We start from the raw sequence: 72,089 nt of genomic DNA on the forward strand, positions 1-72,089 counted from the left end.
GTCACCCCCGTGCATTATCCCACGCCAGACATAACCCGTACACCCATCCACCCCCATACTCCCCCCTCACCCGCCACCTCTGTCCTCCAACCGCACGATGAGTGAAACGTGCAGCTAACAATGCACCCTCTGTGTTCCCGCAGGATAAATTGGCCCACAGCACGACGGGGGAGGGCCTAGACAGGCTGTGGAGCACTGGACATCAGAGTCCTCACCCCCTATAAGGAAGGACCCTGGAGGTCGTGGGGGTGGCCGAGGGCAGATCGGTCACCGACATAGAATTTGGCGTACGTTGCAGAGGTGAATATTCACCGGCCCCCACCCAGATGGCCTGATGACACATGAGCTGTTAATGCCATGCAGAATGTCCCACCCCTCCCATTGACCACATGTCCATTGTCCCACAGGATCTCCATCCAACGGTGCCGGCCCATCCTGGGGAGACCCCCCCACCCCGCTGCGTCCTATGAGAACACCTCGGTGCAGAACTCCAAGGAGACCATCGTATTCGTGGCACAGCTGTCATCCTCACCCACCACCAGCGCAGAGACACACACCTCGGTGAGCGACAGTAGTGGTCAGGCTTCTGGGGTGCATTCTGGCGAGCACCACACAGTTGCTGATGCTCATCAGGCGGAGGCAGGACACCCAGGCGAGACAGCAGTCTGCTGGATCCCAGGAGCCAGCTGGATCCCAGTCAGATGCTCACCTCTGGACCAGGTTTACCTGGAGCTGATGGAGTCGATAGGGTGCAGCCGTGATATTCAGAGTGGGATGTCAGCACGAGCCCAGAAGGTCCATGGCCGATTGGAGGAGTCCCAGAGGCTATGAGCGTGGCACCGAGGCCAACACTGCTAGGGTGGTGACCGCAGTGGAGAGCCTGGTGCACAATGTCAGCAGCATGAGTGAAGGTGTCGGGGCGTGGCTCAATCAGTGACGGCCATGGATGAGTGCCTCGACAGCATGTCCCAGTCGCTGGAGGATGTGTCCCAGCCCCAGGTAGACCATGGTGAGGCACCGCAGAGCATACCCCAGTCTCAGGTGGGCATTGCCGAGGCATCCCAGCGCATGTTGAGATCGCTGGGGGTGATGTCCAACTGGCAGCTGGGCATTACCGGTTCAGAACATTTCCCTGTCACTGAGGAGTATTGCTGAGGGCACCGACAGCATGCTGCAGATATTGCGAAAACGCCAGAGCTGGCAGAGTCAGATGACCGAGGGACAGCTAGCGCTCAATCTAGCTGCCCCTCTGTCCCGAGGTGACCCCCATGGCCCTATTGGCACTGACCGGGAGGACAACCCAGAGCCACCCTAAGGAGTGGAAATGGCGGCCACCAGCTCACCCGAGTTGCATCCCCTGACAACGGTGTGTCTCGGAATCGGCAGCCAGAAGAGGGTGGCACAGCGGGGCATTTGCTGCCGGCAAGTGGGCTGGGGCTCACCAGCCCAAGAGCCCCCAAAGGATGCCCGCCAGGGGATTCGAAGGCCACGGGATGCAGTAGGCATCAGGCCGGCTCCACCTCTGGTGTGCATCGTCGGGACACACCTGGACACAGCGGTAGTGCACAAAAGGCTAAGCAGGTCATGGATCACTGAGAGGCCATTGGGGCGGAAGGGGTAAGGAGGGGAGGATGCAGGGCACACCACATGCTGGTGCTGGGTATGACCGAGGATTCAGAAGCCAGGCAGGAGTCAGACTACGGCATAGTTTGAAGATCACCAGCACTCAGCAGATTATCATCACTCCCCTGCCTTCGACAGTGATCCGCTGACAGTGCTGACACAGTCCCTGTGGAGTGATGTTACACAGGCCCTGGGAGGGTGGAACAGGGCGGTGCGTTGCGGGGCGGGGGGGGGGGGGGGGGGGTGGGGGCGGTTAAGGGGCGGGGGAAGGGCGAGGTGGGGAAGGAGAGGGGGTGGGAGAGGGGAGAACAGGGGGGAGATGTGCGGTGACGTATATGACCACGTCCAATGTGAAGCGGGCGAGGATGAGGGGGCTCCCTGGCCCTCCAGGCTTGTCGGAGACTTGCCAGCGCCACCAGTCCTCCATCCTCCGGCTGGTCCTTCCCGGCCTCGGCCTCCAGCCCCTCCTGGCTCGGCACCTCCTCGTCCTCCTCCTCCTCCTCAGGGATGACCACATATTCCTCCCCATCCATCTCCAGCACATCACCCTGTTGCTGTGCTAGGTTGTAGAGGACACAGTAGACCATCATAAAATGGGCAACACTCTGGGAGATGTACTGCAGCGCACCATCAGAGTGGTTGAGGCATCGGAACTGCATTTTGAGGAGTCTGATGCACGACTCCATGACAGCCTGGGTGGCTGCATGGATCTCGTTGTATCGGGTCTCCGCATCGGTCACCGCCCTCCGTACTGGCGTCATTAGCCAGGCCCTCGGCCTCAGGACCCCTTATCCCCAAGAGCCAACTGGCCATCCTGGGGTGGTGCTCGAAGAGGCCCGGGATGCCCGACTGCTGCAGGACGTAGCTGTCGTGCATACTCCCTGGAATGTGTGCACACACGTGCATGATCATCAGGTGGTGGTCGCACACGAGCATGATGTTCAGGGAGTGCAACCCCTTCCTGTTGATATAGGGCACTCCCTGATGCCCCGGTGTGGACAAGGTGACAAGCATGCCATCTATTACCCCTTGGACCTGTGGCTTTCTGGTGATGGCGGAGAATCCTGCTGCCCGGGCATCTTGGTGGGCCTGGTTCATGTCAAGATTTATATAGTTCGCTGCTCGGGCAAACAGGACATCCGTGACCTTATGGATGCACTTGTGGGCTGTAGCTTACACCGTTCCCTTGTTCAGACGGAGCCTCCTGCGGCAAACGCTGTCCATCATCTGATCAAAAGATCAGTGACACCTGTACACATTGGCCCGGCCTTCCCTTCTGGGTCCCTCCTTGGCCTGATGGGCGGCCGGGTCCTCAGGGTGTGGGGCGGAGCCCTGCACATGAGCCATTTCTGTTATGCTGCTGCCACTGCCCGCTCCAGCGTCTGGTCTGCCAACAGCACCACGAGGGTAGCTTCCGCAGGGTTCAAGATATCATCCATACCGTGTAATACTTGTAAGGAATTGGAGAGGGTGTGAGACTGTCAACCAGCAATGTCCTCCACCCCGCGACACTCCATCCCACCTATTGCTCCCCACCCCCCACATCCCCTGCCATCCAATACACCCTGCCCACGCAGCCCAGCCGCAGTGGGGGCTGCTGCTCAGCATACTTCACACCATGTACTCCAGACACCCACATGTAATATTATTTGGACCTGGTGCTGGTTCGCCCCCTTGGTACACACACCCTGCTTGCAGAGATGCCCCCGGTACTGGGGTCCAGCCCCTGGGTGTTTGGACATTGGCTGCTCTGCCGTGGTGTTGCTTCCTGCAGTGCCCAGGCACAGTGTCCAGTCAACACAGTCTGATTGGGATGCTCGGCAATAACTCCCATATGCTACATGGCACACCTACCCACGGGAATCCACTTGGGAGCTGTGAAGTGCTCAGTTAACTGCAATTGCCAATTCCCTATTAGCAATAGTCTTCAGCTGCACGTCTAGAGGCATCCGGGTATTATGGGATTTTTGGTGGAACAGACAAACAGGGGCTGGGGTTGCCCCCTTAACAGGTACACATGATCCAGGGAGTGACATGGCATATCCACGAGTGCTGAGACACCCTCCCCCCTTCTACCAACCCAGGATCAAAACCCCCCTGCACCCGATAGCGGCCCACATTGACCTCGACCAAGGATGTCCCCTCGGGGGGTGGGTGGGGGGGGGGGGGGGGGGGGTGTTTGCGGGAGCGTTCAGTACCTGGGAACAAAAATTACTACTCATCGCCTCAGATCCATTCCACCAGCTTCATGTTTTTAAAAAGGTGTTCTAACCGCCCATGTGACCACTTCTGAGGAGGTAGTTAAATCACAGGAGGCCGTTAGATAGGGGGTGGCTCCTGCGAATTGTATGGAGTTTGGCCTTAAGTGGTGATTATTGGTTTCTCACCACGCTACAGCGGGATCCTGATTTCGGCCACAGAAGTGGGCCGGTTACTTTGCAAACCATCTCAATTTTGGCCTCTCCCACGATCTAATGGTCTTATCATGCTCTCGCTCAAGCACAACGCAGCCATTAAATCATGCCCTAAGTATGGATCTCAACCAAGAAGTTGACGGGAAACACAATGGCAAACCCGTCCAAAGAAAGTCTTTGGTTGAATCACGTCCTATACCTTTTGGGATGTGAAAGGCTAACATAGTTATTTTGGTGACATTAATCAAAGAAATTTAGAATAACTGACTGAACTTATCACACCAAATATAGATGTTCATTATACCCAACAATTTGATATCAGCAGAGTGGGTGAATATTGTGTTCATTCTGCCAATTTTTTTGAATGTCCCACAGACTTTGTCTATTTTTCTGATGCATTCCTAAATAATTGTTTTGTGAAAACGATGACTATGGATATTAAAGTATACTGCCTTCATGTATGCTGCACAGATTTATTTTCACGTTTGGCAGAAGCTCTGCTATTTGACACCCTTTTAGATTTGTATATTAAAATGAATTAATAAAAATGAAATACCTTAATGAATTCAATCTGCTTCTCTGAATTTTGAAGCCATGGCAAATTCTTTAACAGTTCTTCTGCAGTTGGAGGTTGTATAGAAGGGGGGAATTTCAGAAGTCGCTTCATCTTTACTTCAATCATCTATTTTCCCAAAATAGCAGGGAATAAAAATGTTGTCAAAAATGGCACCTATAACCTATATACATCTATTGCTTTTCATCCTCTATCAAAATATTACCGTAAAATTTAATGCCGTTCTTCTATGGTAGCTGGTCATTTGTTAAGTCAAACTAGGATCAAAGTCAAACTTGTGATGGTCAATGGAGAAGGAATTGTATTGATGTGTAAATTACTGATTACTTGCATCAGTAATGAGCTAGTCTGCAGTAACTGATATTTTGCATAAAACTTAAAATTAATTGGCATGACACTAAGGTTACAGCTTACAATTATACACTATCTGACATTCAATATAACATCCAAAAAATATTCAAGGGGAGTGGTCGATAGCAAACCCCGCAAAACCCCAAGTACTGGAGAAAATTTTAAAACTTTTGGATACTTCTGAAGATGGGGAAGATAAAATAGCCAAGTGTGAAGGAGGAAACTTTGGAGTACAGAGCTGAACAAAGTAGATGAAGATTGGTATCACTGATACCAGAGACAGAGTGGTTGATGAACATGATGAGCACTGACATCTTCTTTAATTCATACTGGTGTTTACAAATAGCTAAGTTTCAAATGCAAGCTGATCCATCTTCGATAAATTTAAAATGGAAGCCAAGACTTACAGAAAGATAAATGTCTATTGCTCAGGTATCAACTGAATATGGTACTTTGATGATTGGTATGAAAGATGTTGGCAAAGATATAGGTACTTTATATGAGGCTTCAGTGATTGGTAATTACCTGCTGGATGTGGAAAGCACATGAGCAATTGTCAATACATAGTGGTTTACTATTGCACAGGAAAGACACAATTCTGAAACCATTACCTTCTTGTTTACGAGAATGTGTGTCTGCTAAACACATCATCTTCAAAGAGACTATTTCAAAGGAAAAGATCCTCTCAGTGTCTTCAGATGTTATTTAATGTTTCTGCTTGTCCAGTACAAGTCATGGGAAAGGGTCATTCATTCACCTGTTGTCTCCCTGCATTTACTTTTCTAAAACTAGCCCCTTTATTCAATAGTAGAATTATGGTGCTGGTTTAGCACAGTGGGTAGCTGGCTTGTAATGCAGAACAATGCCTGCAGCACAGGTTCAATTCCCATACCGGCCTCCCCGAACAGGCGCTGGAATGTGGCGACTAGTGCTTTTCACAGTAACTTCATTTAACCTACTTGTGACAATAAGTTCCACCTCCAATAAAACTGGACATGGCCAGGTTTCCGCTTCAGATTATTTGAATTTTAACCTCTGACCTTCCCACAACCCACCTGTTAATTTTTAGCCTACGGTCTCATTCTTGTAGTCTGAGTCTCCTGAACCCAAAATAACCAGGCCCTGCTTTCAAAATGCCTTTCTGTTCTCTTAGCATCTTGTTGGAAAGGAGGAGTAAGGAATTTAAAAAATAAATCTCACAGATCTACCGTTGGGTGATACTGCATTTCTAAAATTTTGATGAGAAGACAAAATAAGTATGAAAAAAGTTTTGAAACAGAATCTAGTTTACAAAGATTGATTATGCCCAATTATAGTATTTATTTTTTGATGTATTATATCTATAAGAAAATAAATCTGTTTAAGCATTTAAGAAAAAGTGGAGGGAGGGGCAATGAGCCCCCCAACTAGGCTGATCACCTAGAATGTTCGAGGGTTAAATGGGCCGGTCAAAAGGGTACGTGTGTTCGCGCATCTTAGGGGATTAAAGGTGGACGTGGTGATGTTGCAGGAGATGCACCTGAAAGTAACGGACCAGGTTAGACTGAGGAAAGGCTGGGTCAGCCAGGTGTTTCATTCGCGACTAGATTCAAGGACTAGAGGGGTTACAATCCTGATCAATAATGGGCGGTGTTTGAGGCGGGTAGAATAGTCTCGGACGTGGGAAGTCGGTACATTATGGTCAGTGGGAAACTGGGGGGGGTGCAGGTGATGTTAGTGAATGTATATGTGCCAAATTAGGATGATGAGGAGTTTATAAAGAGGATACTGGGGAAAATACCAGACCTGGACTCGCACAGGTTGATCATGGGAGGGGACTTCAATACAGTTATGGACCCTGGCTTGGACCGGTCAAGCTCGAAAACGGGCAGGGTGCCAGCAATGGCAAAGGAACTAAGAGGGTTCATGGAGCTGATGGACGGCTGAGTTCATGGAGTTGATGGGGGGGGTGGATCCATGGAGGTTTGGGCAGCCGAGGGCGAAAGATTCCTCCTTCTACTCACACATGCATAATGTGTACTCCCAGATTGATTTCTTTATTTTGAGCAGGGTCTTTCTGGCTGGCGTAGCGGACATGGGGTATTCGGCGATCACAATCTCAGACCATGTAAAGACAGTAATCAGCGCCCGCACTGGAGGTTAGCTGTGGGACTTTTGGCGGACGAAGGGTTGTGCGAGCAGCTGAGGAAATGCATTCACAACTACATGAAGGTCAATGACACGGGGGAAACTTCGGCAGTGGTGGTTTGGGAAGCACTGAAGGCGGTGGTAAGGGGGGAGCTGATCTCGATCCGGGCTCACAGGGAGAAGGTTGACAGGGCAGAGATGGACAGACTGGTAAAGAAGGAGGTATGCGGAGACCCCAGAGGCAGGGCTCCTGAGGGAACGGCGGAGACTGCAGGCGGAGTTTAGCTTGCTGACCACAGGGAAGGCAGTGGAGCAGCTGAGAATGGCGAGGGGAGCGATTTATGAACATGGGGAGAAGGCCAGCAGAATGCTTGCACAGCAGCTTAGGAAGAGGGAGGCAGCTGGAGATAGGGAAAGTAAAGGACAGTGAGGGGAACCTGGTTGGTGATTCGGTAGGGGTGAATAAGGCATTTAGAGGTTCTTACAGCAGGTTGGAACCCCCTGTGGTGCCGGAGGGGTTGAGGCGCTTCTTGGAGGGGCTGAATTTCCCAACGGTGGACGGAGAGCGGGTAGAAGGGCTGGGGGCCCCAATTGGGCTGGAAGAGATAGTGGAGGGCTTGAAGGCCATGCAGGCGGGTAAGGCCCCGGGTCCGGACGGGTACCCAGTGGAATTCTATAAAAAGTTCTCGGTGATACTCGGCCAGTGTTGTTGAGGATGTTCGATGAGGCAAGGGAAAGAGGGGTGCTGCCCCCGACGATGTCGCAGGCAATGATTTCATTGATTCTTAAGCGGACAAGAACCTGGAGCTGTGTGGGTCCTACAGGCCGATCTCCCTGCTGAATGTGGATGCCAAGTTGCTGGCCAAAATCTTGTCCTCCAGGATTGAGGACTGTGTTCCGGACGTTATTGGGGAGGACCAGACGGGGTTTGTTCAGGGTAGGCAGTTGGTGGCAAATGTAAGAAGGCTGTTAAATGTGATCATGATGCCCCCGGAAGGTAGGGAGGTTGAGGTAGTGATTGCAATGGATGCAGAAAAGGCTTTCGATCGGGTAGAATGGGACTATCTGTGGGAGGTACTGGGACAGTTCGGATTTGGACGGGGCTTTATTGACTGGGTCAGGTTACTGTATCAGGCTCCGGTGGCAAGTGTGCGGACAAACAGGACAACTTCGGACTACTTTAGACGGCACCAGGGGACGAGACAAGGATGCCCCCTCTCCCCACTGTTGTTTGCGCTGGCTATAGAGCCGTTGGCAATCGCTCTGAGAGCTTCAAGGGACTTGAGGGGACAGGTCCGGGGAGGTGCGTGGAGCACAGGGTTTCGCTCTATGTGGATGATCTGCTTCTGTACGTTTCGGACCCAGTAGAGGGGATGGAGGAAATCATGAAGATTTTAGGAGAATTCGGCCGGTTTTCAGGGTATAAGCTAAACATGGATAAGAGTGAGATGTTTGTGGTTCAGGCGAGGGGGCAGGAGGGGTGACTGGGGGAGCTGCCGTTTAGGTCAGAAGGGGGTAGTTTTAGGTACCTTAGCATCCAAGTGGCACGGGAATGGGACCGGCTGCATAAATTGGATCTGGCCCGGCTAGTGGACCAAATGAAGGACAATTTCCGGAGATGGGACACGCTCCCGTTGTCGGTGGCCGGGAGGGTACAAAGGGTGAAAATGACGGTCCTCCCGAGGTTCCTATTTGTATTTCAATGTCACCCCCTTTTTATTCCGTGGTCCTTTTTTAAGCTAGTCAACAGGGTGATCACGGGCTTCATATGGGCGGGCAAGACCCCGCGGGTAAGGAAGGTAATGCTCGAGCGGAGCAGGGGAGAGGGCGGGCTGGCGCTGCCAAATTTTAGCAATTATTATTGGGCGGCTCACATAGCCATGATCAGGAAGTGGGTGGTGGGCGAGGGGTCGGCGTGGGTGCGTATGGAGGCAGCTTCTTGCAAGGGCACGTCTGGGGGGCGTTGGTAACTGCGCCTCTGCAGCTCCCGCCAGCGCGGTACTCCACCAGCCCCGTGGTGGTGGCGGCCCTGAGAGTTTGGGGCCTGTGGAGACAGCATGTGGGAGCAGTGGGAGCGCCAATCTAGGCCCCAATTTGTGATAACCACCGGTTTGCACCGGGGTGTATGGATGGGGGGTTCAGTGTATGGCGGAGAACGGGGATTGAGAGGATGGGGGGATGTGTTCATAGAGGGAGCTTTCCGAGTATGAGGGCGCTGGAGGAAAAGTTTGGACTGGCGAGTGGAAACAAATTCAGATACTTGCAGGTGCGGGACTTCCTTCGTAAACAGGTGGCAACCTTCCCGCTCCTACCGCTGAGGGGGATTCAGGACAGGGTAATTTCCAGAGGGTGGGTAGGGGAGGGGAGCATCTCGGACATCTATAAGTAGCTTATGGGGTCGGAGGAGACGTAGACCGAGGAGCTGAAGCATAAGTGGGAGCAGGAGCTGGGAGGTGAGATCGAGGATGGTCTATGGGCAGACACATTGAGTAGAGTCAACGCGCCTGCAACATGTGCCAGGCTCAGCCTGATACAATTTAAGGTTGTGCACCGGGCTCACATGACAGTGGCCCGGATGAGCAGATTCTTTGGGGTGGAGGAGAGGTGCACAAAATGCGCGGGAGGACCAGCGAACCATGTCCATATGTTTTGGACATTAGCAAAGCTTCGGGGATATTGGCAGGGGTTTGCGGACTTCATGTCCAAGGTTTTAAAAACAAGGGTGGCGCTGGGTCCAGAGGTGGCGATTTGCGGGGTGGATTTTCCGAAAGATCCGGGAATCCAGGAGGAGAAAGAGGCAGATGTTCTGGCCTTTGCTTCCCTGGTAGCCCGGAGACGGATACTATTGGCATGGAGGGACCCAAAGCCCCCGAAGTCGGAGACCTGGCTACCGGACATGGCTAGCTTTCTCTGTATGGAGAAAATTAAGTTTGCCTTGAGAGGTTCACTGTTAGGGTTCTCCCGGAGGTGGCAACTGTTCGTGGACTTCCTTGCGGAAATTAATCGTCAGCAGACGGGGTGGGGGGGGGGGGGGGGGTGGTGGGAGTAGGTTAGGTTAGTAAGGAGGTAATAAGGGTTGGACCTGTCTGAACGGTAAACGGTTTTTGCACTAAGTTTATGGTTTCATGTATCTTGTTTATTTTGTTGTTGTTCTATACCAAAAATACCTCAATAAAATGTTTATTAAAAAAAAAGAATTTAAGAAAAAGTGGGTGTCAGAAGGGTTTTCAAATGTAACATTTGTGGAGGCCCCTTTAAAATGTTAACAAATTTTAAAAGACAACTGCAGTTATCCAAATAGTGTCACCCCAATATCTTCCAGTGGGTTCGATAGATAGAGCAATAAATCATCCACATACAGTGAGACCCTATGCTCCAACCCACCCTGCACTATCCCTTGCCAATCCCTTGACTCTCTAAGCACCATTGCCAATGGCTTTATAGCCAAGGCAAAAAGCAGCGGGAAGAGTGGGCATCCCTGCCTCGTCCCACGATGCAGCATAAAATACCCCAAACTCATCCGATTCGTCTGCACACTCGTTGCCGGCTCCCGGTACAACAACCGGACCCAATCCACAAACCCCTGCCTGAACCCAAACTGCCCCAGCACCTCCCACAAGACATCTCATTCCACTCGGTCAAAGGCTTTCTCCACATCCATAGCGACCGCTACCTCCACATTTCATCCCTCCGGGGGCACCATTATAACTTTTAACAAATGCCTAATATTGGTCGACAGGTGCCTCCCCTTTACAAACCCCGTCTGGTCTTCTCCTATCACCCCCAGCACACAGTCCTCAATCCGCAAAGCCAAGATCTTAGCCAGCAACTTGGCATCCACATTCAGCAATGAAATTGGCCGGTAACAACCGCACTGCTCCGGGTCCTTATCCTTCTTTAAAATTAAGGAAATTGAGGCCTGCAACAACATGGGGGGGAGCTCCTCCTTCTCCTTTGCCTCATTAAATGCCCTCAGGTCCCCAAGAACATTTTACAAAATTCCACCAGGAAGCTATCCGGGCCCAAGGCCTTCCCCACCTGCATCACCCCCATACACTCCATTACCTCCACTAATCTAATGGGTGCTCCTAGCCTCTCCACCAGATCCTCCTCCACCTTGGGGAACTCATCTAAAAAACGCCTTATTCCCTCCACCCCGGCCAGGGGTTCCGAATCATATATCCTCTTATAAAAGTCCTCAAATATCCCATTGACCCCCACCGGGTCTAAGACCATATTACCCCTTCTATCCTTCACCTTTCCAATATCCCTCGTTGCCTTTTGTAGAAGTCAACTATTTCCTAACACACCTAATAGGTAAAAGATAGCTATTTAGGATAAATATTAAGCCCCAGTTTTACCCATTTTAAATTAAGGATTTCAACACTCTCATAACCTCAGGTCATCTCAAAACATGCAGCTTACAAAACAGCATAACATAGCATAATTCACTTTACTACACAAAAGAACCTGATGCATGCAAAGGCAGTAGAGATTAAAACAAACCCTTTAACTGACCTAATGAATACATTTTTCAAGACAGTGTCCAAGGACAGGGCAGGATCTATAGCAACAGCATGGCATGACAAAGTAACATGAAGGTTCTATTGTTATAACAGCTAAGTCAGCAAAAGACCAAGTCAAACTGGCCTTGATAACAGCACAATATTGCATTCTTTAACAAACACAAGTATGCAGATACAAAACAATTAGAACTAATGTTGCATATTCAAGATGGACGGCTTGCCGTCAAATCAGATGTGTTTGAGTCTAACTCAAACCAATTAGGATTATATTAGGGTGTAATTAGGTGGCCAAAGACAGATATGAAACAGTATAGCTGGAAAGTTTCGTTCGGCCATTTTTAGCTGGAGCTGGGCTGGATCATTAGCTGGATTTCTTTCTCTCTCTCTTTTTCATGAATCATCTATACTTTGATCTGAACTATTCACGTCTCCCTGTATTCATATTTCATTTTCAGACTTTGACTTTTAAAGTTATTGCGAGCTGTTTGTCTAAGCAAGAAGATCATTTCTGTGATTCTTTGAAAGCTTCAAATTGTCTACGAATTGCCTTTTAAATGACTTTCAAATTATAATCAATAGAAGACAAATAAAGCAATTCCTATTTACACCTGAGAAGTTTTAACTTAAATTTCTACTGAGTAATCGCAAAGTGCTGCTGAAACCGAATGGTAGATCTATCACCTCCTGCTTCCTCAATTGGTGTACCAACGTCCTACTCGCTTTTCCCCCATATTCATAGACTGCCCCTCCTGGTCTTCCTCAGCTGCTCTACTGCCTTACTCCGGGATATCAGTCCAAACTCCATTTGGAGTTTCTGCCGCCCTTTCAACAGCCCAGCCTCCAGGTCCTCAGAATACCTCCTATCAACCTGCAGGATCTTTTCCACCAACTTTGCCATCTCAGCCCGCTCTGTCTTGTCCCAATGCGCACGTATTGATATAAACTCCCCCCTGACCACTGCTTTCAGCTCCTCTCATAGTGTGGCGGCCGAGACCTCCCCCATGTCATTTACCTCCACATACCCCTGAATAGTAGCCCTCACCCACTCTCAGACCTCATCTGCTAATAATCCCACATCTAACCTCCACTGCGGGCACTGCAACCCCCCCCCCCGATCCACCTGCAAATCCACCCAATGTGGCGCGTGATCCAAGATGACAATCGCCGAGCACTCCAAGCCGATCACCCCTACCAACAAAGTCCTATCCATCACAAAATAGTCCGGGAGTACACCCTATGTACATGGGAGAAGAACAAAAATTCCTTCGCCCTACCAAACCTCCATGGGTCCACTCCTCCCATGCGCTCCATAAACCCCTTCAATTCCCTCGCCACCGTCGATACCTTCCCCGGCCTCAGACTCGATCCAATTTCGGCTCAATAACCGTATTAAAATTCATTATCAGCCGGTGCAAGTCCAGGTCCGGGATCTTCCCCAGCACCCACCTCATGAATTCTACATTGTCCCAATTTGGGGCATAAGCATTCACCAGGACCACCAACATCCCCTCCAATTTCCCACTCACCGTTACAAAGCTTCTCCCTGAGTCTACTATTATATTCCCCACCGCAAAAGCTACCCGCTTATTTAATGAGAAAGCTACCTCGCATGTCTTCATATCTAATCCTGAGTGGTAGACCTGACCTACCCACCCTTTCCTTAGCCTGGTCTGCTCCCCGGTCTTCAGGTGTGTTTCCTGCAAGAATGCCACATCTGCCTTTAAGCTCCTCAAATGCACGAACACACGGGACCTCTTGACCGGCCCATTCAGTCCTCTCATATGCCATGTGATCAGCCTGATCGGGGGACTGCCCCCTCCCCCGACCAACCATAGCTCCACTTGGACCAGCCCCCGGCATGCTTCAGACAACCCTCCAGGCCCACCCTCGGATGTCCACTGTCATCAACCTCCCTCCTATCATGCTTCAACAGCCCCATCCCTGTCAGCAGTCCCCCCCAAACAAAACAACATCCAACCCCCACTAACACACTAATCACCTGTTCACCCCCCACTTCGCTCCCGTGAACTAGCCCACCCAGCTAGCCTGGCAGCCCTTGCCCATGGCGCCTAACATCCTACCCCCCCTTCCCCCCGATTCCTCCAATCCCTGCTCACATGGTACAAACAACTATAAGAAGAAGAAAGAAAGAGAAAAAGGAGAATAACAGACGGAGGAAAACAAAAGGGTGCACTCACCCAGCATGATCCTCTAGCATCTCATCAAATAACCCTGAGTGAAGAAAAAAGGGTTCTCCTCCGACCTCACAGGAAAACACCAACAATAGCAGCAAAAAAAAATAAAACCCCAAACTCCCCATCAAGGGGTGCAGAGAGAACCAACATCCCCAAACTCCTCCTTCAAAGTTCAATGTTCTCCTTCTCTTGCCAGTCCATTGTCTCTAACAAACTCCATCGCCTCCTCTAGTGTACCAAAGTAATACTCGCGACCATTGTGGGTCACCCAGAGGCAGCCCAGGTAGAACATCCCGAACTTCACCCCTTCTTAAAGAAGGTAGACTTTACTCGCTCTCCTCTTGGCCAGTTCCGCCCAGGTCCTGATATATCTGGAGCTCGTTACCTTCCCAGGTACATCTCCTCATCTGCCTGACCCACCTCAAGATCCTTTCCTTATCAAGGAATCGGTGTAACCTCACCACCATTGTCCTCGGCGGCTTGTTCGCCTGCATCTTCCCCATCAGCTCCCTATGCGCCTGATCCACCTGCAGGGGCCGGCCGAAAGCCCCCTCCCCCAGCAGCTTCTCCAGTATTTTGGCTACATAAGACCCAATGCCCCCTGGCAACTCCACAATCCTTAAATTCTGTCTCCGGGAGCCAAATTCTCCACTTTCTCTTTTAGTTGCTTCTGGGTATCCCTCAACAACCAACGGAGTAAACTGTTCCTCATGCTGCCCCACCATCACCTCCACCTTCTGGATCACCTGACTTTAGGTCTCCAACCTCAGCTCCACACGATCGATTCCCGCTTTCAGTGAGTCTACCTTCTTCACCAAGTCCTCCAGAGCTTCTGTTCTCTACTGGATGAATGTCTCATCTAAAAAGTCCACCACTACTCCGTCGACCATTGACATGGTAGGGCCAACCCCTTGCTCTCCGCCATCTTTCCCTGTGTCGCAGGAAAAGTTTCTTGCTCTAACAGCTCCTTTCTTCTAAAACCACTTCTGGTCAACAAATCTATTCACCGGTGGAGTATAGTCTTCCTCCACCACTCCTGCACCTTTTTCCGCCCGTTAATTGGGGAAAAGTACCAACAAAACTGCCTCGAGCAGGAGCTGCCAAATGTGCGACCATTGACACCATGGCCGCCACCAGAAGTCGAGTGATGCCTTATCTAACGGCCTCCCGTGATCTAACCGCCCCCCAGCAAGTGGTCACAAGGCCGCTGATTAGTACACCTTTTTAAAAATGTGAAGCTGGCGGAAGGATTATTGTGGGGATCCGAGGAGGTTTGTAGCCATCTCCACTCCCGGCACTGCTGCTGGCCCGGTACTCAGAGGGGGAGCCCCCAAGAGGGCCTATCCCAGTCGAGCCGGGTTGGGGGGGGGGGGGGGTGTTGGGGAGGTGCCCGCCCATGGCCTGGGGTTTGGGGGGGTCTCAGCACCTGCGGGCTTGCCTTGCCACCCCTTAGATCATGTGTTCCCATTCCGCGGGCAACCTCAGCCCTGCCTGTCTGCCCCACGGACCACCCATAACTTCCACTGACCATGAAGGCCTCTGGCTATGCAGCTGAAGTCTATTGCTAATTGGGTATTAGTAATCACAGTTAAGTGAGCCTTTCACAGCTCCCAAGTCGTTTCCTTGGTAGGCGCACAATATTGCATGTGCAAGCTATTGCCTTGCATCCCAATCAGGCCGTGATGCAGAGACATTGTCTGAACATTGTGGGAGGCAACAGCACGGGCGCAGCAGCCAAAATCCGAACACCCAGGGGCCAGAACCCAGCACCAGGGACATTCCGGCAACCATGGGGTGGGTGTGTGCACCGGGGAGGGGACCAGCGCCAGGTCCTGGTAACGTTAAGTGCGGGTGTTTGGGGTGCAGGGTGTGGGGCCCAATGAGCAGGGGACCCCGCTGTCCGGGCTGCGTGGGCAGGGCATTCAAATGACATGGGGTGGGAGGGGGGGTGGGGGCAATGGCGAATGCAGGGACCCGTGATGGAAAACACCACTGGTTGTCAGTTTCACACCCTCTCCAATTCCTGACAGATATAACACGGAATAGATGATGTCTTGAACCCCGCGGAAGCTGCCCTAGTGATGCTACTGGCAGGTTCAGCGGCCAGACGCCGGAAAAGGCAGCAGCAGCAGTGCGTCAGAGGCTCAAGGATGCAGCCCATGTGCAGGACCCTGCCCTACACCCTGAGGACCGGCCGCCCATCAGGCCAGGGAGGGACCCAGAGTGGGTCCGAACATATGACAGACAGCCGCAGGAAGTACCATCTGAACAAGGGGATGGTGCGGCACCTGTGCCATGTTCTTGCTGACTTGGCACCATGTGGAGGAAGGGGAATGCCCAATCCCTGTGGCCGTCTAGGTCACTGCAGCTCTGATCTTCTATGTCTCAGGGTTATTCCAGGGTTCAAGCTGGGACTTGTGTGGCATCTCACAAGCTATAGCCCGAGCAGTGAACTATATAAACTTTGAATTGGATTAGGCCCAACAAGGTGCCAGGCAGCAGGATTCTCCTCCATCACGGGGATGCCCCAGGGCAAGAGGGTAATGGACCCTCTCCCAGCAGGAGAAATTTGGAGGGAAACCGCTGCACCTGCGGCCCCTGATCATGGCTGAGGAGACGGCCCTGGATGTGTTTGTCAGCCCAGAAGAAAGGGAAGTCGCCAGGGTGGAGGTCCGCAGCAGGCGAGGAGTTAAGACCCCGCTGAGTTGCAGTTCCCCATGCCACATGTGTCCACACCCCTCCAATACCACCCTCACCCCCATACCACCCTCACCCCACTCTCACGCAACCCTCACCCCCACACCACCCTCACCCTTAGCTCCACACTCACCCTCACACCATCTTCACCATGATCCCCATTCTCACCTGCACACCACCCTCACTCCCAGTCCCCCCTGGCCCGCAGTCTAATCATGCGTTTTGTCTTGTGTCATGCACCTGCTGGTGATGGGGTAGGCATGTGTCCCCCGCCCCCAGCCAGTGCCACAGCTTGAGGCCCACTTTGTGCAGAGCAGCGAAGAGGAGAGCAGCACAGACGGCTACCCTCAACGCGAGACCCTAGACACACCGGAACTCAAGTCCGGGGACGACACAGATTTCCCGTCTCAGAGACACATACCTCGGTTGGGCACTTTAGTGAAGAGGCTCCTGGGATACCCTCTAGTGCGCATCACGTACATGCTCCAGTGCATCAGGTGGATGTAGGAACAACTGTGGGGGCGGGCTGACCCCAAGGACAAGCTACCGTCCAGATGGGTTACAGGCTTCTGGAGCAGACAGTTCCATCTATGGTGGAGATGCAGTCGCAGAGCCAGGGACTGCATGAGGGGTTGTCAGTGAGCATCCAACACTGGCTGCCTCCTGTTCTTCTGGGGCAGGCTCCGCTACTGCAGCTTCCTCCTCCTCAAGCAGCTCCAGCTCGTACAGCCGCAGGGCGTCCCCAAGAGCTGCGGCAACTAGCAGGAAGGCGACCATTGCTGGTTGAATTCCAATATCCACTGACTGCAAGAGGTGAAAGACCGACATGTTAGCATGGAGTGTACCGCCATTCCCAACTAGGTCCACTGGGCTATATGGTTCCCACAGTTGGCACTGCGGGCTTTGCCCCCGCATGTCCCCAGCCCATCCCCTCACCCGACCCGGTCGGTGCCTGAACCCTTGGGAACTCTGGCCCTGGCGCCCATCCCAGCTGCCAGGGGTACCGTCGGCTAGCACAGTCCTTGCCAGTGGTACGTTCCGCAACACCCATCTGCCGCTCCCCTGTAGGGGCTACAGGGGTGTTGTCCTTGAGTGGGCCACACGATGCCCTGCGGGCGGATGGAGGCTGGGGTACGGAGGTGAACTGTGAGAAGGTGGGGGCTGGTGTGGGGGGCACCCATGCAGTTGGTATCACTCTGCAGAAACAAGGAGCAAGGTGGGTGCTCAGTGGGATGCGCAGCTAGATGGCACCGCCCCAGACCCATGGGTGGGGTCACCCAGCCACACAACCCGTTCCCCCGACATGCACCCCCCCACCCCCAGTCCTGGCCCCCCTTCCCACCACAGCCAGCCAGGCCAGTGTGTCAGGACCGGCAACCCACAGTCGCGCCTCTCCATGTCCTACCTCCTCTCTCTCCCTCATCAGTCATGACGAGAGTTTCACGATTTTTAAAAGCACAAGTGAACCTCGCCATCAGGAATTCGGCCCATCAGAGGTGGAGAATCCCGGAAGCCCCAGAGAATACTGGGTTGGGCCCACTAATGATAGGTGGGATTCTCCGACACCCCGCCGGGTGGGAGAATCACCGGGGGTCGGTGTGAATCCCGCCCCTGCCATCCTCCCAATTCTCCCGGCCCCAAGAACTGGCCCGGCGTGAGTTGCGCCGCCCGCCTCGGAGAATGGCGGGGTCCGGCGCGACTCAATGGGCGCCGGGGCCACCCGAATTCTCCGGCCCGCGATGGGCCGAAGTCCCGCCCGCCTGTAGCCGGTCCCGCTGGTGTAAATCAGGGTAGGTCCCTTAGCAGCGGGACCTGGCGGCACAGGCGGGCTCCGGGGTTCCTGGGGGGTCGTGGGGGGATCTTGCCTCGGGAGGTGCCTCCACGGGGGCCTGGCCCGCGGTCGGGGCCTACCGATCCGCGGGCAGGCCTGTGCCGTGGGGGCACTCTATTCCTTCCGCACGGCCGTTGTGGTCCTCCGCGATGGCTGATGCGGAAGTGAATCCCCGTGCGCATGCGCGGGGATGATGCCAGCACGCGCTGGCACTCCCGCGCATATGCCAACTCACGCTGGCCGGCGAGGTCCTTCGGCACCGGTTGGCGTGGCGCCAGGCCCCTATCCCGCCGGCTGGCGGGGCGCCAACCACTCCGGGGTAGGCCTAGCCCCTGAAGTTGCGGAGGATTCCGAACCTTTGGGGCGGCCCGACGCCGGAGTGGTTCACACCACTCCGCCCCGCCGGGAACCCCCGCCCCGCTGGGTACGGGAGAATCCCACCCGATATGTTTTCTGGAATGCATTGCCATCGCTGTCGAGGCAACGGAGAATTGCGATTTGGCATGAATTCGGCATGGAACCGATTCTCCACCCAATCGCGTTTCGTGATTCCGCCGTCGGCTGATGGAGAAACTGCACCATTGCCGCGTTCCCCTACCCAACTGAAAGAACGCCAAGCTCAAATTTTGGTCCAAGCCCAAACTTCTCCAAAATTGCGAACAGATACTTCCATTCTACCCTATCCAATGCCTTTTTGGTATCTAAAGACACCACCACCTCAGGATCAGGCCCTGTTTGCAGGGAGAGACTACATTTAACAGTCGCCTGACATTAGATGACATTTTCCAACCCTTAACAAACTCTGTCTGTTTCTCCCCTATCACCCCAGGAAGACAAGGCTCTAACCTCACCGCTCGCGCCTTTGTCAATACCTTGGCATCTACATTGAACAGCGAAATAGGACAGTACGACCCACATTCCAAAAGACCCTTACCTTTTTCCAACAAAAGGGAAATCGATGCCTGCACCAATGCCACTGGGAGGGAGCCCCGGGTCAATGAGTCCTGAGACATGTCCACCAGCAACGGGATCAACTGACCGAAAAACGTCTTATAAAATGTCACCAGAAATCTATCCAGTCCTGCGGTCTTACCTGTTTGCATCTGTCCTATAGCTGTTAAGGCTTCCTCAGTACCTAATGGCGCCTCCAACTCTTCGCGATCCTCCTCCCCCACCACCAGAAATTCCAGATCCTCCAAAAATGCTGACATCTCTGTCCCCCCCTCTGGCAGCTCCGACCCGTAAAGATTCTTGTAGCAAGCCTCAAATGTGTTATTTACTCGATCCGGACCGCTCACTCTATGGAAGCCACGGAAGTTGGTTCCAAACTCTTTCAAGAAAGCCATGATTCCCTCCATGCTGCTTTGTGGGTCTGCGGCGTAGTGGAGCAGGCAGGTCATCTGCATAGAGCAAGACTCTGTGCTCTATCTCCTCTTCGGATCCCCTTCCAGTTCTTTGCTGCTCTGAGCGTGATTGCCAGTGGTTCGGTCACTAGGGCGGACAGCAACGGGGAAAGCAGGCATCCCTGCCTTGTGCTTCTGTGCAGCTGCAAGTACTTAGAGCTGGTGGTATTCATCCGTACACTTGGCATGGGAGCGCTGTACAGGAGTTTCACCCAAGCCCGAACCACTCCATTTGACTCTGTCGAAGGTCTTTTCTGCATCCAGGGAGATGATCACCTCTGGTGTTCTCTCCTCGGAGGGGCTCATTATCAGGTTCAGCAGGCGCCTGCTGTTTGATGTTATCAGTCAACCTTTGACAAAGCCTGTCTGGTGTTCTGCTTCTGGTTCTCCAGTCGCTGGCTAGGGTTTTGGCCAGTATTGGTGCGTCTACATTTAGCAGCAAAGTGATATTCTAGGACTCACATTCTGTTGGGTCTTTGTCTTTTTTGGGTATCAGCGAGATTGAGGTTTTGCCAGCGTAAGCAGCAGGGTGCCCCTTGCCAGCAAGTCCGTGAACATCTTCAGGAAGTGCGGGGCCAGTACTGCCGCAAATTGCTTGTAGAAGTCTGCCGGGAATCTGTCTGGTCCCAGCGCCTTCCCCTCCTGCATGGAGTTGATGCTCTCCATAACTTCTCCCATTTCTAGTGGTGCTTCCGGCCCCCATGAAATGTATTCTAGGACGTTGTGGGAGGCTAGGGAGGAAATTGTCGGCCCCCTAGCTGAGATATTTGAATTATTGACAGCCACAGGAGAGGTGCCTGAAGATTGGAGGGTAACAAATGTTGTGCCCTTGTTTATGAAGGGCTGTAGGGATAAGCCTGGGAACTACAGACCGGTGAGCCTTACGTCTGTAGTGGGTAAGTTGTTAGAAGGTCTTCTGAGGAACAGGATTTATAAGCATTTAGACAGGCAAGGGTTAATTAGGGAAAGTCAGCATGACTTTGTAAGGGGGAAGTCATGCCTCAAGAATTTGATTGAGCTTTTTGAAGGGGTAACCAAGAAGGTAGATGAGGGCAATGTGGTCGATGTTGTCTACATGGACCTTAGCAAGGCCTTTTACAAGGTACAGCATGGTAAGTTGTTGCAAAAGGTTAAATCTCACAGAATCCAGGGCGAGGTAGTTAATTGGATACATAATTGGATTGACGACCGAAGCCAATGGGTGGTTGTGGAAAGTTATTTTTCAAACTGGAGGCCTGTGAACAGCGGTGTGCCTCAGGGATCGGTGCTGGGTCACTGTTATTTGTTATACATATAAATGATTTGGATGAGAATGTAGGAGGCATGGTTAGTAAGTTTGCAGGTGACACCAAGATTGGTGGCATAGTGGATAGTGAAGAAGGTTATATAAGATTGTAACAGGATCTTGACCAATTGGGCCAGTGGGCCGATGAATGGCAGATGGAATTTAATTTGGATAAATGTGAGGTGATGCATTTTGGTAGATAAAATCAGGGCAGGACCTACTCAGTTAATGATAGGGAGTTGGGGAGAGTTACAGAACAAAGAGATCTAGGAGTACAGGTTCATAGCTCCTTGAAGTTGGAGTCGCAGGTGGACAGGGTGGTGAAGAAGGCATTCAACATGCTAGGTTTTATTGGTCAGAATATTGAATACAGGAGTTGGGACATCTTGTTGAAGTTGTACAAGACATTGGTAAGACCACACATGGTATACTGTCTTCAGTTCTGGTCACCCTATAGGAAGGATATTGTTAAACCAGAAAGAGTGCAGAATAGATTTACGAGAGAGCAGGGGGGCGTTGGGTATGGCCCGTCTCCAATCTCACATCCATGGGATGTGGAGCATGGTTGGAGATCACGATTGCAGAATATTCCGCTCTTACTAACCCTGGAAGCACCGATTTCCTCACTACAAAGAAGTCAATCCGGGTGTATATATTATGTACCTGGATGAAGGAGAACTCCTTCTCCCTCTGGGTAGGAGAACCGCCATGGGTCCACTGCCCCCATCTGCTCAATGAATATGACGACTTTGTTCGACATCTTTGGGTTCTCCCTGTTTTGGGGTTCAACCTGTCTGACTATGGGTCCTGTACACAGTCAAAGTCCTTTCCCCATGATAACTTGGTGTGTGTCGACATCGGGAATTTCCGCCATGGTCTTCTTTACAAACGCTGTGTTGTCCCAGTTGGGCATGTATACATTCACCAGGACCACTGATGCCCCGCCCAGGACATCGCTGACCATGACATAGCGCCCCCCCCCCCGCCCCCGGTTCTGTAACCGTCCTCCTTGCAGAACACACCGTCCTCTTACTTATCAATATGGCTACCCCACTAGCCCTCATCCTGCAGCAGGAATGGTAGGTCAGTCCAACACAGCCCTTCCTCACCTGCAGTCAGTCCTTCTCGCTTTGTTGTGTCTCTTGGAAGAAGGCTACATCAGCTTTCATACTTTTCAGGTGGGCAAAGACTCTGGATCTTTTCACTGGGCTGTTACGCCCCCTGACTTTCCAGGTGACCATCCTGATGGGGGGTTTGTGTTCCCCTGTTGTGTTTGGTCCCTTATACTTTATGAAGAACTCACCAAACACTTCAATCTGTCCAAACCAAGATCCTTTTATTGTGTCTCGTGTGGTATGATGGCAATCTGTTACATAGCACGTTATCATGGAGTCTTGCTACTCCTCTGGAACATGCACTTTGTACTGACAAATTACATGTATGTCTTATTATCCTCTATCTCTTTTTCTGGAGATGGCCGGATGTGTCTCTTTTTATATCCAGGTCCCAGGTCACATGACCTTGGTCTGGAGACCGCATGGTGTGACTGCACTGCCACCTGCTGGTTGGAGGTCTCACACCATCCAACTATGATATGGCCCATAGGCATATCACCACATCCCCCTGTCATAATATACACTCATGTATATAATGAGATGCAGACAGGCAGTGATTGACACACAGGATAACCAAAGAAACACACGACACATAACAACCAATTACCAGACAGGTCACCACCACTATAAAGCACACAGGACATTAAGACTCTCCCTCTCTCTACAGGACACAGCTACTGAGATAGTAAGTGTGTACAAGCCAGTGAGCACTATCACCATGAGGTAGAGAGTTAGTCTGGTCAAGCCAGTAGGGAGGTTATCAGTTAGATTGATAGAGTGTCAACTCACAGCAGACTATGTGCAGCAATCAGGAAGTTCAATAAAACAGTGTTGGACCATCTCCTGTGTCAGAAGCCTGTTTCTAGTTTCACTGCATCCAGTTGCAGTCAACATTGAACCAACTTACTTAACACATCACCCCCTTCCTCACAAACATCAATATAAGATTATTTTTACAGGCAACATTACACAATACATTTTATACAGATTTGGCATGTCACTGATGCAATGCGCAAATTTTTACAAAAAATGTCCATTTGCAATCTGTGCAGAAGTCATTGTTTCAAGTTGGTGCCTACTTCTGCAGAGTCTGGCTCACATGCCACCTTCTTGCTTGTGTTATGCTTATCCCTGTACCTTTGAAAGGCCTTTGTCCAAGACCGACATATCTGCGGCAGCAGTCGCTTTCACTTTCATTTTCTGGCACATTGTTGCTTGTTACCTGCAAGTGCTTTCGATACTGGTTGGCTGGTGGGATGCGGTAGTTCTCCCAGCCTTTTCTTTGTTTTCTTTTTATTTTCTGGGCAGGGTGAAGTGCTCTAGTGTGTCTCTTGGTTGGCTTCTTTGTCGCGGTCTCTGCCGTGGCGCTGGTTATTGTTGTCTAATGAGGTGTCCGAAGAGGTCGAGGCATCTACTCATCCCTTGTCGGTGTGAGCACGCCCATTTCTGCAGCCTCATTAGCATACTGGATCGCCTCGGTTTCTGGTGCCGGCATGGAGGATGGAACCATGTTTGGCGGTCTCACCTCATCTCAGCTTACTGGAGCATCAGTGACTTGCTCATCATCACTGGAGATGTCTCTGGCTTCTGGTTTAGCTGATCCAAGCCCTGGGTCTTCCAGATCAAACTTGTGGTCCATGGAGCTGCATAATGTTACGGAATTTAGGTTGCCTTCAGAGTCAGTGTTCGAGTCGCCTAATAATTCAACCTCCACATCACTGCAATCAGCTTCTTCATCGATGTCCTCCCACTCGTCCTCGGTGTCGCCGACTGCTTGGGAGTACGTCATTGGAGCCATTTCAAGAACTTGAGGCGCGACATCACATATCTCCGAGGCCAGTTTTTTTAAGATCGGTTCGATCTTTTGCACCTCTGGTTATCTCAATGGCTGATCGTCAGAAGTATCAGCAGCCTTGAATCAGCATGCACCACCTCCAAACTCCCGCACTCCACAGAGTCCAGTGTGGTCCGGGCATTCCCTGTTACCACCTCGTCATTGCTTGCAGACCACCGGAGCCTTGTCTCTGGACCTCATTTGTGCTGCTGGAGAACAGATGTACAATCAGCTCATAATGCTCATCGTCCGTTTCACCTTCATCATCGTCAGTAACTCAAACAGATTATCATTGGTAGTCTGCCTCGGATTCAGCATTATCGGCAGTCTTTTCACCTGAAAAATATAACTTTGCACACGGAATTACATGTTTTCAAAACAGGGCGGCAAGTTCAAAATCAGCCTTTTGTTTGGCCGCCAAAGCTGTATTTAAAATTCCACACTGTGGAACTGAAGTGGGACTGGAAAAGTTGAAGAACGATTCCTTGGATGTGGTTCTGGTCACTATTTTTCGACTGCTTCAACCCCTGTGGTTTTGTTTTGTTCGAGTTGCTTGGACTGTTACATTTGTCCCTTCCCTCCAGTTGATTGTGCAGCCTGTGGAGCCGATGGTCTGCGGCTCATCCAGGTACGACTTTAGCGGCTGTGAGTCCAGCTGATACACTTAAGTGATCACCTCATTCGTGAAATATTCATTAGGCCCGAATGTAAACTCCAGAGTGAAGCTCCATGCTTTCCATTTCTCTGTCCATTTAACACTCGCAGACACTTTAATATGGTCATCATGTTCGTACCATGCCACTGAATTGATGCACGTTCTTCAGGACTGTTAGCCAGAATTGCGGAATGATCGCCGGCAGTTCCATCCCTATGTCTGGTTTGTCGTCTTCCACTAGGATTTCTTCTAAATCCTCATACACCGTGCACACCGTAATGCCTTGCAGTGATTCACTGTGTTCAGGTCACCAGCTATCTCCTGGGAAATGTAACCGCTCGACTAGATTCAAGGATTCACACAATTTTACACCAATTACTGAGCCCACATCCAAATTTACAATATGAAAGAGTATTGTGTGCTTTATGGCTGCCATTGAGAGCACTAATTTGCAAACATCAAAAGTCTCTAGTGTTCTTGTGCCGAAGACTATCATGATTCCTGTCCGATTCGCAAAGGTTCGCTTCACATTTAGTTTCTGCAAAACATGTTGACTTCCTAGGTTGGCTGTCGCTTTCGGGTCAAAGTCACACCGAACGAAAAGTATCATTAAGCATTACCTTTGATTTGAGTATGGACGTGAAATTGTTCGAAACATTCTGATTGTCTTCATGCTTTAGAACAAAGAACAAAGAAAAATTACAGCACTGGAACAGGCCCTTCGGCCCTCCAAACCTGCGCCGATCCAAATCCTCTATCTAAAACGGTCGCCTATTTTCTAAGGATCTGTATCCCTCTGCTCCCTGCCCATTCATGTATCTGTCTAGATACATCTTAAATGATGCTATCATGCCCGCCTCTACCACCTCCGCCGGCAATGTGTTCCAGGCACCCACCACCCTCTGCGTAAAGAACTTTCCACGCATATCTCCCTTAAAATTTTCCCCTCTCACCTTGAACTCGTGACCCCTAGTAATTGAGTACCCCACTCTGGGAAAAAGCTTCTTGCTATCCACCCTGTCTATACCTCTCATGATTTTGTAGACCTCAATGAGGTCCCCCCTCAACCTCCGTCTTTCTAATGAAAATAATCCTAATCTACTCAACCTCTCTTCATAGCGAGCGCCCTCCATACCAGGCAACATCCTGGTGAATCTCCTCTGCACCTTCTCCAAAGCATCCACATCCTTTTGGTAATATGTGTAGCCACCTAAAATGGCTGATTCCCGATTAGAATGGTCAAACCCCGATCTAAAATGGCGAACGAAAGAGGCTGATGGGAAAATCAGCCAACAGAACTCAAACGAACAGCTACAGGCAAAACAGTGTATTCGACTCTGGGAAAGTCGACCCAGACCGATACCTGCAGCCATTAACATCACAACAACCCAGCCATCAGTTCAGATCGACCCTTCTTCTCCTGCTCGCAACCTTCGAGACCCTTCGACAAAGAAAACAAGTAAGTCTTACTCCAGCGATCGCTACCAGATAGGTGCTCCAGTCTATCGACTCGTACCAGCCTTTTTGAATCCCGCAGGCCAGACCCAATTCGATAGACCATTCGTTTCCCTGACCTGGTGGGCCATCACCAAAGTTAAGTATTGGCCTTTAGTGGTAGGTAGTAGTCTAAAAGTAGGATTATTGTATAAGTATTTATTGCTGTATATAATAAATGATCGTTGATTTAACTTTTACTAAGCGGTGTGCTGCATTATTAATCATTACTTGGACTTGAACCACGTGGCGGTATCAGAAAGATACCTGGCGACTCGTGAGCAAAGGTGACAGAATTAGAGCTAATAAAACTAAGGCTAATAAGAGCAACATTTTGGCGACATCCTGACGGGACCCGATCTAGAAGTGGAAAACCACTCCGGGAGAACCCAAGAAATTTTGAATTAGAATCCAATTGGAAACAAAAAACCACAAGTGTTCAAGCAGTTCTGATTAATAATTCATAATTTGGAAGTGTGTGTATGCATGCATAACTAACAGGGCTATAAGGTAAAACTGATAGATTTTGTTGCGTCAAAACTGTCGGAAGTCTGTATTTTCGGAAATTAGCGCAAGCCGTACCCGCATCTACGATACCACCTTAGCTCCCTGTTCCAAATTTAAACGAAGCAAGCGGATAGGAAAGATGGCCATGCAGGCAATGCAACGCCGCATGAACCCCGAGTAATTTGCGGTCGCAGCGACCAGCAGTAGTAGAGTGGGACAGTGTCCCATTTGGGAAGAGGAAATCCGGAAATACCTCAAGGGCAAAAGATGGCCCATGTGGAATGATTTCTGCAATAATGAAGACTCAGGTCCCGGAAGTATAGGGCATACTTGGTGGGAGAACATGAGTGAGATCCATAAAAAGAACTTAGCAAAAGCTCGCAAGCCGATGGCAATTGTGTCCTGTCTGGCACAATTGCGAGGCACAGAGGAGGTCGTCAAGACGCTCCGCAAAGAAGTTGAGGGCATACATCGCATGAGTAAAGTCGATGTATGTGAGGTTGAGAAAGAAAATCTGGAATTAAGGAGGAAATTAGCAGCAAAGGACGAAGAGGTGGCTGATGCCAAACGGGGTCACCAGTCTTGTCTGGTGCATTTGAGTAGTTTCCAATCCCAGTATGAAAAGGCTTATCAGGACACGCAGCGTGCAGTCCTGGTAAAGAAAGAAACAGAGAAGCAGCTGGAGACGCTACAGAAACAATGTAGTGATCTCAAGGCAGCCTTGAGAGCGCTCCACGCTGCAACCACAGAACAAAGACAGAGCACCATAGACCATGCAAAGTGCCGGAAGCAAATTGCAGACCTGAAGTCACTGCTTTCTGTCCAGAAGGGATTTCAAGAAACCTTTGGGGAAAAATTAGACCAGGAAGACGGCCCTGATTGGGAAGAATTACAGGAAACAGCGCAGAGATATGTTCAGGGAACATGTGCGCAGGGAAAGCCCCAAAGGAGAAAAGCACCCCCACCCCCCACACAGCAGGTAGTTCAGGCTCCCATGAACCCTGTAACAAACTTCCGCACAGCCACATCAGACGAGGCGGAATTCCTATATTCCACCCTCCTCACAGTGACCCAATTACGGGACGCGTGTGCAAAAATCACACCGTTCCTCCCCGCTTCAGACACACACCATTTCTTTGCCACCGTCAAACATCAGGCGACCATGTACGGCCTGGATGATAGAGAGCATGTAAAGCTCATGGTTCTAAGTTTGGATCCATCGGTATCAGCAGCCCTTCCCGACCCACAGAACGTAGGAGGAGGCACCCTTGCAGAAATGCATACCGCGATCCTGGATGAGATCGGGTATAACCGGGGTGACCCCGTAGATGGCCTAAATAAGTGTAGGCAGGAGAAGTCTGAGCACCCCACAGCGTTGGATTCACTTCAAAGCCGTTTTTGAAGACGTAGACCGTGCCCATTTGTCCCCAGACAATATGGCCAAATGGACCCGCACCCTTATCTCCCATGCCACAGAGGCAGGACAGAATGCCTGCAATAGTTATGATCCCTCGGAGGAGGCTCATAACGAGAAGTGGGTGGTTAAAAGATTGTCCCGCGTTTGGGAGCAATCTGTTCACAATAGACCCGCCGCTAAAACCACCGAGGAAAAGCAAGCTGCCGCAGACATGCAGGCAGTAAAAGCCACATCTCACAACCCCGCCTGGGTAAATGAGGGAAAGAACAGCCCCCCAACAAAATCACAAGAATGTTACAACTGTGGACATTTGGGACATTTCGCAAAAGAGTGCAATGGCCCCAAAAAGCCACAGAAAGCCCAACAAACAGGCACTCTGAGTAAGAAAAAGGCAGAGCCCATCCAGTGCGTTAGCGCCCGTTCGGATCAGACGGACTTGACCGAAACGGACTGACGGTGTACGGGCTCCCCCAGTTGGGTCTGTGACAACCTTTGGGATAGGTCAGGATGACCCGTAGTTGCAGCGAAAATTTGGGGACAGCCTATTGAGTTTCTTTGGGACACAGGAGGGTCCCGCACCACCATAAATTCCTCCACCCTTTTTCAGGCCACATGGCCCACTACAGCCACTATCACCCTCAGCGGCTTTACAGGCCACTCACAGCAGGGACACATCACGGCCCCTGTACCCATTCAAATAGGAAACATTACCACAAAACACCTCGTAGTTTTAGTAGACCTGCCCCACACAGCAGAACACATCCTGGGGATTGATTTTATGAATTCCCACCACCTATCCTTCGATCCAGTCAACCAGTGTGTCTGGAAGAAGGCGAAATTCGCTAGAGCCCCCACAACGCTCAACATAGGGGACTATATAAACAAAATTAGCGCAGTAGGCGAGTATTGGTTCAACCCCACCACGCTTAGCACGGACAGGCAGGTTAGGGCAATCCTGCAAAAGAACAGGGCAGCATTCGCGACCCACAAGCACGACTGTGGACGGATGACTGGCTCCGTACAAGTAACAGGACCTGACCCTAGACCCCAAACACAGTACGGATTCCCCCTAGAAGCAGAGGGAGAAATCCTAAAAGTTATAGAGAGCTTATTAGAGCAGGGCGTACTAGGATCGGTAGCCTCTACTAATAATGCCCCAATTTGGCCAGTAAGAAAGCCCGCCGGATCATGCGCCTGACCATTGATTATCGGGAACTCAATAAAGTCACCCCCGCAGCAGCCCCCACCGTAGCAACAAGTCCCGAGACCATGCTCAAGCAGGGACTCAACTCCCGCTATTTCACGGTTCTGGACATCAGTAATGGATTCTGGTCCATTCCATTGGCAAAGGCATGCCAGTACAAATTTGCCTTCACCTTTAAAGCTCAGCAGTACACATGGACATGCCTGCCACAAGGCTTCCACAACTCCCCCTCCATTTTCCACCGAAAGCTGGTGAATGGACTAGCGAAATTTTCTCGCCCCGAATGTCTGGTACAGTATGTAGATGATCTACTACTGCAGACAGACACAAAGGAAGAGCACATTGAGCTTCTGTCCGAACTCCTGGAATTGTTACATTCCATTGGCTGTAAAGTCAATCCCAAAAAGGCCCAGATATTGGAAGAAAAAGTGGTATATTTGGGTACAATTATCACACACGGCAAATGCGAGATCGAGCATAAAAGAATTGACTCGATCGCTAAATTGCCCCTTCCCCAGAACGTTTCAGCCCTCCGGTCGTTTTTAGGACTGGTTGGCTACTGCCGAAACCATATCGACGGTTTCGCCAGCAAGGCAGCGCCCCTCTCAGACCTCCTAAAGAAGGGAGCCCCCTGGGAGTGGCTTCCGCAGCATACGGTGCTGTGGAATCATTAAAACAGGCACTCATAGCCGCCCCCGCACTACAAGTTCCAGACCCGCTTTCCCCTTACGCAATAGAGGTAGCGACCACAGACCGCACCCTTTCAGCCGTGCTCCTGCAGGAACGGCATGACCAGTTAAGACCCATAGCTTATGCGTCCCGACTTTTAGATGCTGTGGAGCAGGGATTTTCAGCCTGTGAGAGGCACCTGCTCGCAGTTTTCTGGGCAGTCCAGTACTTTTCCTACATTACACGACTGAACCCCATCACCATTTTGACCGAACACACCCCCACCAAACTTTTACTGGACGGACGACTCAAGGACGGTACCGTCAGCCAAATACGCGCAGCTAGGTGGACCCTTCTCTTGCAAGGACGGGACATCACAGTAAAACGGACAAAGACTCACACATACAAAGCGGACAATTTGCAATACCCCGGAACCCCCCATGAATGTGAAATCACCTCTCCACACCATAATACAGGCCCCTTTATAGCAAAAACACCCCCCAGAAAGATAGGAAATTCATCTCAGAGCCCCCCGCACACAGACACGTGTGAACCCATTAAGATTTATGTGGATGGATCTTCCACAGTCTTAGATGGGCAACGCATAACAGGTTGCGGGATTTATGTTGAGGACGCGCAGGGACGCGCCCTCGAGGAGATATCATTGAAACTACCCGGTCACTTAGGTGCGCAGGCAGCAGAGCTTGCGGCCATTGCATATATAGTAGAGCACCCAGATTCCTTCCCCAGCCCAGCAGACACAGACTCGGACAGCCTCTATTTCTGTAACAGCCTTACAGAATTTCTGCCCCTGTGGGAAACAAGAGGATTTGTTTCCGCGGATGGGAAACCCCTCCCCTCAGTCCCATTACTCCTCCATATTTTACAAAAAGCCCAGAACAGGACTTTTGGCATCATAAAAGTCCGCAGCCACCATCGTTCCTCCCCCTCTGGAAATGTAAAAGCCGTCGCACTGGCTAAGGCAGGATCCAGGCATGGGTACTTTTGGAAACCCCCCGAATGCGCGCCAGTGAGTGCGCCAGTGAGTGCAGTTCAGGTCACGCAGACTAGGATCGAGGATCTAGTAGAGGCCCAGAAGCAGGATAGCACTCTCACTGAGATTGTGAAAGGTAAGTTTCCAGCCTCCTACGAGAAGTTCAGAAATACACTAACCACACATGACGGTGTGGTGTTAAAGGATACCCTTTATGTAGTTCCTGAGCAGGATAGGAACCAATTAATTTGTTTATTCCATGATGGTCATGGACACCAGGGAATCGATCCCACTACAGCCCACCTCAAACAGCTTTGTTGGTGGCCAAATCTCAAGGAAGATGTAAGCCATTACATTGAGAATTGCCTTATCTGTGTGCAGAACAACCCCGATAGATATGCCAAAAAGGCCCAACTCAGCCACACCCGACCCGTTAACGGCCCCTGGACTACCCTCCAGATTAATTTTATAGGTCCATTGCCCCCTTGCAGGAATGGCTATAAATATGTTCTGGTGGTCATAGACACTTTTACAAAATGGGTGGAAGCATTTCCAACCCGCACCAACACCGCGAAAACCACAGCCAAGATCCTAACCCACCACATCTTTACAAGATGGGGAGACCCCCGCAGTATTGAATTGGACCAAGGTTCTCACTTTACGGGACGGGTCATGCAGAACGTCCTCACGATATTTGGCATCACCCAAAAATTCCACATTGCGTACCACCCACAGTCGAGTGGTATAGTGGAGCGCATGAATCGGACCCTAAAAACCACCCTCCGAAAAATGGTCCAGCAGAACAACACCACTTGGGACTCAGTCCTCCCTTTTGCGCTGATGTTTTTGGGTAACACTGTTTCCACCTCCACAGGTTACACCCCACACACTCTTATGACCGGACGCCCCATGAAAGGGACAGAATACTTGTTCGGTTTAGACCTGACCAGCCCTGAAGTAACGGCCCTCACCCACAAGAAAGCCGTGGAGCAATTAGTTGCAAATGTAAAAACGGCTCAGTTAGCAGCCGCAGTTAAATTGGGCACCAAAAAGAAACAGAGCAAGGCCTGTTTTGATAAGGCAGTGCATGTAACGGAGTATGATATAGGACAGCAAGTGATGTTGTCTATATATAACCCCAGCACATTCCTGTCTCCAAAACACTAGGGTCATTACTCCATTGCGGATAAAGTAAGCCCATCAGTTTACAAAATAAAATACCCAAATGGTAAGACTGCATTGTGTCCTATAAACCAGTTAAAGGCTTATGGAACACAGTCAAACCACACCCACCACGTCATGCTTGACGCAGCAGACCGCACCCCGCCCACAGCCAACGTAACCCGACCAACCCCCACCACGTCCAGCCCAGACACGGACTCGCCCTCGACTCCACCCCCAAAATATACACTCCGCCCCGGAACGCCCACAGACTGCAGCAGCAGAGACAGCGACTGTGACTCGGACGATAGCCACAGCACGCCTCCCTACTATCCCCATGCAACAGGACCCACACCCAGCGACTCTGATTTCGACTCCAGTGATCCCTTCATGATCACTTTTCTAAACCAATCCCACCACTGACCACCGAACCACACGGACGACCCCGAATTTGTCCCGACACAACTCGACACAACTCATTGGTACCGCGACAACTCCTACAGAATCGCCTGCAACAACGAGAGCAACCCCAACTCACACCAAGCAGCCCTTTCAGCCCTAATTCACTCCAGAGTTTGGCACCTGGGAGAAGGGGACAACCTCGAGTCTGACTCCCAAGCCGCCAACCCCTTTGCCACCCTGTTCGCAACAGAGAACTGAGGTGTCCACATGATGTTTAAAGGAAACGCTTGGGAGAAGTGTTGTCCTTCCTGATGGAACCTGCAGGATGTTTTATGTTGTTCGTTTTGTGTTGTTCGTCCGACAGGAGAATTTTTTTTTCCAGACGCTTGTTCAGCGGAACTAGCTTATCTGCAGATACATGGTCAACAGACCACACGCTTGTTCAGAGGAACTAGCTTTTCAGCTGATACTGGTTCGGGTATCAGATGCCCGATCGTAGCTGCTCTTGTGATTCAAGGATAGAATCACTGTAGCAACCCCACCACGATGACTACATTTTTGCCCGTTCTTGTCGGTTGCTCAGGCAGTAGAGAAATGGCATGAGACCCGCCCTGTCTGGGGACACCCCCATTGGTCAAACACGCTCGGGTAGGGGAGATACGGCATTGGTAGCCGTCCTACCCGGGGACTCCATCCAAATCTTACCCGTCGCGGCCCATACGCACCTCATTTGACATTCTTTCATTTCAAAAAGTTTTTATTTGTTTAGGCGACCTTTAGGCTGCTGCCATCTGCTATTTACATCCAGGAACATTTGGATGGTAAATAAGCACTGGTCCGTCATTGGGAAGTGTGCCGTGTCCTAACATTTGTTTTGAAAAAAAAATGAGGGAGTCACACATAGTGACCAATTATAAGGGTATAATTGGCCCCAAAGGACAGACACACTAATACACCGGATATTAAACCAAGGTAGTTACAGATACTATGCTTGTTTTTACAGAACTCCAGAGGCTCCAGGACCGGAGAAAACAAAGAACACAAGAAGGAAAAGGAAAGAGGACAGCCAGAACAGCCATGAGGACTCCCTTCATCGTGCTCAACATGTTTTTTGTGAACACTTGGTTGCGCGGGAACGCAAACCACATTACTTCAAACCTCCCTGCCGTTAAAGTTTCACTGCCCCGCCGTACTCAAAGCCCAGTCACCAGCGACACTGCATCTTCCTGGTGTGCCAGGTTTATAACCTGGTACTCCCTGTCCTACGTGACCGAGGCACTGTTAGCGTTGGCGATACTCTGCTGTGTAGTGCAAACTATGCGCCTCTGCAAGTGGAGAAGGAGAGCGTACCGTGCTCGAACCCCGGTATATCGGATCAGATCCCCTATATTCAGTTATGACCAGACCCCCGACCCCCGCGATCTATAACAAAGTAATAAAGAGCATTCACTTGCGTTATTACTGTAAATAAAGAGATGTACAAAACTTTTCATGAACAAAAAAAAATGTATGATCCTGAGCTTGACTGGCAAGCCAGGAAAGAGTATATTAAATGTTGTGATTGTTGTTGTATGTTTTAGGAAGATAGGATAATGCAATGTTTAGTGAGTATAGTGTATTTAGGTTAAATTAGAGATTCCAAGGTTGTTATTTTGTAAATGCATGTCCCTGCCTGACATAGCGCCCTTAGAATTGTTAGCTAAAAATTTCTGTGCATAGCTAGGGTCAGAGCTGAGGCCATGTAGGTGTCCCCCCTGGTCAGGGAATGGAAAGAACAAAATTTATGTGATCCTTCACGCTTCGCGTTAGGATCACAAGGAGGGTATGTAGCCACCTAAAATGGCTGATTCCCGATTAGAATGGTCAAACCCCGATCTAAAATGGCGAACGAAAGAGGCTGATGGGAAAATCAGCCAACAGAACTCAAACGAACAGCTACAGGCAAAACAGTGTATTCGGCTCTGGGGAAGTCGGCCCAGACCGAGGCCTGCAGCCATTAACATCACAACAACCCAGCCATCTGCATAGTAAGCAGCCATCCCCGGGAACAATTGCTATATATTAGCAACATAAAGCCGATCCAGACCTTTCGGCGCCAGCAGGGGCTGAGACAAAGAAAGGTGGACGACCACCCCCCGATCAAGGAATCGCCCCATTATTGGAGCATATCGAACCAAGTGATTGGGACCAAGTCCAATCATTTGGAACCAGGGTCAAGGTCCGCCCCGAGAGGTGGGAAGCCCCTAGGGACTATAAAAATAGGGGCCAAGTTCAAATCGACCCTTCTTCTCCTGCTCGCAACCTTCGAGACCCTTCGACAAAGAAAACAAGTAAGTCTTACTCCAGCGATCGCTACCAGATAGGTGCGCCAGACTATCGACTCGTACCAGCCTTTTTGAATTCCGCAGGCCAGACCCAATTTGATAGACCATTCGTTTCCCTGACCTGGTGGGCCATCACCAAAGTTAAGTATTGGCCTTTAGTGGTAGGTGGTAGTCTAGAAGTAGGATTATTGTATAAGTATTTATTGCTGTATATAATAAATGATCGTTGATTTAACTTTTACTGAGCGATGTGCTGCATTATTAATCATTACTTGGACTTGGACCACGTGGCGGTATCAGAAAGATACCTGGCGACTCGTGAGCAAAGGTGACAGAATTAGAGCTAATAAAACTAAGGCTAATAAGCAACATATGGTGACCAGAACTGTACGCAGTATTCCAAATGTGGCCAAACCAAAGTCTTATACAACTGTAACATGACCTGCCAACTCTTGTACTCAATACCTCTTCCGATGAAGGAAAGCATGCCGTATGCCTTCTTGACCACTCTATCGACCTGCGCAGCCACCTTCAGGGTACAATGGACCTGAACACCCAGATCTCTCTGTACATCAATTTTCCCCAGGGCTTTTCCATTGACCGTATAGTTCGCTCTTGAATTGTATCTTCCAAAATGCATCACCTCGCATTTGCCCGGATTGAACTCCATCTGCCATTTCTCCGCCCAACTCTCCAATCTATCTATACTCTGCTGTATTCTCTGACAGTCCCCTCCACTATCTGCTACTCCACCAATCTTAGTGTCATCTGCAAACTTGCTAATCAGACTGAAGTCCATGTGTATGACATCTATAGCCCTTCCCTCATCAATCAACTTTGTCACTTCCTCAAAGAATTCTATTAAGTTGGTAAGACATGACCTTCCCTGCACAAAACCATGTTGCCTATCACTGATAAGCCCATTTTCCTCCAAATGGGAATAGATCCTAACCCTCAGTATCTTCTCCAGCAGCTTCCCTACCACTGATGTCAGGCTCACCGGTCTATAATTATCTGAAATATCCCTGCTACTCTTCGTAAACAAGGGGACAAAATAAGCAATTCTCCATTCCTCCGGTACCTCACCCATGTTCAAGGATGCTGCAAAGATATCTGTTAAGGCCCCAGCTATTTCCTCTCTCACTTCCCTCAGTAACCTGGGATCGATCCCATCCGAACCTGGGGACTTGTCCACCTTAAAGCCTTTTAGAATACCCAACACATCCACCCTCCTTATGCTGACTTGACCTAGAGTAATCAAACATCTATCCCTAACCTCAACATCTGTCATGTTCCTCTACTCGGTGAATACCGTTGTTCTGATTGTGCTTCCAAATTTGTTTCTGTTAGTCGTGTGGTTTCTCAACGCGATGGGATCAATGTAAAATTGGTCTTCTGTGTTGATTTCATCTATAGCATGCACCGCTCATGCATGATCTATGCTGGAACACGCAAAGCATTGCTTTGAAAAGTGCCCAACACAGCCACACCTGGAACAGGCTTTTCCATAGGCCGGACATTGCCGTGGGGATGCCGAGTGACTCATTTTTGGCACAAGATGGCGGTGGCGGCTCGTGTCGGCCACTTAAAATGGCCACCCGCATTGGGACCACGTTTCTTTATGACGTGCGTCACAGCACTAATGGCGCTGGCTTCTTCATCCATGTTGGTGCCAAAACCTTTTGAGCAGAGTGCACCTATTCTTTGTACAGCTATCTCACTCACCTCTCAGGTGCTTTTTGAGTGCTATAGTAAGAGTTTGGTGACCGAGGGAGTTAGGTGAGGAGGGAGTAAGGTGCTCCTTTCATTTTGTTTCCGACATTTCCGCAGAGTGCGAAGAGAGCCAGGAGTTTACAGAGAGTGCAGCTGACTGGGAGCAGAGTCGGAGGGCGGAGATCTAGTTAGTCCACAGGGCAGCTATATTCTGTCAGGTAAGAAGGGATGGAGGCTAGGCCAGTTGCATGCTCCTCCTGTAGGATGTGGGTGGTGAGGGATACCACCGGTGTCCCCGCTGACTATACCTGCGGGAAGTGCACCCAACTCCAGCTCCTCAAAGACCGTGTTAGGGAACTGGAGCTGAAGCTGGATGAAGTTCGGATCATCCGGGAGGCAGAGGGGGTGATTGAGAAGAGTTACAAGGAGGTAACCACACCCAAGGTACAGGACAAGAATAGCTGGGTTACAGTCAGGGGGAAAAAAACAAACAGGCAGACAGTGCAGGGATCCCTCGTGGCCGTTCCCCTTCAAAACAAGTATACCGTTTTGGATGCTGTTGGGGGGATGACCTACCGGGGGAAGGCCCTAGCGGCCAGGTCTCTGGCACTGAGTCTGGCTCTGGGGCTCAGAAGGGAATGGGGGAGAATAGAAAAGCAATAGTTGTAGGCGATTCAATGGTTAGGGGAATAGATCGGAGATTCTGTGGTCGCGAGCGAGACTCCCGGAAGGTATGTTGCCTCCCGGGTGCCAGGGCCAGGGATGTCTCGGATCGTGTCTTCAGGATCCTTAAGGGGGAGGGTGAGTAGCCAGAAGTCGTGGTGCACATTGGTACCAACGACATAGGTAGGAAAAGGGGTGTGGAGGTAATAAACAAGTTTAGGGAGTTAGGCTGGAAGCTAAAAGCCAGGACAGACAGAGTTGTCATCTCTGGTTTGTTGCCGGTGCAACATGATAGCGAGGCTAGGAATAGGGAGAGAGTGCAGCTGAACACGTGGCTGCAGGAATGGTGTAGGAGGGAGGGCTTCAGGTATTTGGATAATTGGAGCGCATTCTGGGGAAGGTGGGACCTGTACAAGCAGGACGGGTTGCATCTGAACCAGAGGGGCACCAATATCCTGGGAGGGAGGTTTTCTAGTACTCTTCGGGAGGGTTTAAACTAATTTGGCAGGGGAATGGGAACCGGATTTGTAGTCCAGCAACTAAGGTAGCCGATATTCAGTACGCCAAAGCATGTAGTGAGGCAGTGGGGAAGGGAACACTGACAAAGGAGAGTACTTGCAGGCACGGAGATGGGTTGAAGTGTGTATACTTCAACGCAAGAAGCATCAGGAATAAGGTGGGTGAACTTAAGGCATGGATCGGTACTTGGGACTACGATGTGGTGGCCATCACGGAAACTTGGATAGAAGAGGGGCAGAAATGGTTGTTGGAGGTCCCTGGTTATAGATGTTTCAATAAGATTAGGGAGGGTGGTAAAAGAGGTGGGGGGGGGGGGGGTGGCATTATTAATTAGAGATAGTATAACAGCTGCAGAAAGGCAGTTCGAGGAGTATCACCCTATTGAGGTAGTATGGGTTGAAGTCAGAAATAGGAAAGGAGCAGTCACCTTGTTAGGAGTTTTCTATAGGCCCCCCAATAGTAGCAGAGATTTGGAGGAACAGATTGGGAAACAGATTTTGGAAAGGTGCAGAAGTCATAGGGTAGTAGTCATGGGCGACTTTAACTTCCCAAATATTGAGTGGAAACTCTTTAGATCAAATAGTTTGGATGGGGTGGTGTTTGTGCAGTGTGTCCAGGAAGCTTTTCTAACACAGTATGTAGATTGTCCGACCAGAGGAGGGGCAATATTGGATTTAGTACTGGGTAATGAACCAGGGCAAGTGATAGATTTGTTAGTGGGGGAGCATTTTGGAGATAGTGACCACAATTCTGTGACTTTCACTTTAGTAATGGAGAGGGATAGGTACGTGCAACAGTGCAGGGTTTACAATTGGGGGAAGGGTAAATACGATGTTGTCAGACAAGAATTGAAGTGCATAAGTTGGGAACATAGGCTGTCAGGGAAGGACACAAGTGAAATGTGGAACTTGTTCAAGGAACAGGTGCTACGTGTCCTTGATATGTATGTCCCTGTCAGGCAGGGAAGAGATGGTCGAGTGAGGGAACCATGGTTGACAAGAGAGGTTGAATGTCTTGTTAAGAGGAAAAAGGAGACTTATGTAAGGCTGAGGAAACAAGGTTCAGACAGGGCATTGGAGGGATACAGGATAGCCAGGAGGGAACTGAAGAAAGGGATTAGGAGAGCTAAGAGAGGGCATGAACAATCTTTGGCGGGTAGGATCAAGGAAAACCCCAAGGCCTTTTACACATATGTGAGAAATATGAGAATAACTAGAGCGAGGGTAGGTCCGATCAAGGACAGTAGCGGGAGATTGTGTATTGAGTCTGAAAAGATAGGAGAGGTCTTGAACGAGTACTTTTCTTCTGTATTTACAAATGAGAGGGGCGATATTGATGGAGAGGACAGTGTGAAACAGATTGGTAAGCTCGAGGAAATACTTGTTAGGAAGGAAGATGTGTTGGGCATTTTGAAAAACTTGAGGATAGACAAGTCCCCCGGGCCTGACGGGATATATCCAAGGATTCTATGGGAAACAAGAGATGAAATTGCAGAGCCGTTGGCAATGATCTTTTCGTCCTCACTGTCAACAGGGGTGGTACCAGGGGATTGGAGAGTTGCGAATGTCGTGCCCCTGTTCAAAAAAAGGACTAGGGATAAGCCTGGGAATTACAGGCCAGTTAGTCTTACTTCGGTGGTAGGCAAAGTAATGGAAAGGGTACTGAAGGATAGGATTTCTGAGCATCTGGAAAGACACTGCTTGATTAGGGATAGTCAGCACGGATTTGTGAGGGGTAGGTCTTGCCTTACAAGTCTTATTGAATTCTTTGAGGAGGTGACCAAGCATGTGGATGAAGGTAAAGCAGTGGATGTAGTGTACATGGATTTTAGTAAGGCATTTGATAAGGTTCCCCATGGTAGGCTTATGCAGAAAGTAAGGAGGCATGGGATAGTGGGAAATTTGGCCAGTTGGATAACGAACTGGCTAACCGATAGAAATCAGAGAGTGGTGGTGGATGGTAAATATTCAGCCTGGATCCCAGTTACCAGTGGCGTCCCGCAGGGATCAGTTCTGGGTCCTCTGCTGTTTGTGATTTTCATTAATGACTTGGATGAGGGAGTTGAAGGGTGGGTCAGTAAATTTGCAGACGATACGAAGATTGGTGGAGTTGTGGATAGTGAGGAGGGCTGTTGTCGGCTGCAAAGAGACATAGATAGGATGCAGAGCTGGGCTGAGAAGTGGCAGATGGAGTTTAACCCTGAAAAGTGTGAGGTTGTCCATTTTGGAAGGACAAATATGAATGCGGAATACAGGGTTAACGGTAGAGTTCTTGGCAATGTGGAGGAGCAGAGAGATCTTGGGGTCTATGTTCATACATCTTTGAAAGTTGCCACTCAAGTGGATAGAGCTGTGAAGAAGGCCTATGGTGTGCTCGCATTCATTAACAGAGGGATTGAATTTAAGAGCCGTGAGGTGATGATGCAGCTGTACAAAACTTTGGTAAGGCCACATTTGGAGTACTGTGTACAGTTCTGGTCGCCTCATTTTAGGAAGGATGTGGAAGCTTTGGAAAAGGTGCAAAGAAGATTTACCAGGATGTTGCCTGGAATGGAGAGTAGGTCTTACGAGGAAAGGTTGAGGGTGCTAGGCCTTTTCTCATTAGAACGGAGAAGGATGAGGGGCGACTTGATAGAGGTTTATAAGATTATCAGGGGAATAGATAGAGTGGACAGTCAGAGACTTTTTCCCCGGGTGGAACAAACCATTACAAGGGGACATAAATTTAAGGTGAATTGTGGAAGATATAGGAGGGATATCAGAGGTAGGTTCTTTACCCAGAGAGTAGTGGGGGCATGGAATGCACTGCCTGTGGAAGTAGTTGAGTCGGAAACATTAGGGACCTTCAAGCAGCTATTGGATAGGTACATGGATTACGGTAAAATGATATAGTGTAGATTTATTTGTTCTTAAGGGCAGCACGGTAGCATTGTGGATAGCACAATGCTTCACAGCTCCAGGGTCCCAGGTTCGATTCCGGCTTGGGTCACTGTCTGTGCGGAGTCTGCACGTCCTCCCCGTGTCTGCGTGGGTTTCCTCCGGGTGCTCCGGTTTCCTCCCACAGTCCAAAGATGTGCAGGTTAGGTGAATTGGCCAATGATAAATTGCCCTTAATGTCCAAAATTGCCCTTGGTGTTGGGTGGAGGTGTTGAGTTTGGGTAGGGTGCTCTTTCCGAATGGCCTTCTTCTGCACTGTAAATTCAATGATAATCTATGATTAATCTAGGACAAACGTTCGGCCCAACATCGTGGGCCGAAGGGCCTGTTCTGTGCTGTATTTTCTATGTTCTATGTTCGCCTGGCAAATCTTCACAGCCTTTTCCAGCATTAAATCTTCCTCTTGCAACACCATCGCCACAGCTTATCGTCAAGCACACCAAAGACAATTAAGATTAAGGAAGATTTTAAGTCACAGAAGTTGCATGACTCGGCCTTCAGCCTCAGGTCTGTGCCAAAACTATCAAATGATTCATCAGGTCTCTGGGAACGCAGACAAAACATACAGCGCTTAAATGTTTCATTATTCTTGGGGGAACAATGCTTATCGAAACACTTTATCAATTCATCAAAGTTCTTCTGATCCCCCTCCCTTTCAAAGATAAATGAGTTATATAGTTTGAGCGCTTGTGAACCTGCCAATGCTAGCAGCAATGCGATTCGTCTTTCATCAGGCTGGGCCTGCAAGCCCACGGCTGAAACATAAAGTTTGAAGTGCTGTTTGAACTGCCGTCAGTTCTCAACTACGTTACCAGATATCTGAAGCTGGTGGCGGGCGGGGGGGGGGGGGGGGTGGGGGAGCTTCAGCAATTTTCTCATTGGACTGCCTCAGGTTGCAGTTCACAAGACCGGTCTTCAAGCCGAATGCCAAACGTTGTCACTGCCGTTGTCAACTTCAAATCTTCAGCACTTGTGGTACCATGTTGTGTTTGGTCCCTTGTACTTTATGAAGAACTTCGATCTGTTCAAACCAAGATCCTTTTATTGCGTCTCGTGCAGTAGGAGGCAATCTGTTACAGAGCACGTTATCATGGAGTCTTGCTACTCCTCTGGAACATATACCTTGTGCTGACCAATTACATGTATGTCTTATTACCCTCTCAATATTCTTCTGGAGATGGCCAGATGTGCCTTTCTTTATATCCAGGTCCCAGGTTACATGATTTTGGTCTGGAGACCGGATGGTGTGACTGTACTGCCACCTGCCGGTTGGAGGTCTTACACCATCCAACTATGATATAGCCCATAGGCATATCACCACACACCCCTTCCTGCAGGATCAACCATACTTACCTTCTGGATGCTCCCCTGCACTCCGTCGTTTCCAATTGCTAGGGGGGGTTTTGGGACAGGGTTTAGAGAACCCCAAAGTGTATCATGGAGTTCACCTGACCCACGACTTTTACTAGATTGTGGTATGGGGAGCACACGGCACACTCTACAGGTGTGGTGCAGCAGACATCTAACAGTAATTTTTAAAGCAAAACAATGTTTATTCTATGAACTCAAGTTAACCTTTTTAAAACATACAGTGAACATCTTAACAACCATCAATTCAATACAGCCCCCAAAGAATACAACACTAAGTAATCCATACTTTCCTTTTAACATCCATATGACATTAAAAAAAAACTTTTAACAGAAGCACATCAGGTTTAAATTCACTACTGAGAACAGTTATCACTCTGAATTCAAGAGATAGTCTTTACATGGCAGAGGGAACAACATTACACCTTCTGTGGCTACAACACTAAAATGAAACCAAAACAACACAGACACACCCAAGCTTTTCTCAAAGTGAAACTAAAAAGCAGAGCCAGAGCTCAGCTCCACACACACTCTGACATCATTGCAATAACTTTAGCAGACTACCATTTCTTAAAGTGACATTCTCATGACAGGTGCCATCCGAAATATCAGCGGTCACTGTTCTCACTATGTGGCCAGGTCCCTGCGTTACGAGGATTTTCCCTTTATCCAGTGGCCACCCAACATGGCTGCCAGCTATTGGTACGCCATGTGGGTGAGCCCCTACACTCCGCGGTTTCCCTTTGTTTGGGGAACCGCCAAAGTGGCTGCTTGCGGTGCTTTGTGTTCCAAGTCACCACGTGGTGGCCTGTTGTAGCCAGCTTAATGCCCTTACTATCCTTGTCCCAATGTTTCCCCTATGATTCTTCCCCCCTTGTCCTCTCCCCCTCTTTTGTTCCTTCCCCCTTTGTTTCTCACTCCCATTTACTCCCCTGACTGTCCCCACATTGCTGTTGTGTAACCCACCCCCCCATTGCCAGGCACTCTCTCCCCTGCAGGAGACGCGCCGCGGTACGCCTCTCGCTCGTACCTCCTGGTGCTAGCTTTCCCGTGAGCTTGGTGGCCCCCTCCTGGGGATGGTTATGTGTCTACCCTTTGCTCGCTATCTGGTTCCCCCTCCTGCCTTCCTCCTCACCCTCTCCTGTGCTCCGCTGCCCTCGCCACTTCCTTCCTGCGCTCTAGTTCCTGTCTTCAAAGTGAAGCAGTGCAGTCCCGTGTAAAATGTCTCTCAGGCTGATTACAGTCCCTTCAGCTGATCTTCTCACCGCAGTCTCTGCTGCTGTGTTCCCAGCCCATTGTCCAGAATAAAATTTGTCCGCGTCCGCAGGGCCTGCAGTGAAGAAAAGTTCCCTGCCTTGGAATTGACCCATAATTTATCCGGGTACACCATCCCAAATTACCTTTGCTTTTGTACAGGGCCGCCTTTGTCCTGTTGAGCTCCGGAAGACGCTTGGCCAGGTCAGCCCCAATGTCTTGGTAAATCCAGATCTGGTGTCCTGCCCAGTTGCAGGTCCTTGTCTGCCTGGCCCAGTGCAGGATTCTTTCCCGTTCCTGGTACTGGGGCATTTTTGTGATTATCGCCCTTGGCTGCTCATTGCCTTGGGTTTTGGTCGGAGGGCTTTGTCTTTTTGGAGGGTTGGAGAAGCTGTCCGTTCCCACCAGGTTTCCCAGCATTTGGGCCACATGGTCTGTGGAGTCTCTGCCTTCGATCCCTTCTGGCAGGTCCATTATTCTTAAGTTTTGGCGCTGTGACTGTTTTTCTATTTTCCCCTTCAGACTTTCCTGTGTTGCGACCAACCTCGCTATTCCCATCTCCAGGGCGGCAATCTGGTCGCTCTAGTCTGTTGAGGCCTTTTGTAATTCTGCCGTTCCCTTGGGCCTGCAGTCGCCTCCCTGTCTTGTCCAGGGCTACTTGCATGGTTGCCAGAGCCTCTGCAACTCTGTGACTACCATCTTGACTGCAGATTGGGTATTGGTGTTTGTCTCTTCCCTATGTTCTCTTATTTCCCTGGAGAGGAACATCTTCCTCTGATGAGGGGGAACCCCATGTGCGGTTTGCCAATCCTTCTCGCTTTGGTGTGGCCAGCACTTTTTCACCTCGTGCGTCTGCCATCTCGGCCGCTTGTTTCTCCTGGTTTCTTCCATTTCTTGTCTCCTTTCGGCCTCTGGAGTTACTGTTGTTTGGCATCCTCTCTTGTATTATTGTTAGCTAGGGTGAGGGGATACTTTTTTCCCTATTTCAGCAGGCTTCTTTGGGTAAAGAGCCTAGAACAAAGAACAAAGAACAGTGCAGAATAGGAACAGGCCCTTCCGCCCTCCATGCCTGTGCTGATCACGTGTCCTAACTGGCCCAACCACCTGTATCCTTCTATACCCCTTCTGTTTATGTCTCTATCTAGATAAGACTTAAAGGTCGCTAACGTATCTGCCTCAACCATCTCACTTGGTAATGCATTCCAGACCACCACCATCCTCTGTGTAAATAACTTCCCCAGCACATCTCCACTGAATCTATCCCCCCTCACCTTGAACTTGTGCCCCTTGTAATTGTCATTTCCGCCCTGGGAAAAGCCTCCAACTGTTCACCCTATCTATACCCCTCAGAATTTTATAAACTTCTATCAGGTCGTCCCTCAGCCTCCGTCTTTCTAGGGAGAACAATCCCAGCTTATTCAATCTCTCCTCATAGCTAAAACACTCCATCCTGGTAAACCTTTTCTGTACTCACTCCAAAGCCTCCACATCCTTCTGGTAGTGTGGTGACCAGAATTGGACACATGGGGCGAAATTCTCCCCCAACGGCGTGATGTCTGCCGACTGGCGCCCAAAACGGCGCCAATCAGACGGGCATTGCGCCCCGACATTGAGGGGCTAGGCCGGCGCCGGAGGGATTTCGCCCCGCCAGCTGGCGGAAACGGCGTTTGTTGCCCCGCCAGCTGGCGCGGAAATGACATCCCCGGGCGGTGCATGCGCGGGAGTGTCAGCGGCCGCTGACAGTTTCCCGCGCATGCGCAGTGGGGAGAGTCTCTTCCGCCTCTGCCATGGTGGAGACCGTGGCGGAGGCGGAAGGGAAAGAGTGCCCCCACGGCACAGGCCCGCCCGCGGATCGGTGGGCACCGATCGCGGACCAGGCCACCGTGGGAGCACCCCACAGGGTCAGATCGCCCCGCGCCCCCCCCAGGACCCCGGAGCCCGCCCACGCCGCCTTGTCCCGCCGGTAAATACCTACTTTAATTTACGCCGGAGGGACAGGCAATTTCTCGGCGGGACTTCGGCCCATCCGGGCCAGAGAATTGAGCGGGGGGGCCCGCCAACTGGCGCGGCCCGATTCCCGCCCCCGCCCAATCTCCGGTACTGGAGACTTCGGCAACCGGCGGGGGCGGGATTCACGGCGGCCAACGGCCATCCTCCGACCCGCTGGGGGGTCGGAGAATGACGCCCAGTATTCCTAATGTGGCCTAACCAACGTTCTATATAACTGTAACATAATTTGCGAACTTTTATACTCGATGCCCCGTCCGATGAAAGCAGGCATGCCATATGCTTTCTTTACCATCATTTCCACCTGTGCTGCAACCTTTAAGGATCTGTGGACCTGCACATCCAGATCTCTCTCTTTGTGTCTCTGCTCCTGATGGTTCTGCCATTTATTTTATAGCTCCCACCCAAATTGGATCTACCAAAATGCATCACCTCGCATTTGTCCGGATTAAATTCTATCTGCCATTTCTCCGTCCAATTTTGCAGCCTATCCTGCTGTATTCTCTGAGAATCTTTATCACTATCCGCAACTCCAACAATCTTAGTATCATCCGCAAACTTGCTAATCGGACCAGCTACGTTTTCTTCCAAGTCATTGATATATATTACAAAGAGCAGAGGTCCCAGTACTGATCCTTGCGGAACACCACTAGTTACAGACCTCCATTCGGAAAAACACCCTTTGACTGCTAACGTCTGTCTTCTATGGCCAAGCCAGTTCTGAATCCATCGAGCTAGTTCACTCCTGACCCCGTGTGATACCATCCTGCCATGAGGGACCTTGTCAAATGCTTTACTAAAATCCATGTAGACAACATCCACAGCCCTTCCCTCGTCAATCATTTTTGTCACCTCTTCAAAAAACTCAATTAAATTAGTGAGACATGACTTCCCTCGTGCAAAACCATGCTGTCTGTTGCTAATAAGACTATTCACTTTCAAATGTGCATAGCTCCTGGGCTGGATTCTCCGAGCCCGCGTTCGGCTGGAGAATAGGCATTGTACCCACCTGGGTTGGCCAACTCCTGACGTAAAATGGCGAACAGCAAAGGCTGAAGGGAAATTCAGCCAACACAGGCAGAAACTAGCAGGTGCAAGTTTACTGTGTATTAAACTCTGCAAAAGCCCAGACAGCATCGATACAAGCAGCCAGCTGCATAATAATGTAGCAGCCATCTACATACTAATGAGTGATCCCCGGGAACAATTGAAACATTTGAGATGAACAAGGCCAAGCCAGACTCCTTGGCGCCAGCAGGAGCCAACACAAAAGAGGTTAACGGACACCTCAAGATCGTCCGTCGATCAGGGAACCACTCCAGTATTGGAGAAATTGAACCAAGCGATTGGAACAAAGTCCAATCACTTGAAACCAGGTACGTGGTCCACCCCGAAAGGCGGGAAGCCCCTGGGGACTATAAAGTAAGGCCCCCCAAATTAAAATCGTCCTTCTTGACAGGGTCACTCAGCAATGTGAACCAACCCTTGATAGTGACCTGTTCAGCTGCCGCCAAAAGACCGTAAGTCTCAAGTCAACGCTCGCTACGAGATAGGCGCTCCTAGCTACCAGTCCATACCAGCTTTTGAATCCCGCAGACTCCGAACCCCAACGAAAGGCCATTTGTTCCCCTTACCTGGTGGGCCAGTCCGAAGCTAAGTATAGGCCTGTTAGTTGTAGAAGTAGCTTAGAAAGTAACATTTATGCATGAGTAAATTTTACTGTGTGTAAATAAATGTGCTTTGATTTGAATCTTACTAATTGGTGTATTGAGTTATTGATCATTACTTGAACTTGAACCTCGTGGCGGTATCATAAAGATACCTGGCGACTCGAGAGCAAAGGTTATAAAACAGAGCCAATTGAACCAACCAAAAGTTACCAACAGCGTTTAAGCCGAAACGGCCGGGCACGCCGCTCCGACGCCGTTTCTCGATTCTCCGCACCCAAAATAAATCGTGGGATCGCAGCATACGCCACACGGCCCGGAGAATCGCTGAAGTTGGCCCAATGTTCGATTCTCTGGGCCCCTAACAATGCTGCGCCCCGGATGGGCCGAAGTCCCGACGGCATTTTCCGAAGTCACAACGGCGTGGTTCTAACCAAATGTAAAAAATCGCCAACCAGCCGTGCTGGCTGATGAGGCGTCCGGGGGAGGTAGGGGTCGGCGTGGAGGGACCTAGGGCTGCCAAAACAGAGACGGCCGTGGCTGTCGCGGGGCGGGAGAAGCCTATCAGGGTCAGGGGAGTGTGGGGGAAGGTGGGGGGGGACAGGATGAGCGGCCGGGAAACACCCGGCATGACAGGGCGATGCCCTCGGGATGACTGCCATTACGGCGGCCATGTTGATGGGCACCCACACCTGGCCATGGCTGCTGGGTGGGGGGTGAAGCCTACCAGGGCCGGGGAAGTGTGGGGAGGACAGGATGAGCGGCCGGGAAACACCCGGCATGACAGGGCGATGCCCTCACGACGGCTGCCATTATGGCGGCCATGTCATTGGGACCCACACCTGGCCATGGTGATGCCCTCGCAACGGCCGCCGTTACGACAGCCATGCGGATGGGCAGCCACACTGGGCGCTGGCCCATCGCAGGCATCATGGCCGTTTGGGTGTTTGCCGGGCCCCATGCTGGCCACCCCACTCAGTCGGCGGCACCCACTGGGGGTGGAAAGGCAGGGCAACACCCAAGGCAGTCCCGGGTGAGGACCGTGCCATGGAACGATGGCCCTGGCAGGAGGGACGGACGGCAGGTATGGAGGTATCGATGGGGCGGCAGTGGGGCATGCGTGGCTGGGGCGCACGGTGCCAACCAGGGTGACTATGTAGTCCATGGCACTTGATTGTGGATGGCTGTATGCGCCATGATAACATTCCGTTTCCCCTCACCCCTGTTTGGACACCACCCAGCGATGTTGGCTACCGTGGTGGGGGCCGCTGCCCTGCATGTTGCCCTGTGGGAGCGTGAGCGTGGGTGGCCCAGAGAGGAGGCGGAGGCCGCAGCAGAGAGGCGGGCCGCAGAGCGGCATTTGCCAGCCGTTCAGGCTGCAGGTCCACCTGCCCGACAGGCCGAGGCGGTGCAGGAACCGGACGACGGGGAGCCGCAGGATGACGATGAGTAGGAGGAGGAGGATGGGGATGGGGAGGAGGAGGAGGAGGCACTTGATGAGGCCCCGTGTGTACCGACGCCGCATGTCATTCCATGACCTCCTGTACAGGGCATGCAGGAGGAGACTGAGGATGAGCCGGGAAACCGTGCCACATGATGGAACACCTGGCACCGCATGGGACTGGGGGGGGCACACCCCCTTCCAGTGGCTGTCAAGGTTACGGTCGCTATAAACCTCCACGCGACGGGGTCTTTCGAATCGCTGAGTGGGGTCCTGTCCAACAGCTCACAGGCGTCGGTGCACAGGTGCATCTGTGCCATGACTGACGCCCTGTATGCCATTGCGGACCAGTACATCCAGTTCCCCATGGACCGCGCCCATCAAGATGCCTGGGCAGCGGGACTCGCTGCTGTCGCCAGGATACCCCTGGTCCAGGGAGTCATCGATGGGGTGCACCCCACCCTGCGGCCACCCGCGGATAACAGGCCGCTGTTCATGAACAGTAAGGCTACTACTCCGTGAACGTGCAGTGGTCTGTGACCACCAGATGAAAGTATTGCACGTCTGCGCCCAATACTCGGGCAGTGTGCAGGACTCCTTCGTGCTGACACAATCGTGATCCCCGACATGTTCGAGGCCCCCCCCACAGCTGCGGGGCTGGTTGCTGGCCGACAGGGGTTACCCGTTCCGGTATTGGCTGATGACGCCTATACGGAGGCCATACACCGACGCGGAGACCTGCTACAATGAGGCCCAACGTGCGACAAATGTGTGCTTTGGTGTCCTGAAGATGTGCTTCAGGTGTCTGGACTGTTCTGGAAGGGCCCTCCAGTATGACTCAAAGAGGGTCGGCTGCATCATTGTGGTCTGCTGCGTCCTCCACAATATAGCCCAGCAGAGGGGCGATGTGCTGGAAGTAGAGGAGGAGGGGGAGGAGGAGCAGCAGGAGGAGGGGCACGCCTCTCCAGATGAGGAGGAGGGGGGAAGGCAGGACATGGGTTCTGGACATTGGCAGGAGGCAGCACAAAGCCACCGGCAGGGCCAGCGAACATGGGACGGTTTAATAGCCGCACCACCTAAGGGGGTATTCTCTGATGCAAAGGGGCACGGACACCACAATAAGGCACCACCTCACCACCGACCACACTCACCTCCCCCACCACCGACCACACTCACCTCCCCCACCACCGAACACACTCACCTCCCCCACCACCGAACACACTCACCTCCCCCACCACCGAACACACTCACGTCCCCCACCACCGAACGCACTCCTACACCACCACAACACCCGCATGCACACCACCCCTCCATTACACATCCATCTGCGGCGCATCGAGCTGGGGGCACATGTTTGCCTGTGACAGCGGGTCTGGTCCATGGTGTGGAGGATGATGACAGCCTGCTCTACAGTGAGCTCTGAGCTCCAATTCGTTGGACAATGTCTGACTCATGCACACACAAAGATCCAACACCTTTCAGCCGGGAAGGGTGGTGCGGACGTCTGGGGGTGGGGGTTACTGGGGCTGCATGGCACACCCACCGGGGCTCAATGTTACATCACTCCCTCAGCCACAGTGGCACTAACCTCCCGTCCCACCCCCGCACACATCGGACGGAGCACAGAGGCAGATTGCATCAGTGATAAAAAGTATTCAATTTGTACAGTTATATACATGTGCCCTAGCCCCTATAGCTTAACTGTGCCCTGCACCCGTGCCAACTTACTCAGTGTCTAACCTTCTGGCCTTACGGACCCTATCACTACGCCTAAGTGGTTCCTCAGACGGCTCAGCAAGAGTGGAGTTGGACTGCTGAGACTCCTCCCCTGCGACAAGGGTCCCCGTTGGCACACGTTTCCTGGGGCGGCCTGGCCTGGATGTGGCCGGCCGCTCCTCGGGCGTGCCGGCTGGCGTGCTGCCACGTTGCTCTGCCCGCTGCCCACCAGATGCACCAAGGACAGTGGGGGGGGGGAGTCCGAGTGGTGCGGTGTTCCAGGGCCTCCCCTGAAGGAGCCACCGGTACGTTCCCCAGCACCTCCTCCTCCTTCGGGGTGCCCGTGGCCCCCAGGCTGCTCCATGGGATGGGGGTGCGAGCGGAGCCTTCCCCCGAGGCACCCCCGACATTTGGCGCTGCCAGTCCTGAAGTCCTGCCGTGGCATCGACAAGGGTCTGGACGTTAGTGGCTATGGAGCCCAGGGTGTGGGCCATCTCTGACTGGGAACGTGACAACTCCTACTGGGAGTGTGCCACCTCCCTCTGGGACTGCGCCATCTCCCTCTGGGTCTGTGCGACGCTGACCAGCACCTGGACAATGGCGTGGATGCCCTCAGCCATGGCCTGCTGGGACTGGGCCATGGCCTGCTGGGACTGGGCCACAGTGAGGAGCGCTGCCGCAGTCTGCACATGGCTTTGGCACATGGCTGCCTGTGAGTGGGCAGCCATGTCCTGGATCACGGCCCCCGCCTTCACAGAAAACCCCTCGCCTTGCATAACGTGCCCCATGTCGAACACTGTCGCCCTCATTGCCTTCACCACGGACGCCACCCGTGCGGTTTTGGCCTGGGTGGCACGCATGGCTGGCAACACTCCCTGCTCCTGTACGCGGTTGGACTCCTCCACCTGCGTCTGCATGTGTTGCAAGCCGGCCGTCATCCTCTTCTCTGGACCCTCTGATTGCATCGCATCTATGTGTGGGAGTAGAGATTCCAGGAACCCGGGTTCCATCTGGGCGGCAGCTGGTTGCTGGGGCCAGGCTGCCCTCCGACCATCTGGCCCCTCGGCTGCTCCTACCTCCACCTGCTGAACCAGAACGGCTGTGTGGTGCACACCAGTGAGTGTCCCAGAAGCCTCCTCACGAAATAGCCCAACCGAGGTGATAGTCTCTGCGATGTTGGAGGATGTGGGTGATATCAGTGCCGGAGAGTCGAACGCATGTGTCCTCATCGGACCCTGTGTCAGTGTGAGCTGTGTTGCCGGCCCCTGTGTGAGTCCGTCCGATGTGTGGTTGTGTACTGTGTGTCCGTCCCCTCTGTTTCTGTGCCCTCTGTTTCCATCCCCTGTGTAGCTGTGTCCTGTGTAGATGTGTCCTTTTTAGTTGTGTCGGGCGCAGGGCTGTTGAGGAGGCTGGCTTCCCCATTGGTGCTCGTGTCCCTGGGGGGCACCGGATGGCACTGGCTGGGGGCGGGGGGCACCGGATGGGCCCGGAACATCGCCAGCTGGTCCTGTAAGACACAAGACAGCATGTATGGTTAGACCGATGGCCGAGGGTAAGGGGGGTTGTTGTGATGAGGGGTGTGGGATTGGGGGTTGTGGTGAGGGGATGGGGTGGGGGCGTTGTGGTGAATAGGGGGGTATGGGGGTTGTGGTGAGGGAGGGTGGGATGGGTGGGGTTGTGGTGAGGGGGTTGTGGTGAGGGGGCTGGGATGGGGGTTGTGTTCAGGGGGTGGGGTGGGGGGGGTTGTGGTGAGGGGGCTGGGGTATGGGGGTTGTGTTGAGGGGGTGGGGTGGGGGGGTTGTGGTGAGGGGGTTGGGGTGGGGGGTTGTGGTGAGGGGGGGTTGTGGTGAGGGGGGATGGGGTGATGGGGGTTGTGGTGAGGCATAAATGTTTTGTGAGGGGCCACTGCCAGCCAGGGGCGCATCTCACTCGGTGGCATGCCTCCGACCTCAGCATCGGCAACTGCCTGATACTCGGGTCTGCCAGCGAGGTCAAGTGCCCTCTGCTCCTCCATGGTGAGGGGACGCAGTTCAGGTGCTCCCCCCAGCCTTCTCCCGCTCCCTGTGGTTATGGGCGTTCTTGTCCTTGGTGGGGGGGGGGGGGGGGGGGGGGGGGTGCACACACAAACATCAACAGTGTTAGACGGTCCGACGCATGCTGTCCAGCGGTTGGGTCCGTGATGGAATTGGTGCAAAGGGCACGAGGTAACTGCGGCTGCCATGGGTGGGTGCAGCCATGTGGGTCGATTTTATGAGGGTTTCCATCATCACTTGCCCATTTTTCGAAGTGTTTCCCAAAATGCTTCTCAAATCAAGGCCAGTACCTTCACTAGTAAATCCGCTGTGATAGGAACGGCTGCATCCGCTGGAGATGACTCTGCCATCTTCCCTGCTGGTGAGCCATGCAGACTCCCTGAAACTGTTGAAGAGATTCCACTTTTAACTTTCTTTCCTCCAGTCTTTTTTTCAAATTTTCGACATTATTTTTTTTAATTTTTAAAAAATATAAATTTTATTAAAGTTTTCAAACACAATTTTTCCCCCTTACAAATCAACAAAAACGGTAACGTGATAACTGGTAGATAACATTGTTTAAATAAAATAGTGAACTAACAAAATAACATGAAATAGTGCTCCCCCCCGCCCCCTCACCCCATCTAGAACACAAACAATTTAACCTCCCCCTTCCCTTCCTCCCCCCCCCCCCACCCCCCCTCTGGGCTGCTGCTGCTGGCTATCTATTTTCCCCCTAACGTTCCGCTAGATAGTCGAGGAACGGTTGCCACCGCCCGGTGAACCCCTGAGCCGATCCTCTCAGCGCAAACTTCATCCGCTCCAATTTTATGAACCCTGCCATATCGTTTATCCAGGTCTCCAGGCCGGGGGGTTTCGCTTCCTTCCACATGAGTAAAATCCTACGCCGGGCTACTAGGGACGCAAAGGCCACAATGTCGGCCTCTTTCGCCTCCTGCACTCCCGGCTCATCCGCTACCCCAAGTATGGCTAACCCCCAGCCTGGCTTGACCCGGACCTTCACCACCTTCGAGATCACTCCCGCCACTCCCCTCCAATACCCCTCCAGTGCCGGACACGACCAAAACATATGTGTGTGGTTCGCCGGGCTTCCCCCGCACCTCCCGCACTTGTCCTCCACTCCGAAGAACCTGCTCAACCTCGCTCCCGTTATGTGTGCTCTACGTAGCACCTTAAATTGGACCAGGCTAAGCCTGGCACACAAGGAAGAGGAATTTACCCTACTTAGGGCATCAGCCCACAAACCCTCCTCAATCTCCTCCCCGAGCACTTCTTCCCATTTTCCCTTCAGTTCTTCTACCAGCTCCTCCCCCTCGTCTCTCATCTCCCGGTATATTTCGGACACTTTGCCCTCCCCGACCCACACCCCCGAAAGCACTCTATCCTGGATCCCTTGTGTCGGGAGCAGCGGAAATTCCCTCACCTGTTGTCTCGTGAACGCCCTCACCTGCATATACCTAAAGATATTCCCCGGGGGCAGCTCATACTTTTCCTCTAGCGCTCCCAAGCTCGCAAACGTCCCATCTATAAATAAGACTCCCACTCTCCTAATTCCTGCCCGGTGCCAGCTCTGGAACCCTCCGTCCAACCTCCCTGGGGCAAACCTATGGTTGTTCCTGATCGGGGACCACACCGAGGCTCCCAACACACTCCTCTGTCACCTCCATTGCCACCAGATACTTAATGTTGCCGCCACCACTGGGTTCGTGGTAAACTTTTTTGGGGAGAGCGGTAGTGGCGCCGTCACCAGCGCTTTTAAGCTCGTTTCTTTACAGGACGCCGTCTCCAGCCTTTTCCACACCGCCCCCTCTCCCTCTATCATCCACTTACGAATCATCGCCACGTTGGCGGCCCAGTAATAGTCGTCCAAATTCGGCAACGCCAGTCCCCCTCTGTCCCTGCTACGTTGCAGGAACCGCCTCCTTACCCTCGGGGCCTTCCCTGCCCACACGAAGCTCATGATGCTTCTATCTATTTTTTTGAAAAATGCCTTAGTGATCAATATAGGGAGACATTGAAACACAAATAGGAACCTCGGGAGGACCATCATCTTAATCGCCTGCACTCTGCCCGCCAGTGACAGCGGCTGCATATCCCACCTTTTGAAATCCTCTTCCATTTGCTCCACCAGCCGAGTCAGATTGAGTCTGTGTAAGGTTCCCCAGCTCCTGGCTATCTGAATCCCCAGGTATCGGAAGTTTCTTTCCACTCTCCTTAGCGGCAGGCCATCTATCCCTCTACTCTGGTCCCCAGGGTGTATTACGAAAAGCTCACTCTTTCCCATGTTAAGCCTATATCCGAGAAATCTCCAAACTCCCTCAATATCTGCATAACCTCTATCATCCCCCCCACTGGATCCGCCACATATAGCAGTAGGTCATCTGCGTAGAGTGACACTCGGTGTTCCACTCCCCCTCTAACCACCCCTCTCCATTTCCTGGAGTCTCTCAGCGCTATGGCCAGTGGTTCAATTGCCAGCGCGAACAGTAATGGTGACAGCGGGCATCCCTGTCTTGTTCCCCTATGTAGTCGAAAATACTCCGACCTTTGCCGATTTGTGACTACACTTGCCATTGGGGCCCCATAGAGGAGTTTAACCCAGCTGACAAACCCCTCCCCGAGCCCGAACCTCCTCAGCACCTCCCATAGATACTCCCACTCTACCCTATCAAATGCCTTCTCTGCATCCATTGCCGCCACTATCTCTGCCTCCCCCTCTGCTGGGGGCATCATTATCACCACCAATAGCCGTCGCACGTTGACATTCAATTGTCTCCCCTTCACGAACCCTGTCTGATCTTCGTGCACCACCCCCGGGACCAATCCTCTATCCTCATTGTCAGCACTTTGGCCAGCAACTTGGCGTCCACATTTAGGAGTGAGATAGGCCTATAAGACCCGCATTGCAGCGGGTCTTTATCTCGCTTCAGGATTAGTGACATTGTCGCCTCCGACATTGTCGGGGGCAGGGTCCCCCCTTCTCTGGCCTCGTTAAAGGTTCTTACCAGCAGCGGGGCCAACAAGTCGACATATTTCCTATAAAATTCCACCGGGAACCCGTCAGGTCCTGGGGCCTTCTCTGCTTGCATGTTCCCCAGCCCTTTGGTCACCTCGTCCACCCCAATTGGCGCCTCCAAGCCTGCCACCTCCTGTTCCTCCACCCTCTGGAACCTTAGTTGGTCCAGAATCTGCTGCATCCCCTCTTTTTCCTCCAGCGGTTGGGACCTATATAACCTCTCATAAAAGGTCTTGAACACCTCAATTACCTTCCCTGCTCTCCGCACCGTGGTTCCCGTTTCATCCCTAACTCCCCCTATTTCCCTCGCCGCTGTCCTCTTTCGAAGCTGGTGGGCCAACAGGCGACTCGCCTTTTCCCCATATTCATATCTCATCCCCTGTGCCTTCCTCCACTGTGCCTCTGCCCTCCCTGTGGTCAGCAGGTCGAATTCCGTCTGGAGTCGTCGCCTCTCCCTGTATAGTCCTTCGTCCGGGGCCTCCGCATATTTTTTATCCACACTCAAAATCTCCCCCAGTAATCTTTCCCTTTCTTTGGCCTCTGTTTTCCCCTTGTGAGCCCTGATGGAGATCAACTCTCCCCTGACCACCGCCTTCAGCGCTTCCCATACTACCCCCACTCGGACCTCCCCATCATCGTTGGCCTCCAGGTACCTTTCGATACATCCCCGCACTCTTCCGCAGACTCCCTCATCCGCCAATAATCTCACATCCAGTCGCCAGAGTGGACGCTGCTCCCTCTCCTCTCCTAGTTCCAGATCCACCCAATGTGGGGCATGGTCTGAAACAGCGATGGCCGAGTACTCCGTTCCTTCCACCCTCAAAATCAGTGACCTTCCCAAAACGAAGAAATCTATCCGGGAGTATACCTTATGGACATGGGAGAAAAAGGAGAACTCTTTGGCCAGCGGCCTAGCAAATCTCCATGGATCCACTCCCCCCATTTGGTCCATAAACCCCCTAAGCACCTCGGCCACTGCCGGCCTTCTTCCGGTCCTGGATCTAGATCTATCTAACCCTGGGTCTAGCACGGTGTTGAAGTCCCCCCCATTACCAGGTTTCCTACCTCCAGGTCCGGGATGCGTCCCAGCATCCGTTTCATAAATCCCGCATCATCCCAGTTCGGGGCATATACGTTGACCAGCACGACCTCCATTCCCTGCAGTCTGCCACTCACCATCACATATCTGCTCCCGCTGTCCGCTACAATGTTCCTAGCCTCGAACGACACCAGTTTCCCCACCAATATGGCCACCCCTCTATTCTTTGCGTCCAGCCCTGAGTGGAACACCTGTCCCACCCATCCTTTCCTTAACCTAACCTGGTCCGCCACCTTCAGATGCGTCTCTTGAAGCATGGCCACGCCTGCCTTCAGTCCCTTTAAGTGCGCGAACACTCGGGCCCTCTTAATCGGCCCATTTAGGCCTCTCACGTTGCACGTGATCAGCCGGACTGGGGAGCAGCCCGCCCTCCCTCCCCTGTCGACTAGCCATCCCCCTCTCTGGGCCAGTCCCACGTCCCGGTTCCGCGCACCCACCCGTCTCAGGATAGATTGGGCAAACGAACGTGGCGTGGGTCCCAAAGGTCGGCCATATTAGACGTTTAGCTGCTGTTGTATAAAGAGTCAAAGGTACTGCTCCTTTTTACAAACATCTTTATTTCACTTTAACAGACTCTGCACAAAACTCTATCTTCACATCACCTGACACAAAGGCCACCTGAAGCTCCTTTACATATCAGTGTCAATTATTGGCTACTTAACATAAATGAGACAACTAATTGGAATGTCTCTTAACCTATTGCTGAATAGTCTCCCCTTCCTTGGAGAAAAAATTATTATTAGTTGAAAACAAAATTACAAGAAACTCAAATACACACATACAAATTCTCCCCTTCTTTTTTTTTTCTTTTTTTTGGGGGAAGAAAAAAAACAGTCACAGAAACAGGTGCCCTTCATTAACAATATCCAAAAGTTTCTGTGAACTATCCCCTCTTTTTGTAAAACAGTCTGACAATTGATAGCTACTGTCGACCATTTAATTTTTGCTATTTCCCCTCTGTCCAACATCTGCTTCAAACTTGCGATGTCTATCCTCAAACTTTTTTCATTGACATTTTTTGTAGAGTGCACATTTTCCCACAGGGATTTATTGTCAATGTGACAGTCAATAGGTATATTACCCAAATCCCCTAATCGCAAAATTTCCGTCATTATCTGAGATCTATAAAAGGCCATATCCACCGCCTCTACAAGGCTTAGCGTCTCAGCAGCCAAAGTGCTTTTGACCACTCTCCTTATTTTCTTTGTTTCCCACACAAGAGGACAACATTTGCCAAAAGGAAAATTATAAAACCTCCTGCGCATGAAACCCCATCACATAAATTTGCATAGGACGCATCACTACAAACTATGAGTTTCAAGTGCCGAAGGTCACCTAAAACCGGGAACCTCAAAACACACTCCTGCATTTTTAGTTTGGCCAACGCTTTATTTGCTCTTATTATGTCTTCCACTTTGGGATCATTCATTTTTGTACTCAAGTCTAAGACATCAAAACTCACGTCTGGTCTAGTCTGTCTACCTAACCAATTCAGTTGCCCGATTAAACTTCGCAGTTGCTCTTTTTCCACCTTTGAAGCCATTGCGTCTTTTTGTGAAACCCGGCCATGACTAATTGCTATTGGGCTGATGCTTTCCAAATAAGATTGCCTACGTAAAGTTACCCCTAACTTAGTCTGGCCGATTTCCAGTCCAATATATTTAAATGCACCGAAAGCCTGACTTCCAACCCTGAATTCATTCCTCAAACCAGAAATTACAATAGCTTCGAAATCACTAGTCCCACCCCACAAAAAATCATCGACATGCATCATAAAGATGCCAGGAAGATTTCCTTTATAGTGCCAGTAAAACATTGCCGGATCTACTTTCGACTGGCAACAGCCTAACTTTAACAAAACTGACCTTACCGGAAAATACCAGGCTCTAGACGCATCATTTAATCCATATACACATTTGTTCAACTTCCAGAGTACCCCTTCTGTGTTAGCTGCCTCTTTAGGAGGGCGGAGATAAATGTCTCTCTGGAGCTGATGCCCCTGCAAAAAGGCAGCTTTTTAATCTATAGATTTGCATTCCCATGCCTTTGTGGCTAATAGAGCCAAGAAGATCTTTAAAATAACCTTTCCTGTCGTAGGTGAATCTACCCTTAAATCCTGATCTTCTAAATTTTCTTCAAATCCCCTTGCCACCAGCCTTTTTTTTTTGAAAATCTTTTTATTGGCTTTTCTCATATTTATAAACAGTTGTTGCTTATATACATTACATTTTTCTTACCCGCGCTAATTTGTTTTATTTTACAGACAGGTTTGTTTTGTCCTTCATTTGACTAATTGTATGTACATTTTGCTGCCCTCTGGATCGGTCTATGATATATCCCCTTCTTCCTACCCCCCCTCCCCGCCATTGGTTTCAGCACCTTTCTTCTCCCCCCCCCCCCCCCCCCCCCCCCCTCAGGTTGAACAGTCGTTTGGTTCTTTTTTTTTCTTTTTCCCTGGCTTACTCCTCGTTGCTGGCCTCGAACAGGTTTTGGAACAGGCCGACGAACTGCCCCTAAGTATCCAGGAAGCCTTCCTCTGACCCTCGGATGGCGTACTTAATCTTCTCCAGGTGGAAAAACTCTGAGAGGTCAGCGAGCCAGTCTGCAGCTTTGGGTGGTGCTGCCGATCGCCAGCCGAGCAGGATTCTCCGGCATGCGATTAGGGAAGCGAATGCAAGGGCGTTGGCCCCCTTCTCCATTTGTAGCTCTGGCTGCTCCGATACCCTGAAGATTGCCACTATTGGGCATGGCTTCACCCTCACCCCCACAACCTTGGACATTGCCTCGGAGAAGGCTGTCCAGAACCCACCAAGTTTGGGGCAAGCCCAAAACATGTTGGTGTGGTTGGCCGGGCCCCTCTGGCACCGTTCACATTTGTCCTCCACCTCTGGGAAGAACCTGCTCATTCGGGTTCTGGTCAGGTGCACTCTGTGCACCACTTTGAGCTGCATTAGGCTTAGCCTTGCGCAGGAGGAGGTGGAGCTCACCCTGCTCAGTGCTCCACTCCAGAGTTCCCATCCTACCTCTGTCCCCAGTTCATCCTCCCATTTTTGTATGGTCCCGTCCAGTGGTGTTCGGGCTCTGTCCAGTAGCTGTCCATATATTTTCCCACGTAGCCCCCCCTTCCCGCTGCTTGTGCCTATCAGATCCTCTAGTAGTGTGCTTTCTGGGGTACCCTACTGTCTCTTTGCGGAGGATGTGCTTTATTTGGAGGTGTCTCAATTCCTGTCCTCTTGATAGTTTCCATTTCCTCGTCAGTTCATCCAATGTCGCCAGTCTGCACCCTACGTAGAAGTCCCCGATCGTCAGTGTGCCCCCGTCCCGCCTCCATCTTTTAAAGGTGGTATTTAGCATGGCTGAGGGGACTCTCTGATTGCCGCAGATGGGGGCCATAAGGGACATTTTGGTTATCCCGCAGTGTTGTCTCAACCGGGTCCATGCTCTCAGCGTGGCTGCTACCACTGGGCTCGTTGTGTACCTTGTTGAGAAGGATGGGAGTGCTGCTGTGGCCAGGGCCCGAGGGCTGTTCCTTTACAGGATGCCTCCTCCATTTGTACCCAATCTGTGTCGGGTTCTTGTACCCATCCCCTCACTTTTTCTGCCATTGCTGCCCAGTGGTAGTATTGTAGGTTCGGTAGAGCCAGGCCCCTCTGACTTTCCCTCTTTGCAGTGTTGGTTTCGGAATTCTCGGGTTCTTGCCTGCCCACACAAATGCCATGATTAGCCTGTCTATGTTTTGGAAAAAGGCCTTGGGGATGAAGATCAGGATGATCTAAACAGGAAGAGGAACCTTGGTAGTACGTTCATCTTGATCGTCTGCACTCTTCCCGCCAGGGAGAGTGGGAGTGAGTCCCACCGTTGAAGGTCTTTTCTTACTTCCTCTACCAGGCTGGTCAGGTTCCACTTATGGATGCGTCCTGTCTCTGGCTATTTGGATCCCCAGTAACGGAATCTGTTCTGGGCCGTTTTGAACGGGAGCCGCTTCAGCTCTGTCCCTCCCCCTTTTGGGTTCACTGGGAATGTCTTGCTTTTGCCCAAGTTAGGTTTGTAGCCCGAGAAGGTTCCAAACTCTTTCAGTGTTTGCAGTATTGCCTTCAGTACCTCCTGTGGCTTCAAGACATAGAGGAGCAGGTAATCTGCATAGAGTGAAACTCTGTGCTCTCTGTCTCCTCTCCAGATTCCCTTCCAGCCTTTTGCGTCCCTTGTTCCTCTCTGTAGCTGGAAGTATTCAGAGCTGGTGGTGTTAGTTCGGACACTCGTTTTGGGAGTGTTGTACAGGAGCCTCACCCAGGCGGTGAATCCCGCTCCTAGCCCAAACCGTTCCAGTACCTCGAATAGAATAGAACATTACAGTGCAGTACAGGCCCTTCAGCCCTCGATTTTGCGCCGACCTGTGAAACCAATCTAAAGCCCATCTACACGGTTCCATTATCATCCATATGTTTATCCAATGACCACTTAAATGCCCTTAATGTTGACTAGTCCACTACTGTTGCAGGCAGGGCATTCCACGCCCCTACTACTCTCTGAGTAAAGAACCTACCTCTGACATCTGTCCTTTATCTATCTCCCCTCAATTTAAAGCTATGTCCCCTCGTGCTAGCCATCACCATCTGAAGAAAAAGGCTCTCACTGTCCACCCTATCTAATCCTCTGATCATCTTGTATGCCTCGATGAAGTCACCTCTTAATCTTCTTCTCTCGAATGAAAACAGCCTCAAGATCCTCAGCCTTTCCTCATAAGAACTTCCCTCCATACCAGGTAACATTCTGGTAAATCCCCTCTGCACCCTTTCCAATGCTTCCACCTCCTTCTTATAATGCGGCGACCAGAACTGCACGCAATACTCCAAATGCGGTCGCACCAGTTTTGTACAGCTGCAACATGACCTCATGGCTTCGAAACTCAATCCCTCTACCAATAAAAGCTAACACACGTACGCCTTCTTAACAACCCTATCAACCTGGGTGGCAACTTTCAGGGATCTATGTACTTGGACACCGAGATCTCTCTGCTCATCCACACTACCAAGAATCTTACCATTAGCCCAGTACTCTATTCCTGTTACTCCTTCCAAAATGAATCACCTCACACTTTTCTGCATTGAACTCTATTTGCCACTTCTCAGCCCAGCTCTGCAGCTTATCTATGAAATGAAAAAATGAAATGAAATGAAAATCACTTATTGTCACAAGTAGGCTTCAATGAAGTTCCTGTGAAAAGCACCTAGTCGCCACATTCCGGCGCCTGTTCGGGGAGGCTGGTCCGGGAATTGAATCGTGCTGCTGGCCTGCTTTAAAAGCCAGTGATTTAGCCCAGTGTGCTAAACCAGCCCCTCCGTAACCTGCAACATCATTCCGCACTGTCCACAACTCCACCGACTTTAGAGTCATCCGCAAATTTACTCACCCATCCTTCTACGCCCTCCTCCAGGTTATTTATAAAAATAACAAACAACAGTGGCCCCAAAACAGATCCTTGTGGTGCACCACTAGTAACTGAACTCCAGGCTGAACATTCCCTATCAACCACCACCATCTGTCTTCTTACAGCTAGACAATTTCTGATCCAAACCGCTAAATCACCCTCAATCCCATGCCTCCGTATATCCTGCAATAGCCTACCATGGGGAACCTTATCAAACGCTTTACTGAAATCCATATACACCACATCAACTGCTTTACCGTCGTCCACCTGTTTGGTCACATTCTCAAAGAACTCAATAAGGTTTGTGAGGCACGACCTACCCTTCACAAAACCGTGTTGACTATCCCGAATCAATTTATTCATTTCTAGATGATTATAAATCCTATCTCTTATAATCCTTTCCAAGACTTTGCCCAAGACAGACGTAAGGCTCACTGGTCTATAGTTACCGGGGTTGTCTCTACTCCCCTTCTTGAACAAGGGGACAACATTTGCTATCCTCCAGTCTTCCAGCACTATTCCTGTAGACAATGATGGCATAAAGATCAAAGCCAAAGGCTCTGCAATCTCCTCCCTAGCTTCCCAGAGAATCCTAGGATAAATTCCCATCCGGCCCAGGGGACTTATCTATTTTCACACTTTCCAGAATTGTTAACACCTCCTCCTTATGAACCTCAATCCCCACTAGTCTAGTAGCCAGTATTCTCCTCGACAAACTTTTGTCTTTTTCCTGTGTGAATACTGACGTAAAATATTCATTTAGTGCCTCTCCTATCTCCTCGGACTCCACGCACAACTTCCCACTACTGTCCTTGACTGGCCTACCCTTACCCTAGTCATTCTTTTATTCCTGACATATCTATAGAAAGCTTTAGGATTTTCCTTGATCCTACCTGCCAAGGACTTCTCATGTCCCCTCCTGGCCCTTCTTAGCTCTCTCTTTAGGTCCTTCCTGGCTAACTTGTAACTCTCAAGCGCCCTAACTGAACCTCCACGGCTCATCTTTACAGAAGCCTCCTTCTTCCTCTTGACAAGTGATTCAACTACTTTGTTAAACCACGGTTCCCTCGCTCGACCACTTCCTGTTTGCTTGACAGGTACATACGTATCAAGGACATGCAGTAGCTGTTCCTTGAACAAGCTCCAAATTTCAATTGTGCCCATCCCCTGCAGCTTCCTTCCCCATCCTATGCATCCTAAGTCTTGCCTAATCGCATCATAATTGCCCTTCCCCCAGCTATAACACTTGCCCTGCGGTAAATACCTATCCCTTTCCATCGCGAAAGTAAACGTAACCGAATTGTGGTCACTAACACCAAAGTGCTCGCCTACCTCCAAATCTAACACCTGTCCTGGTTCATTACCCAGTACCAAATCCAATGTGGCTTCGCCTCTTGTTGGCCTATCTATATACTGTGTCAGGATACCCTCCTGCACACATTGGACCAAAACTGACCCATCTAAAGTACTCGAACTATAGCGTTTCCAGTCAATATTTGGAAAGTTAAAGTTAAAGCATGCGCTAGCCTTGGGGGCAGGATGCCCCCTGCCAGTGAGTCTGCAAACATGTCCCTTAGGTGTGGGGCCAGGACTGTTTTGAATGTTTTGTAGAAGTCCGCCGGGAACCCGTCGGGTCCCGGTGCCTTCCCTGCCTGCATGGAGCTGATGCTCTCCATGATTTCTCCCAGGTCTATCGGTGCTTCCATCTACCCCCATCTGTCTTCCCCCACCACTGGCAGTTCCAGTCCGTCTAGGAACTATTTTATTCCCACATCCCCGTCGGGGAGCTCGGAGGTGTACAGTCTCCGGTAGAAGGTCTCGAATGCCCGATTTACCTTCTTTGGCTCTGTTATCAGTCTGCCTTTGCTATCCTTAACCTGCGCTATTTCCCTCGTGGCTGCCTGCTTTCTCAGCTGGTGAGCCAATAGGCGGCCAGCCTTGTCTCCGTGTTCGTAGAAGGTCCCCCGTGTCTGGTGGAGTTGGCACACTGCTTTCCTAATGGATAGCAGGTTAAAGCCCATTTGCAGCTTTTTCCTCTCCGCCAGCAGCTCTACAGTCGGGGCCTCGGAGTACTTTCTATCGACTTTCAGAATGGAGTCCACTAGCTGTTGCCTGGCCACCGTCTCTTCCCTATCTCTACTTGCCTTGTAGGCTATGATCTCTCCTCTGATCATGGCCTTCAGTGCCTCCCAGAATGTGGAGGGTGAGACCTCCCCGTTTTGGCTGTTACTAACGTAATCGCCTATGGCCTGCGATATTTTTTGGCAGAAAGCCTTGTCGGTCAGGAGGTCCGTGTCCAGCCTCCTTGTGGGGCGCCGGGCCCGGCCTGTCTCCAACCTCACATCCATATAATGTGGAGCGTGGTCGGAGATAATGATCGCGGAGTAATCTGTTCCCGTGATCCCTGGAAGCACCGATTTCCCCACTGCAAAGAAGTCGATACGGGTGTATACCTTGTGCACCTGTGAAAAGAACGAGAACTCCTTTTCTCCCAGGTGCAGGAACCTCCATGGGTCCACTGCCCCCATCTGTTCCATGAAGGCCCCTAGCTCCCTAGCCATGCCAGACGTTTTTCCCGTTCTGGGGTTTGATCAGTCGGTCAGTGGGTCAAGTACGGGGATTTCTGCCATGGTCTTCTTTATGAATTCTGAGTCGGCCCAGTTGGGAGCGTACACATTTACCAGTATGACAGGTGGCCCTTCCAGACACCGCTGACCATGACGTACCTTCCCCCTGGGTCTGTAACTGTCTTGGTTCCCGTAAACCTCGTCCTTTTGCTAATTAATATTGCTACCCCTCTAGTCCTCGTCCCGTCGCATGAGTGGTACGTCTGTCACACCGAGCCCTTCCTGACCAGCAGTCGGTCCTTCTTCCTCAGGTGCGTCTCTTTTAGGTAGATTATGTCTGCTTTTAGGCTTCTTAGGTGGGCGAACACTCTGGATATTTTCAATGGGCCGTTGAGTCCCCTTACATTGCAGGTAACAATCCTGGTGCGGGGTTTCTGACACCCGGTCCTGTGGCATCACCTATACTTACCTGGTGGACGCACCTGTGGTAGTCACCACTGATTTACCTATTGTATATATAGGATGTTGATATAGGTGCTTTACGGTTAGGCCCCTGTACTACAGGTACGGGGGTAGATCCCTGCCTGCTGGCTCCGCCCAGTAGGCGGAGTATAAATATGTGTGCTCCCAGTACAGCAGCCATTTCGTCAGTTGCTGTAGGAGGCCACACATCTCAGTGTAATAAAGCCTCGATTACATCCTACTCTCGTCTTTGTGTAATTGATCGTGCATCAATTTATTACACTGAGTTTTCAGAAGATGGACCTCCGCATCAAGCCGGATCGCCTGCAGCTGCATCCGCAAGCAGACAACGCCAAAAAGGACTTTGAACATTGGCTAGCCTGTTTTGAAGCGTACATCGGGTCTACGGCAGACGAAATTCCAGAAGCACAGAACCTCCAGATCCTTTACACGCGGCTGAGCTCCAACGTCTTTCCACTTGTCCAGGACGCGCCGACCTACGCAGAGGCCATGGCGCTACTGAAGGCAAACTACACTCAGCGGACTAACACACTCTACGCCAGGAACCTCCTCTCCACGCGGTGTCAACTTCCCGGTGAGTTTTTGGAAGATTTCTGGCGCGCCCTGCTCCCCCTAGTTAGAGACTGGGACTGTCAGATCATCAATCGGTGCACGCAGCTCGACTCGTACCCCCTCCCACGCATATCTGATATGGTCAATCAGATTGCACAGTACCGGGTCTTCTCGACAGTGGACCAGAAATCTGCCTACCACTATCTGCCCATCCGCAAGGCGGACCGCCCACACACTGCGTTCGAGGCAGACGCCCGCGTTTACCACTTTCTTAGGGTTCCCTTCGGCGTCACCAACGGGGTCTCGGTCTTCCAACGGGAGATGGACTGAATGGTTGACCGGTACGGGCTGCAGGCCGTTTCTCGTACCTGGACAATGTCACCATCTGCGGCCACGATCAGCAGGACCATGACACCAACCGTGCCAAATTTCTTCACACCGCCAATCTCCTCAAACTCACGTATAACAAGGAAAAGTGCGTGTTCAGCACGAACCGCCTAGCCATCCTTGGCTATGTGGTCCAGAATGGAGTTCTGGGGCCCGACCCCGATCGCATGCGCCCCGTCATGGAACTCCCTCTCCCCCACTGCCCTAAGGTCTTCAAACGTTGTCTAGGGTTCTTTTCGTATTACGCCCAGTGGGTCCCAAACTATGCGGACAAGGCCCGCCCACTCATTCAATCCACTGTTTTTCCTCTGACGGCCGAGGCTCACCAGGCATTTAACTGTATCAAGGCCGACATCGCCAAGACCGTGATGCACGCGGTCGACGAGACGCTCACCTTCCAAGTCGAGAGCGATGCATCAGACGTCGCTCTGGCCGCCACCCTCAACCAGGCATTCTTTTCCCGCACCCTCCATGCCTCCGAAATTCGGCACTCCTCCGTCGAAAAAGAGGCCCAAGCCATCGTTGAAGCTGTGCGGCATTGGAGGCATTACCTGGCCGGCAGGAGATTCACGCTCCTCACTGACCAACAGTCGGTTGTCTTCATGTTTAATAACACACAGCGGGGCAAGATCAAAAATGATAAAATCTTGAGGTGGAGGATCGAGCTCTTCACCTACAATTACGAGATTTTGTATCGCCCCGGTAAGCTCAACGAGCTCCCCGATGCCCTATCCCGAGTTACATGTGCCAGCGCACAAGTGGACCAACTCCGGACCCTGCACGACAACCTCTGTCACCCAGGGGGGGTCACACGTTTTTACCATTTCATCAAGGCCCGCAACCTGCCCTACTCCATCGAGGAAGTCAGGGCGATCACCAGAGACTGCCAGGTCTGCACCGAGTTTAAACCACACTTCTACCGGCCAGGCCGTGCGCGCCTGGTGAAGGCCTCCCGCCCATTTGAATGCCTCAGCGTGGACTTCAAAGGGCCCCTCCCCTCCACCTACCACAACACGTACTTTCTCAGTGTGGTCGATGAATATTCCCGATTTCCCTTTGCCGTCCCATGCACCGACATGACGTCTGCCACCGTCATCAAAGTCCTCAACACCATCTTCGTTCTGTTCGGCTTCCCCGCCTACGTCCACAGCGACCGGGGATCCTCATTCATGAGCGATGAGCTGCGCCAGTACCTGCTCAACAGGGGAATTGCCCCAAGCAGGACGACCAGCTACAACCCCAGGGGAATCAGGCAGGTGGAGAGGGAGAATGGGATGGTCTGGAGGGCCATCCAGCTGGCCCTACGGTCCAGAAATCTCCCAGCCTCCCGCTGGCAGGAGGTCCTCCCCGGCGCACTTCACTCCATTCTGTCACTCCTGTGCACCACAACTAATGAAACCCCCCATGAACGTTTCTTTGCCTTCCCTAGGAAGTCAACCTCCGGGGTTTCACTCCCGACATGGTTGGCAGCTCCAAGACCCGTTCTCCTCCGTAGACATTTCGACTCCACAAGGCGGACCCGTTGGTTGAGAGGGTACAGCGACTTCAAGCTAACCTGCAGTACGCCTATGTAGCGTACCCCGATGGCCGCCAAGACACAGTCTCCCTCAGGGACCTGGCACTAGCTGGTTCCACACACACACCCCCTCCGACCCGGCGCCACCCTCCGTCCCCCCGGCGCACCACACCGCAGCCTCTGCTCCGGGACAATCCGTCCTCCCCTTGCTCACACCCGGGGATGAAGAGGATTTTGACATGCTCCCGGAGTCATCGAAGACCAAGCTGCCGCCGGAGTCACCACCAGCACTGCGGTGCTCTCAATGACAGATCAAGGCACCGGACCGCCTGAATTTGTAATATTATCTGTACTTTTAAAACACAACTTTCTGTATATAGTTCTCCACCACCCCCGCCGGACTCATTTCTTTAACAGGGGTGAATGTGGTAGGCACCACTGATGTATATATTGTATGTATAGGATGTTGATATAGGTGCTTTATGGTAAGGCCCCTGTACTACAGGTATGGAGGTAGATCCCTGCCTGCTGGCTCCGGCCAGTAGGCAGAGTATAAATATGTGTGCTCCCAGTACAGCAACCATTTTGTCAGCTGCTGTAGGAGGCCACACATCTCACTGTAATAAAGCCTCGATTACATCCGACTCTCGTCTTTGTGTAATTGATCGTGCATCAACGCCCCAGCACTCAGGGGTTTCCCTTTGCCCATGGGGCACCCAATGTGGCCACCAGCTGTGTGTACGCCACACGGGTGTGCCCCTTCCCCACCCAGGGTCTCCGTCCGCCCTGATGCCCTCGCGAGTGGCTGTTTGCGGAGCCCTCTTGGTTCCTCGCCCTGCTCTATGCCCGCCGAGGCCTATGTCTGTACTGCTTCACTGTCTCACCCTTGTCTTTGCTTCTCTTTTGTTCTGCGCTCTCCGCCAGACTCCTCTATCCCCCCAGCCCCTGTCCCTATGTCCGCCCTGCTTTCTCTCTCCCCCTTCTGCCCCCCCTCCCCTCCTTGTGCCAGATGCTCCCCCTCCGCTGAGAGGGGTGCCGCGGCCCTTCTTCCTTCCTGCCCTCCCGTGCTGGCCCTCCTCGCTACTACGGTGGACCTCCTCCCAGTATTTGCCCAGTTCTGGCCCTGTTTAACCTTTCTCCTACTGGCCCTTGTTTCACCCTCCTGTTTGCTTTCCTCACCCTTGTTCCCCTCGCTCCACACCACCCCCCCATTGCACTGAGGGAGGAGACAAGCTCTGAGACAAGACAGCACAGTCCCGCGCAAGGCATAACACACATGTGCACAGTTCATGAGTCCATTGTCCTTATTTGCGGTCTGTTCTCCGCTCTTTGTTCTGGTTTCCCCTTCCTTTTCCATCCCCATCTCTTTCAATGTGGTTGCGCGTGCTCCTCCCCCAGCTTGTTCGCTCTAACAAACTCATCAGCCGCCGCTGGGGTGTTAAAATACAGCTCTTTCCTCTCAAATGTTACCCAGAGTTTGGCCGGGAATAACATCCCAAATTTTACCTTGCTTTTGTGCAGTGCTGATTTTGCCTTGTAGAACTCAGCCCTTTTTCTGGCCAGGTCCGCCCCAATGTCCTGATACACCCTGATGGTCTCCCCTTCCCACGTGCTCTGTTTCATTTGCCAGGCCCACTTTAGGATTCTCTCCCCGTCTTGGAATTGGTGCAGCTTCGCAATAATTGCTCTGGGTTGGTCCCTGGCTTTGGGCTTGGGTCGGAGCGACCTGTGTGCCCTGTCTATTTCCAGTGGGTTTGGGAATACCTCCTTTCCCACCAACTTACCCATCAATTGGGTGATGTAGCCTGTTGGGTCTCTGCCCTCTATCCCCTCTGGCAGACCCACTATTTTAATGTTCTGCCGTCTGGACCTATTTTCCTGGTCCTCCACTTTCCCTCTTAGGATCCCCTGGGCCATTACTAACCTTTTGATCTCGGCTTCTAGAGTTGTCACCCTGTCGCTGTGGTCCGAGGCGGCCCTCTCCAACTCCAGAATCATTTTTTTCTGCACCTTCACTTCCCTTCCCAGGCCTTCGATGGTCTGCTGCATTTTGTGCGCGTCTCCTTCATCATTGCTTGGAGCTCTGACCAGAGCGCCTCCTTTATGCTGGTCGCTGCGTCCTACTCATGCTCGCTGCTTGGTCCGTCATCGCTTTCTCTTCCAGGCTCGCCTGTATCTCCGTCTTGTCTTGTGGGGCCGCCTGTCTGCGCATCCGCCGCTCATGCACCTTACCCTCGCTGCTGCTGCTTGTGTCTCGCTGTCCCTTCACCTTGGTGTTTTTCTTTCCTCCAGCCATCTGTCTGTCTCTCTTTCTATCCCCGCTGTTGTTCCTTCCCCTGGGGTTGCGCTCACTTACCCCGCTCCTCTGCTCTCGCTGGGTCTGCCTCGGGCTTTGGGTTTCCCTTTTTGTTTTTTGTTGGGGGGGGGAGCGGGGAGGGGGGTTGTCGTTGGTTACCTTCCTCCCTTCCTTCACTTTTGCCGATGGTGAGGACAAGACCAAGTTCCAGACCACCTTAGCCAAATTCGACAGTCACTGTGAAGTCGAAACGAATGAGAGCTTTGAGCGTTATGTCTTCCAGCAGCACTTTCAGGGTAAGGATGAGCCTTTCCAGTCTTTTATCACTCATCTTTGCATTCTAGCGCACTCCTGCAACTACGGTGACACCGCTGACTCCCTCACCAGGGATCAGAACGTGTTTGGCGCCCACTCCGATGCCCTGCGGGAGCAGCTCCTAAAAATAGCCATCGAGACGTGCAAAGTCCATGAGCAGGCGAACAGTCGCTATGCCCGCCTTAAGACGGCAGAGCAGGACCAACTTGCCTCCGACGCGGCTGAGCGTGTACAGGCCATCGCCCGAATGCGGAGCCTCAGCATCGATGAAGGCGGCCATTTTGCGCGCTTTTCCAGGGGTCCCAGGCATGCGCACCACGGTCGGGTAAACAAAACGGTGCGCACGCCGGCTGACCGCACTGCGCATGTGCGACGACGCACGGAGCGTCACGACGTCGACGTGATGACGTGCCCGAATTGTGGCACCGCCCATTTAAAGCGGCAATGCCCTGCAAGAGGCAGGCGATGTTTAAACTGTAAGAAGCCTGGCCATTGTGTGGCCTTGTGCAGGTCTGCACCTCCGATAGTGGGCCAGCGATCCCAGTTCCAAAGCCGATGCGTTCGAAGTGTGCAGCAAAGGCTGCTGGATTTGGAACCTGATCCCGCCATGAATCCAGAGGACGACAGTCCGGAGTTCCCATATCGAGTGGGCATCATTACCATGCATGACAAGGCCTCCTCGCATTCATAAACACACGCACCCATCCAGAATGTGGATTCTGCGGACGAGTGGCGTGCAATAGTATAAGTCAACCATTGCAGCATTTGGTTCAAGCTGGGCACCGGTGCTTCGGCCAATCTAATATCCCAAGCAGATCTTGCTCGTATCCAAAGGCAGCCAACAATTCTTACACCAGCCTGCCAGCTGCTTGACTATAATGGCAATGCCATCACTGCGTTAGGGTCCTGTCACCTGCATGTATCCAACAAGGCCATCAAGGCCACTTTGCTGTTTGAGATTGTCAAGACCAACAAGGCTTCCCTTGCTTGGTGCCCATGCATGCAAGCTACTCCATCTCGCCCAGCGTGTACATGCCATGTCCTCTGCCAACATCACTCTTCAGGCCGACATTGAGGAGCTACTGTTGCAATACTCGGATGTGTTCAGTGGGATGGGTACGCTGCCCTATCGCTATAAAAGTTTGCTCAGGCCTGATGCCACGCCTGTAATCCATGCGCCACGCCGGGTGCCAGTGCCTCTAAAGGACCGTCTAAAGGCGCATCTGCAGGAGCTCCAAGATCAGGGTATAATATCTAAGGTGATGGAACCAACTGACCGGGTCAGCTCGATGGTCTGTGTCAAGAAGCCCTCTGGAGAACTGCGCATTTGTATCGATCCCAAGGATCTGAACCGTAACATCATGCGGGAACACTACCCGATCCCGAAGCGGGAGGAGATGAAAAGTGAGATGGCACATGCCAAATTCTTTACAAAGCTGGATGCATCGCGTGGCTTCTGGCAGATATAACTGGACGAGTCCAGCAGGAAGCTCTGCACGTTTAATACACCTTTCGGAAGGTATTGCTACAGCCGCATGCCGTTTGTTATTGTTTCGGCCTCTGAAATCTTTCATCGAATAATGGAACAAATGCTAGAGGCATTGAGGGTGTGCGGGTTTATGTTGATGATGTCACCATATGGTCCACGACCCCGGAGGAACATATTTCTCATCTGCAACAAGTCTTCAGACGTATACATGCCAACGGCCTGAAGTTAAACAAAACCAAATGTTCCTTTGGCATGTCATCAATTAAGTTTCTGGGTGATCAGATATTCCATCAGGGTGTGTAACCGGATTCGGACAAAGTCAAGGCCATCAACACAATGAAGATCCGAGAAGACAAAAAGGCGGTCCTCCGTTTCCTGGGCATGGTAAATTTATTGGGGAAGTTCATTCCTAACCTCGCTTCACACACCACACTCTCAGGCATCTGCTGAAGAAGTCCACCACTTTCCAGTGGCTACCCGCATATCAAGCAGAGTGGCTTGAGTTGAAAGCGAAGCTAACCACCGCTCCGGTTCTAGGTTTTTTTGACTTAGCGCGGGAGACTAAAATCTTCACAGATGCCAGCCAGGACATCACTGGGGCGGTGCTCCTCCAGAAGGCCAACACCTCATCCTAGGCTCCAGAGGCCTACGTGTCAAGGGCCATGACCCCCACTGAGCAAAGATATGCTCAGATAGAGAAAGAATGCCTGGGCCTTCTCACTAGCATTGTGAAATTCCACGATTATGTCTATGGCCTGCCAACCTTTACAGTAGAGACGGACCACAGACCCCTAGTGCATATCATACACATGGACTTGAATG

This window comes from Scyliorhinus torazame, chromosome 10, assembly GCF_047496885.1.
Source record: "Scyliorhinus torazame isolate Kashiwa2021f chromosome 10, sScyTor2.1, whole genome shotgun sequence".
In the NCBI taxonomy this organism is placed as follows: domain Eukaryota; kingdom Metazoa; phylum Chordata; class Chondrichthyes; order Carcharhiniformes; family Scyliorhinidae; genus Scyliorhinus; species Scyliorhinus torazame.